Source organism: Rhinopithecus roxellana, chromosome 4 (assembly GCF_007565055.1).
Source record: "Rhinopithecus roxellana isolate Shanxi Qingling chromosome 4, ASM756505v1, whole genome shotgun sequence".
NCBI lineage: Eukaryota > Metazoa > Chordata > Mammalia > Primates > Cercopithecidae > Rhinopithecus > Rhinopithecus roxellana.
Window position 1 is genome coordinate 54,288,633 of NC_044552.1, and position 72,089 is coordinate 54,360,721.

The 72,089-nt window shown below is 35.7% G+C and overlaps 1 protein-coding gene across 3 annotated transcripts; it reads left to right on the forward strand.

The window, feature by feature from the left end:
• The first annotated feature begins 3,288 nt into the window (after positions 1 to 3,288).
• On the forward strand, positions 3,289 to 55,997 carry CRISP1 (cysteine rich secretory protein 1). Of its 3 annotated transcripts, none has more exons than XM_030929281.1 (8): positions 3,289 to 3,364; positions 21,258 to 21,325; positions 26,524 to 26,652; positions 36,123 to 36,213; positions 43,945 to 44,093; positions 49,583 to 49,680; positions 52,069 to 52,157; positions 54,914 to 55,497. In XM_030929281.1, exons 2-8 carry the CDS (start codon positions 21,260 to 21,262, stop codon positions 55,039 to 55,041), a joined length of 750 nt encoding a protein of 249 aa, XP_030785141.1. In that variant the 5' UTR covers positions 3,289 to 3,364; positions 21,258 to 21,259; the 3' UTR covers positions 55,042 to 55,497. The 3 variants fall into 3 exon arrangements, with proteins under 3 accessions (XP_030785141.1, XP_030785140.1, XP_030785142.1); XM_030929280.1 differs by lacking the exon at positions 3,289 to 3,364 and adding an exon at positions 9,999 to 10,075 and having other exon boundaries at positions 54,914 to 55,756; XM_030929282.1 differs by lacking the exons at positions 3,289 to 3,364; positions 52,069 to 52,157 and adding an exon at positions 10,034 to 10,075 and having other exon boundaries at positions 54,914 to 55,997.
• The last annotated feature ends 16,092 nt before the right edge of the window (positions 55,998 to 72,089 follow it).

Below are 72,089 nucleotides of genomic sequence, written 5' to 3' on the forward strand. Positions count from 1 at the left end.
ATTAAGTTAAAAGCTTCTGCACCATAAAGGAAATAATCAATGAGTTGACAACATAAACTAAATAACGGGAGAAAAGATTTGCAAACTATCTTTCTGACAGAGGTTTAATAACCAGAATATGTAAGTAGGTGAAACAACTGTAAAGAAAAAATTCTAATAATCTGATTTTTAAATGGGCAAAAATCTGAATACACATTTCTCAATAGAAGACAAACAAATGGCAAGTGAGTATACCAGAAGGTGCTCAACACGATTGACCAGAGAAGTGCAAATCAAAACTACAATGACATATTATCTTAGCCCAGTTAAAATGACTTTTACCCAGAAGACAGGCAATAATTAATGCTGGCGAGAATGTGAAGAAAAGAGAACCCTCATACACTGTTAGTGGGAATGTGAATTAGTACAACCACTATGGAGAACAGTTTGGAGGTTTCTCAAAAAACTAAAAATAGAACTATTATATGTTCCTAGCAATTTCATTGCTAGGTATATAGCCAAAAGAAAGGAAATCAGCATATCAAAGAAATACCTCCACTCTCATATTTATTGCAGCACTATTCATGGTAGCCATGATTTGGAAGCAACCTAAGTGCCTATCAATAGACAAATAAATAAAGAAACTGTGGTATATACTCCATATGTATACAAAGGAGTCCTATGCAGCCATAAAAAAGAATGAGATACTGTCATTTGCAACAAGATGTATGGAACTGTAGGACATTTTGTTAAGTGAAATAAGCCAGGCACAGAAAGACAAACTTTGCATATTCTCATTCATTTGTGGGATCTAAAAATTAGAATATATGAACTCATGGAGATAGAGAGTAGAATGATGGTTACCAAAGGCTGGAAAAGGTTGTTGGGTGGGGCAGGTTGGGAAGTGGGGTTGGTTAAGGGATAGAGAAAATATACTTAGATAGAATAAATAAGATCTAGTATTTGATAGCACCACAAGGTGATGACAGTCAACATTATTTTATCACATGTTTAAAAATTACTAAAATAATAGAATTAGATTTTTTAACACAAACAAATGATAAATAATTGGGCTAATGGATACTTCATTTGCCCTGATATGATTATTATGCACTGCATGCCTGTATCAAAATATCTCATGTACCCCATAAATATATACACTCACTCTGTACCAGAAAAAAAATAAATAAATAAATAAAAGTAAAGAAAAGGATAAAAAACATGGGAGGAAGAAAACACAGAAGAAGTTACAAAAATACAGTGTGGGCCGGGCGCGGTGGCTCAAGCCTGTAATCCCAGCACTTTGGGAGGCCGAGACGGGCGGATCACGAGGTCAGCAGATCGAGACCATCCTGGCTAACACTGTGAAACCCCGTCTCTACTAAAAAATACAAAAAACTAGCCGGGCGAGGTGGCGGGAGCCTGTAGTCCCAGCTACTCGGGAGGCTGAGGCAGGAGAATGGCGTAAACCCGGGAGGCGGAGGTTGCAGTGAGCTGAGATCCGGCCACTGCACTCCAGCCCCGGCGACAGAGTGAGACTCCGTCTCAAAAAAAAAAATACAGTGTGTAGTAAACTTTTAATCAAAACACCACATTATAAGTGGAGACTAAAAACTTGCTGTTGTTTGTTGTTGCTGTTTAACAGCAGATACAGGTATTCTGGTGATGCTACTCTATTGCTTAGTTAGCCTAAACACATTATTTTTCACTATATTAATGGTATATCATAATTGTTTTCTGTTAAGTACTTATGTGTGAATAAGTGTAAGAAAATGATTGTTTATAGATTGCATATGTATTTAGAGTCAGGATAATGGCAATGCCAAGCAACCACAGATTGTCTAAGTGGGTGGCTGAGATAGTAACACTTTTGCTTTCTGATGGTTCAATGTACACAAACCTTGGTTCACACACAAAATTATTTTAAAATATTGTATAAAATTATCTTCAGGATGTGTGTAAAGTATATACGAAATGTGAATAAGTTTGTGTTTAGACTTGGGTCCCATCCCCAGGATATCTCATTATGTATATGCAAATATTTTAAAAAATTGAAATCCCAAATGTTTCTGGTCCCAAGCGTTTTGGATAAGAGATACTCAACCTATCTTTCATTAATATATCCACATCAAACACATTGAGCACTGAATTGTGTTCAGATTATTTCATCTGAGTTTTCACCACAAAATTATTTCTCTGTGCAAAATGTCTTCCTAGTTTGCTGAAGATTGACCCCATTGTTTGTTCTTGGTGACCAATTTATGAATTAGTGGAAATATCACCCTCATTAAAACTATGCAAGAGAGAAAGGGCATTTTAAATTTTGTTTAATTTAACTTATCTGTTTTAAAATGATGTGAAGCAGAAGAGAGTATTATTTAAAAATCTAGACTCAGAAGCTATAGGGCCTGGATTTCCATAGTTCTGAGATTTTAAGTTGCTTCTCAGAACCATACTCCATTCATACATAAGACAGCAATGATAATATCTTCTATTACACAAGAATATTGTCATTTTCCTAACTGCATTAAGGAAAAGTTGTACATGGATTAAGAAAATTCTTCCTCTTCTTATATTAGTGGAGAAAAACTTCCCCTTAGCAGACAAAGTGAGAGGTAAAGGAGCAGAACATAGAACAGGTACAATTAAACATATGCCTTTGTGAGAGGCTGAGGTAGCATCCTTGTTTGTGCTTGTTTTTGAAAAACACTTGGATAATATACAGCATACTCTGGTAGATGGTTATATGTATCATTTTATTTATTTGTTCAATGTGATTACTGGATCAGAGATTTTTAACTATTGGTTTGACTGTTGAGGTTTTTCCCCAGGTCATGTTGATGGAAATGATTTTAAAGTAATATCACATGGAGCATTGTCTTTCCACTGGTGGTCTGAATTTTAAAAAATGGCTCCCAAATTTATATAAGGTCACGACTTTTCATCTATATTGTCAATAAACATTCCATTCTAATAGAAAGAGTACTTTGTGAGAGTAATTTGTGGGACTACTATAAATCCAGTGTCATGAATCACTCCTACCCATTTGATCCCTCTCCTTCTGACCTGCTTGAAATTTCCGGACCAGAAAGAATCATTGAACATATTGCCTGTAGTAGGTTATCAGGTTCATACCATGAAGTAGGACTATATTAACTTTAGCTTAAATCTGTGAAAGCCTAAAGGCAAGAGCTAAGCTTTAAAGGGCTCAAATTTCCTTAAAGTACAAAAAAAAAAAATAATTGGAAAGTTATACTGTGTGTGTGTGTGTGTGTGTGTGTGAGCTTTATGCATTCATAGTCCAGTTTCTTTGCAGCCACCTGGACAGAGCTTGGTGAGATAATACTTTTTTCTTCAATTTCTAAGTTCAGTGGTACATGTGCAGGTTAGTTACATAGGTGAATGTGTGCCATGGTGGTTTGCTGCACAGATCATTGCATAACCTAGGTATTAAGCCTAGCATCCATTAGCTATTCTTACTGATACTCTCCCTCCCGTATCTTCCCTTCTGACAGGACCTAGTGGGTGTTGTTCCCTATCATGTGTCCATGTGTTCTCATCATTCAGCACCCACTTATAAGTGAGAATATATAGTGTTTGGTTTTCTGTTCCTGTGTTAGTATGTTAAGGATAATGGTTTCCAACCCCTTCCATGTCACTGCAAAGGACATAACTGTGTTCCTTTTTATGGCTGCATAGTGTTCCCTGGTGTATATATATCACATTTTCTTTATCCAGCCTATAATTCATGGGCATTTAGATTGATTTTATCTTTGCTTTTAAGAATAGTGCTGCAGTGAACACACATGTGCATGTATCTTTATAATAGAATATTTATATTCCTTTGAGTATATACCCAGTAATGAAATTGTTGGATCAAGTAGTATTTCTGCCTTTAGGTCTTTGAGGAATTTTCACACTGTCTTCCACAATGGTTGAACTAATTTACACTCCCACCAACAGTGTAAAAGCATTCCTTTTTCTCTGCAACCTCATCAGCATCTGTTCCTTTTGACTTTTAATAGTAACCATTCTGACTGGAGTGAGATGGTGTCTCACTGTGGTTTTGATTTGCATTTCTCTAATTATCAGTGATGTTCAGCTTCTTTTCATATGTTGTTGGCTGCATGAATGTCTTCTTTGAGAAGTATCTGTTCATGTCCTTTGCCCACCTTTTAATGGTGTTGTTTGTTTTTTTTCTTGTGAATTTGTTTAAGTTCCTTGTACTCTCTGGATATTAGACCTTTATCAGGTGAATGGACTGCAAAATTTTTCTCCCATTCTGTAGGTTCTCTGTTCACTCTGATGATAGGTTATTTTGCTGTGCAGAAGCTCTTTAATTAGATCCCATTGTCAATTTTTGCTTTGTTGAAATTGCTTTTGACATTTTCGTCTTGACATCTCTGCCCATGCCTATGTCCAGAATGGTATTGCCTAGATTTTTAAAGGGTTTTTGTAGTTTGGGGTTTTACATTTAAGTCTTCAATCTATCTTGAGTTAATTTTTATATAAGGTGTAAGGAAAAGATTCAGTTTCAATTTCCTTTGTATGGCTAGCCAGCTCTCCCAACACCATTTATTCAATAGGAATCCTTACCCATTGCTTGTTTCTGTCAGGCTTGTTGAAGATCAGATTGCTGTAGGTGGGCAGTCTTATTTCTGAGTGTTCTATTCTGTTCCGCTGGTCTATGTGTCTTTTCCTATACCAGTACCATGCTGTTTTGATTACTGTAGCCTTGCAGTATAGTTTGAAGTTTGGTAGAGTGATTCCTCCAGCTTTGTTCTTTATGCTTAGAATTTTCTTGGCTATTTGGGGTCTTCTTTGGTTCTACATAAATTTTAAAATAAAGTTTTCTAATTCTGTGAAGAATGCCAGTGATAGTTTAATGGGAATAGCATTGAATCTATAAATTACTTTGGGCAGTATGGCCATTTTCACAATATTGATTCTTCCAATCCATGAGCATGGAATATTTTTTCATTTGTTTGTGTCCTAACTTTGATTTGTTTGAGCAGTAGTTTGTAGCTCTCCTAGGTGAAGTCCTTCACCTCCCTTGTTAGCTATATTCCTAGGAAGCAATTGTGAACCTAATTAGGAGTTCATTCATGATTTGGCCTTCTGCTTGCTTCTTGTTGGTGTATAGGAATGTTATTGATTTTTGCACACTGACTTTGTATTCTGAGACTTTGCTGAAGTTGAAGTTGTTTATTAGCTTAAGAAGCTTCTGGGCTGAGACAATGGGGTTTTCTGTATGTAGGATCACGTCACCTGCAAACAAAGAGAGTTTGACTTCCTCTCTTCCTATTTGAATACCCTTTTTATTTTCTTCTCTTGCCTGATTGCCCAGGCCATGATTTCCAATAATATGTTGAATAGGAGTGTTGAGACAGGGCATCCTCATCTTGTGTCGGTTTTCAAGGAAAATGCTTCCAGCTTTCGCCCATTTGGTATTATGTTTGCTGTGGGTTTGTTATACATGGCTTTTATTATTTTGAGTTATGTTTCTTCAATACTAAGTTTATTGAGAGTTTTTAACATGAATGGGATGTGGTTTTTTAACAAAGGCCTTTCCTACATTCTATTGAGATAGTCATGTGGTTTTTGTCTTTAGTTCTGCTTATGTGATGAATCACATTTATTGATTTGTGTATGTTGGACCAACCTTGCATCCTGGAGATGAAGGCAACTTGATCATGGTGGTTAAGTTTTTTCATGCACTGCTGGATTTGGTTTGCCAGTATTTTATTGAGGATTTTTGAATCAACGTTCATCAAGGATATTGGCCTGAAGTTTTTTTTTTTGTTGTTGTTATATCTCTACCAAGTTTTGGTATCAGGATGATGCTGGCCTCATAAAATAATATCCTGAAGGCAGGCTGAAAGGGCTGAGTCAACCACCCCTTAAAAATGGTGGTTTTCCCTACCCCAAGAGGAAAGTTATTTCTAACACTTACATTCAAAATCAAATGTCATTACTCTTTGCACATTATCAGTTATGATTTGAACTACTCTGGAAGAACATGAAGGGAAAAAAATCATGATTTTTCTGAGTGTTTTTAGTTATCTGAAATCAATTGGGTCTATTTTTCTAAATGTTTTATAGCATTAGGTGTCAGTACTTGCCTTAAGAAACTATATAACCATTTTAGTTCTAATATCATTCAAAATTACCATGTTTATTATTCAATAACTACTAAAGGATGATCTATCATTAATAGTAATAACTACATTAGGTTTCTGGCTTGCTAAGGTTCTGTTATTGATTGAAAATGTCTCCCTCCTCATTTGTTTATTTATTTTTTCTAACTTTGGAACAACAGAGAAAACTAAAATTCAACATGGTATATTAATTCAGGAGGAATACTTGAAGAGCATATATCCTAATTTCTATATTTTAAAATAAGAAAAATTGAAGTATCTGTGGGTTGAAGAATGTATTTAAACCAATCAACTAATTAGGAATTTTCAGTCATACACAGATATTTGCTTGTGTCTATCAGTTTAACACTCCTTGAAATATATTAGTAGCTCACCTTTATGGTTCTGATTCACTGAAATGAAACTAGGAAATAAAATCTGGAGGTCAAATGGGTTGTCAAGTTTATATTTTTGTTAAGTGTAGGTACTGAGCCTTAAAAACAACTTTAACTATTTTATCTCCTACTGTTAATAATTTCACTAAAGGTAGAACTGTTGCCACCAGTAATATAAGCAATACATAATCTTGAAAGAAATAACATTCCTTCACATTTGGTATGACCAGTTCTATAAAGAACTCTGTTCATTTGGCTCCATTTTGTTGATGAATAATGTAAACTTCATTCTTAATTATCAAAATTAAGTTTGAGTGTGCATAGTGAGAAACGATTTCAAGTGTTATATTCTCTAGGTAGGAAAAATAGCCTAACATGAGGACACATAAGGTAATTTTAGGTTGGTTGCTTTATGTCAGAGACTGACTGCCAAAGTGCAAACTAAAAATTTATGAAGACTAAATATTGATTCATAGTATTTGATCATTAATCAAATTAAATTGCATTTACTTTTAAAAATTAAGCAATATATTCTGAGATCTGCTTATGCTTCAAAGTCCTCTATGTTGCAAGGGCTCAATGACTCTACAATTTGTAGCTTTCATAATCAGAACGAAAGTCAATATACATTTATCTTGCTATTCAACTTTGTTTTACCTATCTACTTCTCATAATAAATAATCCCAAGGCTCAGTGACTTAAAGTAATAAATATTGTCTCTCGGACTGGGAATCAGTAATTCAAGGATGGCTTGACTGAGCACATTTAGTTTATGGTGCCTCATTGATTGCAATCAGTTGTCAGTTGAGACTGCAGACATTTATGTCTCTGATGACTTCCCTGCTTCCAAATTGATTTACTTATGTGACTTGCAAGTTGGTACTGTTGGTTGGTGGGAGGCCCTAGTTGCTCTCCAGATTGGCCTTTCCACAGGGCTTCTGATTATCTTTATAACTTGGCAGTTATCTACTCCTGAGCAAATGATACAAGAACACAGGAGAGGCTGCAAATTGTAGAATAAGAGGGGGAAATTTTCAAAGGACCATTAATCTCCCAGGGTTCTTAAAATTCAAATTCAAAAACTGACTTTGGCTTTATTTTATGTGCAACATAAATTTGAATTTGTTAAAGTCTAGAGTACTTTTTGGCCTGAGATTCTGAGCAAGTCTGGAGTCATCGAGCCCTTGCAACATAGAGGACTTTGAAGCATAAGCACAATTTTACTGAGTGGTGTGAAGAAGCAATCAGACACAAATGAGATTGTTGTAGGTAAGAGTTCAGTCATGGAGAAAGTGAAGGGAGAGGAGAGGATGTCTGTGTCCAGTGGATAATTAGAATAAAGCCACAGCTAGAATATATGCAACAATTATTTTACAAATATGATTTTAAAATCACATTTAACACATGAATGCTTCCTCAATATGTATTATTTATATGTGGTTTCTAAAATTTTTGTTAGCCAATCTCTGAATAAATGATTGATGTAAAGGTTCTTTTTAAAATGGATATATTCAGACAAACATGATGTGATTGTAAGCAAATTAGCCTTTATCTCTCAAGAGTATTCTGGGATAATCCAAGTAGAAATATTCTATCATGTTGTTATATGCTAGATAAATGTGTCAGATTTTTATTTTAGGGGAAAAAAAGTTATTGTAGATAATTTCCTACTATGCTAAAAAGCTTAAACAGAAAGAGAACAATCTATGAAAATAGGAAATTTATGAACAGAAACAGCCAACTGGCACCCATGTTTGGGACTCACATGCAAATCAAGTTATTCTTTGCTTTCCAACACTTCCTAAATTCTTTTAAAACCATATTTGAAGCTGGATAACAACTCTATATGAAGACATCAGTGCTATAAATACAGACAGCATTGTGTTGGGTAGAGCAATGCCAGGAATTGACAGGACCAACAGATAAAACCAAAGAAATTGAGTTTCCATAAACACTTCACTTGATGTTGAATCAACACTCTCCTTTATAAACAGCAGTTTAGCAAGAAATAAATGACAATTATACATTTCCAATATATAAACCATGCTGGTGTGGTGAAGTAACAGCATTTTTTTCCAGCTTTCTTTTTACAATGTAGTTTGTTGGAGAAAGTTGCTCAATAATTTGTAAGTGTTAATTTCAAGATCATGTAAAATTATTTAAAGTCAATTAAAGTTAAGCTACAGATAATTCATCTTATCTATGAAAGACTTTACAGATAAGCTTTGGTATGTTTTTAAATTAACACCATCTCCCTCAATCAAAAAAAAAAATTCTTCTGGCTGTAGGTGAGCAATTTTTAGTGATGCTTAGTTCTCCTTTACTGCAGATGGTTTTCTGGACATTCATTATCTACTTTAGCAAGACCAGAAAGTTCTATCTTAAGAGCCTCTGATCTTTGTTTTAATTTTTATTTCCTAACCATCACCCCAGAACTAACACAAAATAACTTATGACTACACACTTCTTTCCTTATTTTTATTCTTCCCTTTTAGATATTCAATTGCCCTTTCTTAAGCAAGACATAAGAAAAATATTTTTATTAAATAATAATGTATTCTTTCTTACAAAGAACAAAAACTTAATTCATAATTTTAAAAAGATGCCAGCAAGCTAGGTAGAGACTTCAATATAAACGGCCATGCACTCACATATACAAACATTTCCCAAGTTTTCAGAATAATAAGACAATTCAACAACATCTGATTACACCTAGTTTTTGAGTAAATTTTCTATTCTCATATGTGATTTCTGTCTGTGTGATATTTCTTTCTTTGTTCTAAATGTCCTGCTTATTTCTCATCATGTGACTCAAATGATATCTGGAATTTTTAGTGTTTTACAATTTAGTGTTCAGTATTTCTAGACCTCTCAAGGTAGTTAGTTGTTTCCACATTGTTTCTGGACAAATCTCTATTACAATTCTCCCAAACTGCAGGTAGTTTTCCTTTTAACCAGGAAGTTCTTAGGAAAATTGAGTATCTTTTCATTCCCAGAACCTCTCCAAGTATGTAACACATTATAGAACAGTTACCAAACTCCATAAGATTGTGTAGTTTATATGTTTGGTTATTCTATGTATCTTCAGCATCTGGAAGGGAGCATAAATCATCTGAAGACCTCAATAAATAATTACTGAATGAATTTAATAAAGCTGAGAAGTTGTTACCCTTTTTTGGACCAGCAAGTCATTTTCCCTTACAGTGACCTTTGTTATCTGATTGTGGCTCTGCCGAATCATGCAACTAATCTTTGCAGTTTGTTCCCAAGGTAAAAGTTTAAAATTGGTGAGGTTCATTGATGATGTTGCCTGGGTTACAAACTAGAAATGTCCCCACAATCATGATTTGTAATCTTCACAGACTCTAGATTTGTTCTGATTATCATGTATTCATGTCCAGTGTCCACTGTAAATCCCTTGATCTGTTAGAGGCACGTACCTTGTACTGACTGCCTCACTGAACAAATCTCCCCTGTGTACTGTCATTTAAAAGCCCGAGTACACTACATAGTGAAAGGCTAGGTTCTTATTAAGACACAAATTTACAATCTGTGTGGACTTGGGTAAGTTATATTATATCTTTGTCAGTTTCTCTATTTGAAAATAAGATTCATAAGTGACTACCCAATAGCATTGTTATAATGTTAAATGAGATTACATGCAATGTTTTATTCTAATACTATTGTGATCTAAAAGTAAATGTTAGTTATCTCCATGCTTTTAATAAAGGAGTTTATAAGCTAAAATATACTATACAAATACAAAGTAATATTACATGTTGAGTTCATTCTCATGAACTTCTTGGGGAGGGCTTAGAAGAAACATTTTTTCATGTAGGGACAATTATCATGTGGTTATATAGATCTGAAAATGACAAGGTAGGCATCTTTTGTTTCACAAAATATTGAAAATGCTGCCAAAAGAATTAGCCAGTATTAAGGGGCCATAGTCAAACAGTTAGTGTTCCTCTGTCTCTTTTATAACTTGACATTTTATTTTGGAGAGTTGCTAGACATTTAATGGATAATGGCGATAAAAGATTTGTTTTGCAAAGACTGTAAGGCAGCCTCTATCAGAACCAAGATAGCATGAAGGAGAAATTGAGAACTCAGTGGTGGGCCCCAGCAGGCAGGATTTTAAGCTGTCCAAACTCCTTTCTGCAGTCTTTCCATCTGCCAGTCTCCACTCTTGCTTCAAGTCTCCAGGGTCTTCATGCTAGGTCTTGGATTCATAAATTACACAACTTTTGTGCCCCACCTGACCTCAGGCCTTTCTCAACAACTTCCCTTTGTGCCCTTCCTGCTCCCTCACTCCCTTTCCAGTTACTATCTCAATCCCATTAATGTTTTGTACTCTCCCCAAAACCGCTTATGGAAATCTTACCTTTAGTAATATATTCCAAAGCCTCCACCAAGTGCCTTCCTTTTGTTTTCACGAAGACCTTTTACATATAATGCAATGGATCAAATTGATTATAATGAGAGAAAATCACTAGACAAGAGAATTTGGAAGAAATGTGACTGCACGCTTCAAATAATATCAGATAATTATCAAATAGCTGGAATTTATGTCTTACAAATACGATAGTTTGCACATTTAGATTTGTAAAAATAAGATGGTACTCACATTTAAATCTATAACTCAAGGGAAAATAATTTTTGTTTTTAGTAGAAGGGGTGATCAGAATCCTTATCTTTTCTCTATTAGATATTCCATTGACTTCCTGTCTTTTATAAAAATGATCATCCTTTGCCCATTCAATATTGCATTTGAGACTGTCATAAATTAAGTGACTATGTATGTGAATTTGTTTCTGAATTACATAATATGCCATTGGTCCATGTATCTGTACTTGTGTTACTAGTACTCTGTCTTAATGACTTCAGCATTATGGTGAGTTTTAATATTTGGTACTGTAAATCCTACAGCTTTGTTCTCCAATATTTTTCAATGCTAAATGTCTTTATGACTCATTAACTTTGGGTAACCAAAATTTCTTAAATAGAACACACACACGCCAACACATGCATAAGCACTAACATAAGAAAATAAAGATTAGTTAGATTTATTTGAATTAGAAACTTTTGTTTAACAAAAGCTACAACTAAGATAGTTCAAATCATAAGCCACAGACTAAGGGAAGATATTTGTAAAACATTTAACAATTGCCTTATCAAGAACGTGCAGAGAATTCATACAAGCGAAAAAGGAAAAAAAAGTCAACCTAATTACAACAATGGAAAAAACATTCGACGGAGATTATGCAAAAGATGGGATCAAAGTGGCTGATAAACGCATGCAAATAAGCTCAATATCTTGTTATTAAACAAATATAAATTAAAAACTGCAATGAAATAGTATTACGCAAACATAATAGATAAAATTGAAAAAAGCTGAGAATACAAATAATAGGTGAGGATATGAAGCTGACGGGAGTATGATTTGATAAAACTCATTTGGAAAAATATTTGACAATATCTACTAAAGGAAAACATGTGTGTACCACACAGCCCAATAATCTCACTTTGGGGTATATATCCAAACACACACGCATACATACATACACACACACACACACACACAGAGTGAATAACAACAGTGTTTACTAAAAGAGGTACAGAGAAAATGTTCATAGTTTTACTTATAATGGTTCCAAACTGAAAATAATCAAAATTCTTATAATTAATAGAATGATTAAATTAATTGTACTGTGTGTGTACAGTGGAATACTCTGCAGTTATTAACAAATACAAAGTTCTTCACATGCAACATGGATGAATCTCATAAGCATAATAATGAGTGGTGAAAGAGGTTAGACGTTAAAAATATATATTTCACTTATTCAAAGTTTAAAAACTGATGAAACTAATTCTAGTTATATCAAGATAGGTTTTACTTTTGGGGTCTTCAGACTGAAAGGGGTGCAAGGGACCTTCTTGGGTATTGGAAATCATCTATATATTGATTTTGGTAGTAGTTACACTAGTATATACATAGTTGTAAATGAATCAAGCTATACACTTAAGACTTGCATGCTATGTTATATGTAAGTTACACCTCAGTAACTTTTTTAAACAAATAACAGATTCACTGAGGTGAGGAAGATTAAAAAGAAGATGTATTTTCTTTGGTTAAGGCAAGGAAGGGACTGTTCTTCATGTAAGTGCTGAGAAGGTCATGGTCTAACAATTGAATCAATGAGAGTGCATTCCCCAGGGCATGCCATAGGGCAGTACCCAGTTGTCCTCAGTCTTTTCCCTCATCTTTGATCTTTCCTCTCACAAAATATTAACTTTTAGTTGTTCATGATCTACAAATTTGTCAACAAGAAACACAATCTGAAACTAAAGGGTAAAGAAATACATTTAAATAATGTATCAAGTTGCTGGTATTATTATCTAAAAATATTTTAAGAGTATTGGCTTAAGATTGCCATTTGTGTATAAAATAATTGTCTTAAGAAGGAATTATGCTAAAGCCAATGAAGTAATGCTCCTTCTTCTGTAATACTTCTGTTCAGAAGAGCTACCTTTACCTGAGTTCAAGCAGCTATGTAATTCCTTGGCTGAAATGGCCTACTTGGTTCCTAGATTTGCAATCCTCCAGGCAGTAGAGAATAATTTATTCCATTGGAACACTGGGATAAGATAAGTCCCAGAGGTTGGACTAGGGCTTAGTATCTCAGTCTGCATCTACAGGGTCTTTTATCCTGGACCCATTTATATTTCCACCCTCACAGCCTCTGTTCCAGCTCTGAGCTATGCTCTACAATTCTAATCTTTATGTCTACATCTTTCTTACATCAGTAAGATTTGCTATTTGCCAAATGCTCTATTTCCTGCAGTTTTCCATCCCTTCAGTCCCACCCAATTTCGACCCATACCGCCAGGAATTATCTCAGGGCCCAAAATCTGTACTATTATAGTTCTGGGGCAACAGAGATACCTTCATAATTTCCTGTATTCAATCCTCATTCTAAAATGCTTAATTTACTGCTGATGTTGAATTATTAACTTTTACCTTCATATTGTGACTCGGTCACCCCAAGTGACTATTTAGACCTCAAGCAGACAAAAATAATGACCCTCTTGTTTTTTTTGTTTGTTTTTTTGCAACTTCTTTTCTCTGAGAAGGTGTAACTTCAAGTATAATGCATTTTACCTATTCATTGACCTCAAGCCAAAACATGGGCTGAAAAATCTAAGGTCCTTTCTTAGCAGTTTCCCTTAGCATAGTTGCCCTAAACTTTGATCAATCAGAATTTATTGGATTTGCCAACATGCAAAGGAACTATAATCCCAGGTGACACCAATTATCCCATTATCATTCTCAAGAGATCATAATGAGTTTTCTTCTGGATGCTTTTAGTACTTGCACAGAAAATAAGTTATGGGATTAATTTACCTAGACTTAGTGTTATATCAAAATCACAGGTAAATTACAAATTAATCATATTTTCAAAATAAAATGGAAATTCTGAGAAAAGCAAGATAATATTTTACATATATTATGTTTTTACATGTAAATTCAACTAAGTACTGGATTTGTATATAAGAATAAAAGAAGACTTGAAAGACAAAATCTAAATTATCAGTACCAATTTTTATCTGGTGGAAAACAAATAAATTTGGGAGGGTAGTTCTTGAGCTTTTCATAACAGCTTTTATGAGGTACAATTGAGGTACACGTAAGTGTACAATCATGAAAGCATCATAACAATCAAGATAATGAGCACGCATCACCCCAAAAAAGTGTCCCTCAGAAAATGTAAAAACAGCAGTATAGATAGCCTCATAATGAGGACTAATATGAATAATAAAATGTCAGAGTATAGGTATATATATATATATATATTTTGTGTATATATATGTGTTTACACATGTATGCAAAATATATAATGTAGAGATAAATATGTGTAAAGCATATATATACGGATGTGCATAGTATATATATAAATGTGTGACTATACATTAATCTACTTTGTGTCAGAACCTCCTTTTCTATTGAAACATAGTATGTGTATGTATTAATGGGGCACATGTGATATTTTGTTACATCCAAAGACTGTGTAATATTCAAGTCTGAATATTTGGGTCGTCCCTCACCTGGAGTATCATTTCCATGTTTTGAGAACATTTCAAGTCCTCTCTGCTAACTATTTGGAAATATACAATACGTTGTTGTTAACTATAGTCAGCCTACTCTGCTATTAAGCATTGGAATTTATTTCTTCTAGCTAGCTGTATGTTTGTACCCATTAACCAACCTCTCTTTATCCACTCCCACGTGCCTCAACCTACACACACACACCCTTCCCGGTGTCTGATATCTATCATTCTACTCTCTGTCTCCATGAGATCAACTTTTTTTCAGCTTCTGTATATGAGTGACAACATACAATATTTGTCTTCCTGTGCCTAGCATATTCACCTAATCTAAGGACCTCCAGTTCTATCCATGTTGCTGCAAATGCATGATTTCATTACTCTTTATGGCTGATAGCATTCTGTTGTGTATATATGCCACATTTTCTTAATCCACTCATCCATTAATGAGCACTTAGATTGATTCCTTATCTTGATTATTGCGAATAGTGCTCAAATAAACATGGGAGTATGGGTATTCCTCTGATACATTCATTTATTTTCTTTTGGATATATACTCAGTAGAATTACTAGATTGCATGGTACTTCTACTTACATGTTTTTTAGGAATCTCCATAATGTTTTCAATAGTGGCTATACTAATTTACACTTTCACCAACAGCATATAAGAGCTCTCTTTTCACTAGCATCCATAACTAGCCTCTGTAGTTGTTTGTCTTTTAATAATAGTCATTCTAACTGGGGCAAGATAATATCTCATTGTTGTCTTAATTTGCATTTCCCTGATGATTAGTGATGTTGAACATTTTTTCATATATTCTTTGGCCATTTTTATGTCTTCTTTTGAGAAATATCTATTCATGTCCTTTCACACATTTTAACAGGATTATTTGTTTTTTCACTGTTGAGTTGTTTGAGTTTCTTACATATTCTGGATATTAGTCAAGAATATTTGCAAATATTTACTTCCATTAAACACATTGCCATTCACTCTGTTCATTGTTTTCTTTGCTGTGAAGAAGTTTTTAGTTTAACATAGTCCCATTTGCCTATTCTTGTTCTTGTTGTCTGTGCTTTTGAAGTCTCAATAATAAAAGCTTTGTCTAGATCAATGTCCTGAAGTTTTTCCTATGATTTTTTCTAATAATCTTATAGTTCCAAGATTTGTGTTTAAGTCTTTAATCTATTTTAAGTTTATTTTTGCATTTGGTGAAAAATAAGGGTTCACTTTCATTCTTATGCATATGAGCATCCAATTTTTTTGCACCATTAATGAAGAGGATGTCCTTTTTCTAACGAATGCTCTTGGTGTCTTTGTCAAAAGTCAGTTGGCTGTATGTATGTGGGTTTATTTCTTGGTTCTCTCTTCCATTTTATTGGTTCTCTCTTCGATGTATCTATTTTTATAGCAATACCTCGATTTTTATTTACTAGAGACTTGTAATATACTTTGAACTCAGGTACTATCATGACTCTGGTTTTATTCTATTTGCTCAGAATGGCTTTGGCTATTTAAGCTATATTTGGTTCCATTTAATTGTAGGACATTTTTTCTATTTCTATGGAAAATGACACTGGTATTTTGATGAGAATTGTATGAATCTGTAGATCGCTTTAGACATTATGGTTATATTAACAAAATTAATTTTTCTGATTCATGAGCATGGGATTACTTTTAGTTATTTGTATCCTTTTCAATTTCTTTCATAAGACTTTTGCAATTTTCCTTGTAAAAGTTTTTCACCTCTTTGGTAAAATTTATCTTTAGGTATTTTATTTGAAACACTACTGATTTTTGCATGTTGATTCTGTATCTTGCAAAGTTATTTAACTTACTTATCAGATCTAAGAATTTGGTGGAATCTTTAAGTTTTCTAGACATAAGATCATTATCATCTGCAAAGAGTGACAATTTGACTTTCTCTTTCCCAATTTGAATGCCTTTTATTTCTTTCTCTTACATGATTTCTCTTGCTAGAACTTCCCAGCACTATGTTAAATAAGAGTGCTGAACATGGGCAATGTTGTCTTGTTTTAGGCCTTAGAGGAAAGACATTCAGCCTTTGCCCATTTAGTGTGATGCTAGATGTGGATTTGTCATATATGGCCTTTATTATGTTAAGTTGTGTTCTTTTTTTTTTTTTTTTTTTTTTTTTTTTTTTTTGATGGAGTCTTTCTCTGTCACCCAGGCTGGAGTGAAATGGCATGATCTTGGCTAACTGCAACCTCCACCTCCTAGGTTCAACTAATTCTCCCACCTCAGGCTCCTGAGTAGCTAGGACTACAGGTACGTGCCACCACGCCTTGCTAATATTTTGTATTTTTAGTAGGGACAAGGTTTCACCGTGTTGCCCAGGCTGGTCTTAAACTCATGACCTCAAGTGACCTGCCCATCTCGGCCTCCCAAAGTGCTGGAATTACAGGTGTGAGCTACCATGCCTGGCCGAGTTAGGTTCTTTCAATGCGTAGTTTGTTGAGAGTTTTTTGTTAGGAAGAGATGTTAAATTTTATCAAATGCTTTTAAGGAGTCTATTGAGATTACCATATGGTTCTTTCCCCTTATTTTGTTAATGTGATATGTCACATTTATTGATTTGCATATGTCAAACCATCCTTGCATCCCTGCTATAAATCCCACTTGATCATTGTCCATTATATTTTACATGTGCTGTTGGATTTGGTTTGTTAGTATTTTGTTAAGGAACTTTGAATCTATGTGCATCAGGGATATTGGCCTATAGATTTCTTCTTTGTTGCATCCTTGTCTGGTTTTGGTATCACAGTAATGCCAGCCTCTTAGAATGAATTAGGGCAACTTTACTTTTCTTGAATTTTTTTGGAATAGTTTGAGAAGAATAGGTGTTAGTTCATATTTGAAAATTCGTTAGAATTCAGCAGTGAAATCATCTGATCCTGGACTTTTCTTATTGGTAGAGTTTTTATTACAATTCAATGTCATTACTCATTATTTGTCAGCTTTGGTTTCTATTTCTTTCTGGTTCAATCTTGGTAGGTTGTATGTCTCTAGGAATTCATTCATTTTCTCTAAAATTTTCAGTTGTTAGTATACAGTTATCCATGATTGTATTGTGGTCTTCTGTATTTCTCTAGTGACAATTGTAATATCTTCTTTTTTTCTGATTTTATTTATTTGGGTCTGTTCTTTTTTATCTTGGTTACTTGGCCTACTGGCTTATCAGTCTTGTTTACATTTTCAAAAAGTCAACTTTTTTTTATCCTTTGTATTATTTTTTAAAGTCTCTATTTTGTCCAGTTCTGCTCTAAACTTTGTAATTTCTTCTACCAGTTTTGGGTTTGATTTGTCCTTTTTTTTTTTTCATTCTTGAGGTGCTTTGTTAGAGTGTTTATTTAAAATCTTTCTTTTGTTTGAGATAGTTGTTTGTCACTATAAATTTGCCTTTTAGCACTGCTTTTGCTGTATCCCCATAGGTTTTGGTATGCTGTATTTCCATTTTTGTTTGTTTAAAAGAATGTTTGATTTACTCCTTAATTCCTTCCTTGACCCAATGGTCATTCAGGAGTCTGCTGTTTAATTTCCACATTTTTTACAGTTTCCAAAGTTCCTCTTGTTATTGATTTCTAGTTTTATTTCACTGTAGTAAGAGAAGATACTTGACATCATTTCAATGTTTAAAAATTTGTTGAGACTTGTTTTGTTTTCTAACATATGGTCCATCCTAGAGAATGTTTCATGTGCTGATGAGAGGAATGTGCACTTTGTAGCTGTTGGATAAAATGTTATATAAATGTCTGTCAGGTTTCTTCAGTTTAATATACAATTTAAATCCAATGTTTATTTGTTAATTTCTATCTATATGAGCTGTCTAATGTTGACAGTGGGGTGTTGGAGTCCCCACTATTATCGTATTGGAGTTTATCTGTCCCCTTAGATATAATAATATTTGCTTTATATATCTGGGTGCTCCATTGTTGGGTGCATACATTTAGAATTGTTACTTTCTCTTGCTGAATTCATTCCTTTTTTCATTACATAATGACATTCTTTGTCTGCTTTTGCTATTTTGAACTTAAAGTCTGTTTTATCTTATATAACTATAGCTATTTCTGCTTGGTTTTGGTTTCCATTTGTGTGGAATATCTTTTGATATCCCTTTACTTTCATTCTATATCTGTCTTTATAGGTGCTTATAGATAGAATATAGTTGGGTTATATTTTAATCCATTTAGCCACTCTATATTTTTTAAGTGTAAAATTTAATCCATTTACCTTCAATGTTATCATTGATATGTCATTTTGTTAGTTAATTTCTGGTAGTTTTGTATATTTCTTGTTTCCTTTTTATCTTATTGTTTATCATTGTGGTCAGCTGGTTTTACGTAGTGATAACATTTGAGTTTTCTCTCTTCCTTATTTGTGTTTGCTCTACCAGTAGGTTTAATACTTTTGTGTGCTTTCATGATGGTAGATAGCTTTTCACTTCCATGTGTAGGACTCCTTTAAGCATTACCAGTAGGGCCAGTCTAATGGTAGCAAATTCCCTTAGCTTTTACTTGTCTGGAATATACTTTTTTTTAATCTTTCATTTATGAAGGACAACTTTCTTGGTTATAGTATCCATAGGTGGAAGTTTCTTTCTTTTTTTTTTTTTATTTCAGCGCTTGTTAAATATATCGTCTCTGGCAGCAGCAGCTAGGTGCAGCAGACACTTCAGGTGGGAAATGTCAATGTGGCTCCAGAGATGTGGATATGCAAGGGCTGTTGGGACCCTGTGCAGAATGCAGCCTGGTTGGGAATAGGATCTCAATAAAGGACCCTTCTGTAGCTGCCTAGCACTCAAGGGTGTGTGAAACCCATGGGACCCACCATGAACTCTCCTCTCGAACTGTGCCTTTGGGCAGTCTCCAGGCAACTCTTTGGTAGCCTCGGGGAGGGGGGGGGTCTGTGAGGGTCTAGAGGCATCCCAATGGCTAGGATGCAGAAGTCCATGATGAAAATGTGCATTAGTGGGGGTCACTCTCTTACCCTTTCCATACATTAAGGAGTCTTTCCAGGCTCCCAGATAATCTCAACTGAGCAAACTGCCTTGTTTTTCTCTCCTTCCTTGCTTTAGGTGTTTCATGTCACTTATCTGTTGAATACTAGATGGTCTATTTGGAGTTTAATTATCTACTCCTTATTTTTGTTCTTCTTTGTGGAGAAGGCAAGTGCCAGATGCTTAGTCAGCTATCTCTCTTGAAGTCCCTCCCCTCAGAATCTCCCTTTTATTTTACCTTTTTTTTTCATTTACCTCAGGGTTAATATTGTCTGCTTTACTAGATTTCTTGAGGATTAGTAAGAAAAAGGGATATTTCATCATCTATGTCACCATATTATGATAAATCTTGAAATGTGAGGCTATGTGAACATTTGGAGGGAGAGAGAAAGGCAAGGAAATAGACAAAAAAGAATGATAAAGGTGAGATTGTTTACATGTGTATGTTCTCTGAAAGCATTGATTTAGAGAGTTCTCTTTCATATTGAGCATGTCTGGCAGTCAGCATGGGAAGCGTGAGAGCAGTGGTAAACTACATCATTGGGGGGAAAAGCACGAGTAATTGTCTGCTCTGTATTATTCTCCACAAATCTGGTAACTTGTTCTTTAAAAGTGCTTGCTTTTGTAAAATGAGGACCAAGCTGTTAGCCTTTTTTGCTTCTCACACAGCAGGATTAATTCAGAAATAAACTTCGCAGATGGTGAAAAGAAGGTGCCAACCAAATTCAATAATCTATACTTATTAATATCCTAGAGCTAACTAGCTATATTAACTAAAAAGAATGGAGAGGGTACATTAGCTCTGATTTGTTTGACTCATAATGACAACCGTGCTTAGCAAGGTGATCAGATATTATGGAATATCTCTAAGTCACTTACGTAAATTAGTAGAACCAAATTACTCCTCTTCTTTGTAGCTGATGGAGAGTTTAAATATAATCTTTCCATTTCTTATGTTAGTTTCCTCTTGCTACTATAACAAGTTATCATACATTGAATGTTCTAAAATAAATATAGGTTTATTATCCTACTGTTCTGGAGGTCGGAAATTCAGATAGGTGTTCCTGGGCTAAAATCAGGATGTCAACAGGGAAACTCTATGGGGAGAATCTGTTTCCTTACCTTTTCCTACTTCCAGAGGCTATCCATATTCTTTAGCTTGCAGTATCTTCCTCTGTCTTCAGATTCAGCATGACTGGTCAAGTCTGTCTCATGCTCATCACTGACATTGACTCTTTTGACTTCCTCTTCAACATTAAATACCCTTGTGATTACATTGGGTCCACCCAGATACTCCAGGAAAATCTCCCTACTTTAATGTTAGCTATTTAGCAGTTTGAATTCCATCTGCCACCTTAATTACCTTATGTCACACAATATGACATATTCAAAGGTGCAGGGATTAAAACAATTTATATTTTTGAGAGTCTACTATCCTTCAAACAACAGTCCTGCCTTCCTATCTGGGTCCTAATGACTAACACGTTAAACCTTGTTTGGATCCTAAAGGTTTCTTTTAGGGAAAATATTGCAAACACATGTAAAAGTGGTTTAAATAAAGTTTATTATAAGATGTTATTCCATGAATTGAGAATAATCTAAAATTATGTTATTTTTCTTTTCAGGGATGGAAACTAAACACCTCTTGTTTTTGGTTGCTGCTACTTGCTTACTGCCTATGTTGTCCATGAAAGTATGTGAGGGTTGGGTTTCATAATTACTTTCTAAATAAAGATAAGAGCTAACACTTTAACAGAATTCACGTCAGAGGCACTGTTGTGAGACTGCTACACCCGTTACTCACTTTGTTTTCACAACTAGCCCTGTTAGGCAAGTATTCATCTTAATACCATTTTATAAAGGAGATAACCAAAGAATAGGGAAGTTGAGTCATATGGCCAATATCTGAGGACTAGGACATGGCAGCGCCTGAAATTATACTTAATCAGTTAGCTCCATGGGTCCATATCTATTTCACTGTGGCCTCTCTGGATAATACGGGAAAAAAGCTGAGAATGCAGATAAGCTATATAATTTTTTACTATAACAATAATTTAAAGCATCAAAATTAAATGTAAAATGGAAAGGTGCCAAAAGCACAAAGAGCGACATGAGGAGCTGATTAGCAGTTTGAATTCCGTAGGCTACCGTAATCTCACTAATAATTAAAAACAACAACTTTAACAGTCACAAAAACAGAAGTAGAACACCCAATGACATAATATTCTATGATCAGCCAATAATAGTCACCTTTAAATAACTTCAATGATATAAAGAAAATAATATATATTTTAATTTACCCAAAATTTTATGACAAACTGAAGTAAATAACCTTGGTATAGAAAATGAGTGGTTTTTATATTTTCATAGGCCAGGTAGAGAAGTAAGAAATAAAAGGCACTTAGTTTTATTGTGGAAAGAAAATCCATATGCAGTAGGCTATTAGGGTGTTGGTTTAGTATTTGGATCCTATTACTCACTCCTCTTCCCCAAAGAGAGACTAGGTGGAGCTCCTGTTTAATGCCCAGTAATCCTCCAGTAAGTTGGGATTAGTGTCCTGGATTAGAGTCCTCAATAAGACTTCTTCCTTCCCTCTGATTCTCTGACCATTTTACTTCCCCAGTGTGGAAGGGTGATCTTCGTGCTTCATAATAAAGAAAAAGCTAATCTGAAGTGTAGCCTCCATTCCAGAGGAACGGGAAAAGGGCAAACAGTCAGAAACCTATATTTACCATCAAGACCTAGTACTAGGCTGTCTAGACCACTTAGGTCAAGTTCTGGGAAATAGCCTAACCCAGATTGTCATGTGAAAGATGAAATTAGCATCGCTAGTTAAAAGTCCAGAGCAAAGAGTAGATAAGTAGAACTCCACTCATCCAAGGGAAACCATACCCAATCCGCTTTTGACCAAGAATACAAAAGAAAAAGTAGAAGGCATTGATAAAATAATATGTTTATGCTTTATAACAGAGAACTATTAGAATGTTTTCATACACTTTGTAGACAGTTTGGTCATAAAATAAAGGCTTAAGAATTTTAAATTTAAACAAGAAGATAAATTAAGCCCCCAACACAAATTTATTACATAAACTCTAAACATGAGTCCCAGTTAAAGTAAATAATGTGTTCCAATTTGCCAACAAAAATAGTATTATGCTTTCTTTTTTTCAGATTCCAGGTAGAAATCAAATGGACTAACCACCAGACCTGAATTGTATTGTAAACTTCCACAAGTGGCAGTGTTTGCTGGGATTTTAAGCATCTAATTTAACAGAAATTGTTTTTACTTTTTGTATAGGTAGTTTTCCACGACAATCTGGTAGATGTTACACAAATAGTTTTCTTAAGGAAAACTATAGAGAGTTGTGATCAGGTAACAGGCAGGCTGAATCTTCTCTGAGTTAATTAGAGATTTCTCTGAGCACATGGTACACCTGGGGTGTGAAGAATAAGTTGACCTTGCAAACTAACAAGGTGTGCTATCAAAGGTACAGGCATGGGCAAATATTCTATGGCAGGAAGGAAACTGGCACATTCAGATAACTAAAAAAAAAAGAAAAATTACTGTGACTACAGCAGAGATAAGGGCACATATCCTAGATAGAGGCTGAGAATAAACAGAATATTCAAAGGCCTTGTTAAAGATTTTAGTTTCTCTTTCTATGAATGGTAAACTGTTGAAGACTTTTAACAGTAAAGTGACTCCATTGTGTCTATGTTTTAAAATTTTTGCTCTGAATGATGACTGGAGACTGGATTAGGAAAGAATGGATTAAGGAGTGGGACAGAGAATATAGATGTAGTAAAGCATTAGTGGATTCAGGAAGGCCAGTGGAAAGCTAGACAGTAGCCACAATCAGTCCAGGTGAAAGAAACAGAGAAGTCTGAAAGGAAAGAGAAAAAATGAAGAGAGTGTTTTGTTCCTCACACCAAAAGAAAGACTATTTCTACACTGAGAGCTTAGTGAGAGGAGTCAGCTGCCAATAAACAAAGCAGAATAAAGTCATTAAAACAATATTGCATATGCAAATTGAGCTTGTCAGAGTCCTTAATAGGAGTATTTTTAATGGAGGCGTTTCCCAACTTAAACCTCATTGCCGTTTTGTATGAGATAATTATTTGTTGTAGGGAGGGCTGTCCTGGGCCTTGTAGGAATTTAGCAGCAGCATCCTTGCCCTCTATTCATAAAATGGCAATCTTGTCTCGCCTTATCATGCCCATATGACAACCTCAAATTTCTCCAGACATTGCCTAATGCCTAAGCAGCAGGGGAGGTGGATCACCTAGGATAGAGAACATATTATTGAAAAAATGGGGGGAGGTAAATGCAAGGCTCTATTACTTGGGCAATTGTAGACAGCCAGAGTTGGCAATATTTTCCAGAATATAGATGGGGAAAGAGACAGAGACAGAGAACAATAGTTGAATGGGAAAGTGAGGTAAACGAAGAGATGTTTGCTTGTTTATTTATTTTAAGATATAAGCAGCATATAGCCAGGCATGGTGGTGCATGCCTATAATCCTAGCTACTTGGGAGGCTGAGGCAGGAGAATCACTTGACCCTGGGAGGTAGAGGCTGCAGTGAACCAAGATCATGCTACTGCACTCCACTCCAAGCAACAGAGCAAGACTTCTTCTCAAAAAAAGATATAAGCTGCATAATCATAAACAAACAGGACTGGGAAGGGCCAAGAAAAATAAGAGTGGCTCACAGCAAACAAAATGAAAAATAATGTAAGATTTTGGGGTAAAGGTAGAAGAGAATGGACTAAATAACACTGTTGGAGAGTTGAGCCTTAGAAAGATTAGAAAGAATGACCCATTCACTTGTACCACAGAAGAAGAGGAAAGAAAGGGGACAGATACAGGTAGATTGACAGACTGGGTAAGACAGTTGAAGCAGCTGCCCTCTGATTGCTTCTCTTTACTGAGGGAAGAAGGATGTTTCACAATCTGTTGAGAGAAGGTAGTTGTGAATAGAGGAGAGTGCAAAAGTTCTACAATAATGTGGAGAGTGACAGAGTGAGTTAATCAAACAATTCATTAGAATTGATTAGCAGAATTAAGGAACTATTTGAGGTCAATCTTACTGATTTGGGGTCATGCAGATATGTGTTGTGTTGTTTTTTGAGACATTTTTCTGGCAATGCTCAGCTGATGGAACAAGCAGGAGAATTGTCAGTCTCATCCAAAGTTGGGGTGTTTTAGGTAGGCATTTCTAGATGATGGTGTGCAGACAAAAGATTAAATATTGCAAAAGGAGAGTTGTGAAATTAGAGAACACAGATAGAGATGAAAGGAAAGACAAGAGAGGGCTAGTAGGGAAAATGAAGAATGAGTTAACAGGCTCAATTATATTGAAGAACAGTCAAAATGTCTGATCGTGGCAACTTGGAAGAACAGGAAATTCTGATCAGGCAGGGAAATGCTTGACCAGGTGATTTGAGAGGTATGATGTTTTGGGATGTAGTGAGATACAGTTGGTGACCATTAAAGTGAGGATAAAGAGGATTGAAGGAGAAGTCTAGAGGAGGAAGATTTTAAGGGCCTGAGACATCAAAGGTTAGATTCATTCATGTGGATATTAAAGTCCTTTGAGTTGACTTCAGAAATCTGAGTGGAAAAGATGAATTCGTTTCAGGAAACGCAATTTCCAGGAAAGAGAGGAAGTAGGAAAAAAAAAACCATGATAAGATGTTAAATAAATGCTCAAGAATGAGGTGTGAGAGGCAAATGTCATGAGTTTCCATACCGCAAAGGTTTTCAGAGGAGCAAGGAGAGTTGTAATCTGGAAATACTATGTGGAATCATATGGGTCCTCAGCCTTTCCTCTAGTCCAAATCAGAGTGACTTGCAATGTGAGAAAAAAATAACACCATGTGAATATGTCCATAGAGACAGTCTCTAGAGGAGTCTTCTGAATTCCATATTTAAGTTTTCTCCCCATACCCTAAACTGTTGATATAAATGACAGTGAATACTTCTTTATTTTATCTGTAAGTTATGGTGCTAGATCTTACCCATTCATAAACTGTGCTGATGGTCATGTGGTATTAAGGAAGCAACAGACACCTCTCACATTATAGTACATTAGTTCTGCCACATTTTTTTAAAAAGGTATGAAGTACATGTGATATCACACACACACACACACACACACACACACACACACACACACACACACTGATGCTCTTTATAGCAATTATTGCTAAACTAAATACTTTGGTCATGTATTTTTCTTCTTAGTGAGTTTCAGAATAAAAAATAAATAAATGAAAAGAACAGTCACAAATTCAAGATCGTAGGCTGAATTTTAATTACTCGCTCACACATACACTTGAGAGCATTGATGTTTTCTCATATGAACAGGAAGAAGACACAGAATTTGTGTTGATAGCACTTGTGGCTTTGTCCTCAGTAATGAATTTCTTAGTTTGGGTTCTCCCAGACACACACCACTAGACAAGGGTTCAAGTGGAAGTAGTTTATTTGGGAAGCAGAGAGTACAGTTGTTGCAGGGTGGGAGGTGTGGAGAATAAGCCAGAGAAGTAAGTAACAGGGGTGCTTTGAAGATATCTTCCTTTGTGGATCTTACTGCCCAATAAAAAGTGCTTCATCATGGTCCAAAGTATGAACCTGGAAAAACCCTAATCACAGGATAACCGGTGCATTATTCTGAAGACTAATGTAATGTCATCCTGATGTTCAGAAATCCTCAAAACTAGTACTGGAGAAACAGAATCCAATATAATGAGACACTATAAATTCGAAAATGCTATAAATCACGGTTTAATAGAAACTATAAATTTGCATTGCCTATAGGTCTGCAAAATATATGTGACAAATTGCACTTAAAAGAAGTAACACTAATTAATATTTTTCTGGTAACAGAAGAAATCAGCTAAAGACCAATTTAATAAGCTCGTCACTGACTTGCCAAATGTACAACAAGAGATCGTTAACATACACAACGCCCTCAGAAGAGGAGTAGTTCCACCAGCCAGCAACATGCTGAAGATGGTAAGATCGAACAATAGCAACAACCATGATGGCAATAATAGTAGTGGTGCTTACTGAGTTTTTGTTAAGTTCAACGCACTTTCAAAGTGCTAAAAGTTTTATCTTCACAACAATATTTTACGTAGCAGAAGAAACAGAGACCCAGAGAAGGTAAGTAACTTTCTGATGATTATATGGTTAGTCAAGGACAGAGCTCAGCCAGCCTCGCTTCATTCCTCAGAACTCTAAGACAGTGCTTCTCAGCCTTTAATGTACTCAAGAATTACCTGAAGAACTTAGTAAAGCACACTTTCTTGGGCCCCACTCTCTGATATCCTGATTCAGGAGGTCTGACCTAGAGACCACCACAAGCTCCCAGCTGATGCTGATGCTGCCAGTGTATAGGACAAATATTGATTAACAAGTTATCCATGCATTTCATAGCTGTCTTCATTGGGCAGAAGTCCAGAGGCTAAGACACTCTTCCTAGAGTTAAAATGTCCAGATATCTAGTTAGTTGATGTGGCCAGTTAAATAAATATTGGCAAATTTATCCACCAGCTTCATTGCATCCCATAAAGAGGAAGAGAAATTCTTTCATTATAAACCTGCTATGCTCTCCTACAAGAAAAATTTAGGGAAGTCTCAGGTGTTTAGGTGATTACTCTCACATTTGTTATCCAGCAGCATCACTCAGTTTCATGAGCCCCCTCAGCCTGCTTCCTTGAACCCTGGACCAGCCTATAGCAACAAGGGTTAGAAATAGTGCAGGCTGTGGAGGGTGATTCTAAGGAACACCTTTCTCTTACAAATAATGAAGAGGATGAAACAAGGAAATACATAAATGATTTTGAGATTTATCTCTTAATTGCTTTAAAATCCAAAGAAGTATTTGAACTAAAGACAAAAATCAATAGCTTTCATAGGCATTCCTGCATGGTGTTGTAGCAAACATACATGTTGTGCTTATTATTTACAGGCATTTTTCGAATGCCTTGTTACATTATCTCATTTCATTCTTCCAATACAATTTTCTTCATTTTACATATTATGACACTGAACCTAAGGAAAATTGAGGAGCTTATTCAAAATCTTAAGAACTGGGGCCCAGATTAAAATGCAAGTGGGCCAGATCCAAGGAGCTGGAGAAGTAGAGTCCAAATTCCTTGGTTGCCAGATGAGCAAATAAGTTTACCTAGGAGGTACAAACAAGGTTAAAGAAAAGTGAAAAATATAGCCTCTGATTTGAGATTGGAGATGAAAGGCAAATACAGAAGAAAAACTGGAAACAATGTAAGAATACATATATATATTCAAGTGCTAAGGTACAAAGGTATGAAATGTCAACAAGATGATAAAAGTCAGTGTACCAGTAAAACTGAGAAATATTTCAAAAGAAATATGAGGGTGCAGCTGCTCCACAAACAATGCATAGGACATATATAGGATTAGAGGTAGCAACAGCAAATTTAAGAACAACAGGACTGAAGTGTTAATCACAATTACCAGGCAGAGATTTTGTTAAAAAAAATAGTTTCTGAACACAATATTAGAACCAGAGTAGAGTCACTTATTACAGCTGGAATTCAGAGCTTTGGTACGATCATAAATACAAACTTCAATTTTAATTGTGAATATGTCGCAAAAAAGGAGTATGTCACCGACATTAATCAGAGGTAATGTCCTATACAGCTTCCTCAAAGTGCAAACATTCCGCTATATTTTAACCAGATAAGTTCCAGTTCCCGTAAGTTTTCTTTGCTAGTGAATGCCATGGTATTCCCCCAGCCCAGACAGCCTATACACTGGTAGATGTGTTGTGTCATTTCTGCTCATCAGTTAGACATAGCCATAACTAAAATAATTTTTTTTTTTTTTTTTTTTTTTTTTGCTTGAAACGATCAAAACCTGCAAAACCGTGGTTTTACCCAGTGCTAAGCTAATGAGTTATTTAAGTCGTCTCATGGTTTAGTAAATTCAACCCCAAGGGTAATTCAAAAAGTTGACCACAAGATGGCAGCAAATACATATAATAATTAAACTTTACATGCTCAGGACCATACTGCAAATGAATGTCCTCCAAACAGTCTAAAGTGTAGCTGAAAGATATACATAAAAACTTATAGTAAAAACAGACTCTACACCTTCTGTTGGCAATGTGTTATATGCACATATAAGGGTATTCTTTTATTTTTTTATTTTATTTTTATTTTTATTTATTTTTTTTTAATTTTTATTTATTTTTATTTATTTATTTTTTTATTATACTTTAAGTTCTAGGGTACATGTGCATAACGTGCAGGTTTGTTACATATGTATACTAGTGCCATGTTGGTGTGCTGCACCCATCAACTCGTCATCACCCATCAATTCATCATTTATATCAGGTATAACTTCCAATGCAATCCCTCCCCCCTCCCCCCACCCCATGATAGGCCCTGATGTGTGATGTTCCCCTTCCCGAGTCCAAGTGATCTCATTGTTCAATTCCCACCTATGAGTGAGAACACGCAGTGTTTGGTTTTCTGTTCTTGTGATAGTTTGCTAAGAATGATGGTTTCCAGCTGCATCCATGTCCCTACAAAGGACGCAAACTCATCCTTTTTTATGGCTGCATAATATTCCATGGTGTATATGTGCCACATTTTCTTAATCCAGTCTGTCACAGATGGACATTTGGGTTGATTCCAAGTCATACGTGTGCATGTGTCTTTATAGCAGCATGATTTATAATCCTTTGGGTATATACCCAGTAGTGGGATGGCTGGGTCATATGGTACATCTAGTTCTAGATCCTTGAGGAATCGCCATACTGTTTCCATAATGGTTGAACTAGTTTACAATCCCACCAACAGTGTAAAAGTGTTCCTATTTCTCCACATCCTCTCCAGCACCTGTTGTTTCCTGACATTTTTATGATTGCCATTCTAACTGGTGTGGGATGGTATCTCATTGTGGTTTTGATTTGCATTTCTCTGATGGCCAGTGATGATGAGCATTTTTTCATGTGTCTGTTGGCTGTATGAATGTCTTCTTTTGAGAAATGTCTGTTCATATCCTTTGCCCACTTTTTGATGGGGTTGTTTGTTTTTTTCTTGTAAATTTGTTTGAGTTCTTTGTAGGTTCTGGATATTAGCCCTTTGTCAGATGAGTAGATTGCAAAAATTTTCTCCCATTCTGTAGTTTGCCTGTTCACTCTGATGGTAGTTTCTTTTGCTGTGCAGAAGCTCTTTAATTTAATTAGATCCCATTTGTCAATTTTTGCTTTTGCTGCCGTTGCTTTTGGTGTTTTAGACATGAAGTCCTTGCCCATGCCTATGTCCTGAATGGTACTACCTAGGTTTTCTTCTAGGGTTTTTATGGTATTAGGTCTAACATTTAAGTCTCTAATCCATCTTGAATTAATTTTTGTATAAGGAGTAAGGAAAGGATCCAGTTTCAGCTTTCTACTTATGGCTAGCCAATTTTCCCAGCACCATTTATTAAATAGGGAATCCTTTCCCCATTTCTTGTTTCTCTCAGGTTTGTCAAAGATCAGATGGCTGTAGATATGTGGTATTATTTCTGAGGACTCTGTTCTGTTCCATTGGTCTATATCTCTGTTTTGGTACCAGTACCATGCTGTTTTGGTTACTGTAGCCTTGCAGTATAGTTTGAAGTCAGGTAGCGTGATGCCTCCAGCTTTGTTCTTTTGACTTAGGATTGTCTTGGCAATGCAGGCTCTTTTTTGGTTCCATATGAACTTTAAAGCAGTTTTTTCCAATTCTGTGAAGAAACTCATTGGTAGCTTGATGGGGATGATATTGAATCTATAAATAATCTTGGGCAGTATGGCCATTTTCACGATATTGATTCTTCCTATCCATGAGCATGGTATGTTCTTCCATTTGTTTGTGTCCTCTTTGATTTCACTGAGCAGTGGTTTGTAGTTGTCCTTGAAGAGGTCCTTCACATCCCTTGTAAGTTGGATTCCTAGGTATTTTATTCTCTTTGAAGCAATTGTGAATGGAAGTTCATTCATGATTTGGCTCTCTGTTTGTCTGTTACTGGTGTATAAGAATGCTTGTGATTTTTGCACATTAATTTTGTATCCTGAGACTTTGCTGAAGTTGCTTATCAGCTTAAGGAGATTTTGGGCTAAGACGATGGGGTTTTCTAAATATACAATCATGTCATCTGCAAACAGGGACAATTTGACTTCTTCTTTTCCTAACTGAATACCCTTTATTTCTTTCTCTTGCCTGATTGCCCTAGCCAGAACTTCCAACACTATGTGGAATAGGAGTGGTGAGAGAGGGCATCCCTGTCTTGTGCCAGTTTTCAAAGGGAATTTTTCCAGTTTTTGCCCATTCAGTATGATATTGGCTGTGGGTTTGTCATAAATAGCTCTTATTATTTTGAGATACGTTCCATCAATACCAAATTTATTGAAAGTTTTTAGCATGAAGGGCTGTTGCATTTTGTCAAAAGCCTTTTCTGCATCTATTGAGATAATCATGTGGTTCTTGTCTTTGGTTCTGTTTATATGCTGGATTATGTTTATTGATTTGCGAATGTTGAACCAGCCTTGCATCCCAGGGATGAAGCCCACTTGATCATGGTGGATAAGCTTTTTGATGTGCTGCTGAATCCGGTTTGCCAGTATTTTATTAAGAATTTTTGCATCGATGTTCATCAGGGATATTGGTCTAAAATTTTCTTTTTTTGTTGTGTCTCTGCCAGGCTTTGGTATCAGGATGATGTTGGCCTCATAAAATGAGTTAGGGAGGATTCCCTCTTTTTCAATTGATTGGAATAGTTTCAGAAGGAATGGTACCAGCTCCTCCTTGTACCTCTGGTAGAATTCAGCTGTGAATCCATCTGGTCCTGGACTTTTTTTGGTGGGTAGGCTATTAATTGTTGCCTCAATTTCAGAGCCTGCTATTGGTCTATTCAGGGATTCAACTTCTTCCTGGTTTAGCCTTGGGAGAGTGTAAGTGTCCAGGAAATTATCCATTTCTTCTAGATTTTCTAGTTGATTTGTGTAGAGGTGTTTATAGTATTCTCTGATGGTAGTTTGTATTTCTGTGGGGTCAGTGGTGATATCCCCTTTATCATTTTTTATTGCGTCTATTTGATTCTTCTCTCTTTTCTTCTTTATTAGTCTTGCTAGCGGTCTGTCAATTTTGTTAATTTTTTCAAAAAACCAACTCCTGGATTCATTGATTTTTTGGAGGGATTTTTGTGTCTCTATCTCCTTCAGTTCTGCTCTGATCTTAGTTATTTCTTGCTTTCTGCTAGCTTTTGAATGTGTTTGCTCTTGCTTCTCCAGCTCTTTTAATTGTGATGTTAGAGTGTCCATTTTAGATCTTTCCTGCTTTCTCTTGTGGGCATTTAGTGCTATACATTTCCCTCTACACACTGCTTTAAATGTGTCCCAGAGATTCTGGTATGTTGTATCTTTGTTCTCATTGGTTTCAAAGAACATCTTTATTTCTGCCTTCATTTCGTTATGTACCCAGTAGTCATTCAGGAGCAGGTTGTTCAGTTTCCATGTAGTTGAGCGGTTTTGATTGAGTTTCTTAGTCCTGAGTTCTAGTTTGATTGCACTGTGGTCTGAGAGACAGTTTGTTATAATTTCTGTTCTTTTACATTTGCTAAGGAGTGCTTTACTTCCAATTATGTGGTCAATTTTGGAATAAGTGCGATGTGGTGCTGAGAAGAATGTATATTCTGTTGATTTGGGGTGGAGAGTTCTATAGATGTCTATTAGGTCGGCTTGGTGCAGAGATGAGTTCAATTCCTGGATATCCTTGTTAACTTTCTGTCTCATTGATCTGTCTAATGTTGACAGTGGAGTGTTGAAGTCTCCCATTATTATTGTATGGGAGTCTAAGTCTCTTTGTAAGTCTCTAAGGACTTGCTTTATGATTTTGGGTGCTCCTGTATTGGGTGCATATATATTTAGGATAGTTAGCTCTTCCTGTTGAATTGATCCCTTTACCATTATGTAATGGCCTTCTTTGTCTCTTTTGATCTTTGATGGTTTAAAGTCTATTTATCAGAGACTAGGATTGCAACCCCTGCTTTTTTTTTGTTCTCCATTTGCTTGGTAGATCTTCCTCCATCCCTTTATTTTGAGCCTATGTATGTCTCTGCATGTGAGATGGGTCTCCTGAATACAGCAGACTGATGGGTCTTGACTCTTTTTCCACTTTGCCAGTCTGTGTCTTTTAATTGGAGCATTTAGTCCATTTACATTTAAGGTTAATATTATTATGTGTGAACTTGATCCTGCCATTATGATATTAACTGGTTATTTTCCTTGTTAGTTGATGCAGTTTCTTCCTAGCCTCGATGGCCTTTACATTTTGGCATGTTTTTGCAATGGCTGCTACTGGTTGTTCCTTTCCATGTTTAGGGCTTCCTTCAGGGTCTCTTGTAAGGCAGGCCTGGTGGTGACAAAATCTCTAAGCATTTGCTTATCTGTAAAGGATTTTATTTCTCCTTCACTTATGAAACTTAGTTTGGCTGGATATGCAATTCTGGGTTTAAAATTCTTTTCTTTAAGAACGTTGAATATTGGCCCCCACTCTCTTCTGGCTTGTAGAGTTTCTGCCGAGAGGTCTGCTGTTAGTCTGATGGGCTTCCCTTTGTGGGTAACCCTGACCTTTCTCTCTGGCTGCCCTTAAGATTTTTTCCTTCATTTCAACTTTGGTGAATCTGGCAATTATGTGTCTTGGAGTTGCTCTTCTCGAGGAGTATCTTTGTGGCGTTCTCTGTATTTCCTGAATTTGAATGTTGGCCTGCCCTACTAGGTTGGGGAAGTTTTCCTGGATGATATCCTGAAGAGTGTTTTCCAACTTGGTTCCATTTTCCCCCTCACTTTCAGGCACCCCAATCAGACGTAGATTTGGTCTTTTTACATAATCCCATACTTCTTGCAGGCTTTGTTCATTTCTTTTTCTTCTTTTTTCTTTTGGTTTCTCTTCTCGCTTCATTTCATTCATTTGATCTTCAATCGCTGATACTCTTTCTTCCAGTTGATCGAGTCGGTTACTGAAGCTTGTGCATTTGTCACGTATTTCTTGTGTCATGGTTTTCATCTCTGTCATTTCATTTATGACCTTCTCTGCATTAATTATTCTAGCTATCAATTCTTCCACTCTTTTTTCAAGATTTTTAGTTTCTTTGCGCTGGGTACGTAATTCCTCCTTTAGCTCTGAGAAGTTTGATGGACTGAAGGCTTCTTCTCTCATCTCATCAAAGTCATTCTCTGACCAGCTTTGATCCATTGCTGGCGATGAGCTGCACTCCTTTGCAGGGGGAGATGCGCTCTTATTTTTTGAATTTCCAGCTTTTCTGCCCTGCTTATTCCCCATCTTTGTGGTTTTATCTGCCTCTGGTCTTTGATGATGGTGACGTACTGATGGGGTTTTGGTATAGGTGTTCTTCCTGTTTGATAGTTTTCCTTCTAATAGTCAGGACCCTCTGCTGTAGGTCTGTTGGAGATTGCTTGAGGTCCACTCCAGACCCTGTTTGCCTGGGTATCAGCAGCAGAGGTTGCAGAAGATAGAATATTGCTGAACAGCGAGTGTACCTGTCTGATTCTTACTTTGGAAGCTTCTTCTCAGGGGTGTACTCCACCCTGTGAGGTGTGGGGTGTCAGACTGCCCCTAGTGGGGGATGTCTCCCAGTGAGGCTACTCAGGGGTCAGGGACCCACTTGAGCAGGCAGTCTGTCCGTTCTCAGATCTCAACCTCCGTGTTGGGAGATCCACTGCTCTCTTCAAAGCTGTCAGACAGAGTCATTCACGTCTGCACAGGCCTCTGCTGCTTCCCCTTTTGTTGTTTAGCTGTGCCCTGTCCCCAGAGGTGGAGTCTCAGTTGAAAATGCAGAAATCACCGGTCTTCTGTGTCGCTCGCGCTGGGAGTTGGAGACTGGAGCTGTTCCTATTCGGCCATCTTGCTCCGTCCTCAGCTTTTTTTTTCTTTTTTGGTAACCTCTTTTTATATATGTTAAGACTTTGAAGGAATCCTTCCTCCAGGTCTGGTCAAACTACCTGTCAGTTGAATTCTTGTCAGTTACTCTGTCTAGGCATTTTGGTAGCCAAGAAGCAACTTAAAATCTAAGCTGGCAAATAAGAAAGATTAGTGAGAGAAAGTTTCTTATAGCCTTCCTACTAGATTCTTTTAAGGGTATTCTTTTAAATGGATGTATATGCTGCTGAACACCAGGGGTTCAGCCAAGGTATAGTTGCTTGCAGCACAGAAAGCCAGTCACAAGCTGAGTATTGCCCATTGCCTGAGAAGAAAGACTTTGTGGTGGGTGATGTCAGCCTGTCAAATCCTTCCCTCTCCCTAACCAACCAAAGTTACAGGTTTATATAGGCGGGACGGAAAACAGGAGGGACAAGAAAGAGGATCTGGTCGACAGGCAGTAGCTGTGTCTCCTTGCCCAGGTATGGTGATCAGGAAAGCCTCAGTTCCCTGCTACCACCTGGGGGGGCCTGATGGTGGGTTTCCTGACAGAGGAACTCAGATAAGACAAATGTTTATAGGCTCAGTTCTTTGTAAAAATTGGACAGTTTCATATACACCACAATGATAGAAGAATGTTAGGGAGATCGTTTACCACAGAGTGTGATACCTACAGATGCAGAATTTCTCCCTTTCTGCATTGGGAGAATAGCTGTTACTTACTCATACCTGACCAATTGCTTCAACTCAGCATAGTTGATGCACACTGAGATTCAAGAACACATACTCTAAAGCCATCCTAAGTGGATTCAAATTCTTATTTTGTCAATTATTTATAGTGTGACCCCCTAAAAGTTATTTAACATCCCTGTGCCTTAGTTACCTTATTTACAAATGGATATAATATTATCTCTTTTGTAGAGTTGCTATGAGGTTAAAGTGAGAGAAGATACACACAAAATTGGTGACAGATTCTGGCATGTGGAGTTAGCTTTCATTTTTGTTATTCATAATTTTAGATGTAAATGTGACTGTGTACTTGCTTCTAATCACAGCCATCATTTATTCAATACGTAAGATTTATCACATTTTAGTTGTATTCCTTGGATTATCACATTTGAACAAACCTTTGGGCATAAATTACAGGTAACAGTTTCCAGATGGATAAACTGAGATTCAAAGAGATAAAATAACATGTCTGAGTTTAAACTACAAATAAATTACTAGGTAACTCTGGTCTGTTTCCCTGGAAGCATTTACTTAAATTCTCTACTACATCTGTAAGAGAATCTATCTCTGAATGTAATTACCAAATTTTGAATTTGTGAATTCAAGGGCCAACATAATAAATTGAAATTGTTGTCTTTCTCTTTCTACTAGAACGTTTAATAGTAATCTCATTATTTACATTTCTAGTTGATACAATTGAAGATATTATATCTCATGGATTATTAGAAACAATAAATTAGAATCTTATGAAAATATTAATTGGAACATGTGCTTGTTTTTTTTTTTTTTTTCTTTCCACTACAGAGTTGGAGTGAAGAGGCTGCACAAAATGCCAGAACTTTTTCAAACTATTGTGATATGACAGAGAGCAACCCCCTTGAGAGGAGACTTCCAAGTAAGTGTGTGTCTATATGACCCGCCTTTGGACTAAAAAGAAAAAAAAATAGTAAAACAGGGATTGCTATGTACCCTAATGAAAGTAAATTAAGTCATCTAGATTTCCTTGTTTGCACTGGGTCATACATGGCAGTGAGTTGTGGACTATTACACTGTTTTTAACTCATTAATTTTTAAGGTTTATATCTTTAGTTTTCAGATTCCAAGTTCTGAAGTTTTCAGATTCAAAGTTCTGACCATCAGGAGAAATGAATCAAAACTCTCAGTATTGCAGAAGAGTGGAGTGAGCAGCTAGAGACCTAGGTCTCCATTCTGTATAGTTACTTTAGCTACTGAACAATAACACCAGGGGATCTTCTTAGCTTTAGAACGGTAATGCAGTTGAGAAACAAGTTATATGCAGCCCTGCTCAGCTGCCCATAAGATAATTTTAGGTGCTCAAAAATGAGCCCATCTTTTTTTTTTTTTAAACCTTAAGTTCTAGGGTACATGTGCACAATGTGCAGGTTTGTTACACATGTATACTTGTGCCATGTTGGTATGCTGCACTCATCAACTCGTCAGCACCCATCAACTTGTCATTTACATCAGGTATAACTCCCAATGCCATCCCTGCCCCCTCCCCCCTCCCCATAATAGGTCCCGGTGTGTGATGTTCCCCTTCCCGAGTCCAAGTGATCTCATTGTTCAATTCCCACCTATGAGTGAGAACATGAGGTGTTTGGTTTTCTGTTCTTGCGATAGTTTGCTGAGAATGATGGTTTCCAGCTTCATCCATGTCCCTACAAAGGACATGAACTCATCTTTTTTTTATGGCTGCATAGTATTCCATGGTGTATATGTGCCACATTTTCTTAATCCAGTCTGTCACTGATGGACATTTGGGTTGATTCCAAGTCTTTGCTATTGTGAATAGTGCTGCAATAAACATGTGCATGTGTCTTTATAGCAGCATGATTTATAATCCTTTGGGTATATACCCAGTAATGGGACGGTTGGGTCATATGGTTGTATCTAGTTCTAGGTCCTTGAGGAATCGCCATACTCTTCCACAATGGTTGAACTAGTTTACAATCCCACCAACAGTGTAAAAGTGTTCCTATTTCTCCACATCCTCTCCAGCACCTGTTGTTTCCTGACTTTTTAATGATTGCCATTCTAACTGGTGTGAGATGGTATCTCATTGTGGTTTTGATTTGCATTTCTCTGATGGCCAGTGATGATGAGCATTTTTTCATGTGTCTGTGGCTGTATGAATGTCTTCTTTTGAGAAATGTCTGCTCATATCCTTTGCCCACTTTTTGATGAGGTTGTTTGTTTTTTCTTGTAAATTTGTTTGAGTTCTTTGTAGGTTCTGGATATTAGCCCTTTGTCTGATGAGTAGATTGCAAAAATTTTCTCCCATTCTGTAGGTTGCCTGTTCACTCTGATGGTAGTTTCTTTTGCTGTGCAGAAGCTCTTCAGTTTAATTAGATCCCGTTTGTCAATTTTGGCTTCTGTTGCTGTTGCTTTTGGTGTTTTAGACATGAAGTCCTTGCCCATGCCTATGTCCTGAATGGTATTACCTAGGTTTTTTTCTAGAGTTTTTATGGTTTTAGGTCTAACATTTAAGTCTCTAATCCATCTTGAATTAATTTTCGTATAAGGAGTAAGGAAAGGATCCTGTTTCAGCTTTCTACTTATGACTAGCCAATTTTCCCAGCACCATTTATTAAATAGGGAATCCTTTCCCCATTTCTTGTTTTTCTCAGGTTTGTCAAAGATCAGATGGCTGTAGATGTGTGGTGTTATTTCTGAGGGCTCTGTTCTATTCCATTGGTCTATATCTCTGTTTTGGTACCAGTACCATGCTATTTTGGTTACTGTAGCCTTGTAGTATAGTTTGAAGTCAGGTAGCATGATGCCTCCAGCTTTGTTCTTTTGACTTAGGATTGTCTTGGCAATGCGGGCTCTTTTTTGGTTCTATAGGAACTTTAAAGCAATTTTTTCCAATTCTGTGAAGAAACTTATTGGTAGCTTGATGGGGATGGCATTGGATCTATAAATTACCTTGGGCAGTATGGCCATTTTCATGATATTGAATCTTCCTGTCCATGAGCATGGTATGTACTTCCATTTGTTTGTGTCCTCTTTTATTTCACTAAGCAGTGGTTTGTAGTTCTCCTTGAAGAGGTCCTTCACATCACATCCCTTGTAAGTTGGATTCCTAGGTATTTTATTCTCTTTGAAGCAATTGTGAATGGAAATTCATTCCTGATTTGGCTCTCTGTTTGTCTGTTACTGGTGTATAAGAATGCTTGTGATTTTTGCACATTAATTTTGTATCCTGAGACTTTGCTGAAGTTGCTTATCAGCTTAAGGAGATTTTGGTCTGAGACGATGAGGTTTTCTAAATATACAATCATGTCATCTGCAAACAGGGACAATTTGACTTCTTCTTTTCCTAACTGAATACCCTTGATTTCTTTCTCTTGCCTGATTGCCCTAGCCAGAACTTCCAACACTATGTTGAATAGGAGTGGTGAGAGAGGGCATCCCTGTCTTGTGCCAGTTTTCAAAGGGAATGCTTCCAGTTTTTGCCCATTCAGTATGATATTGGCTGTGGGTCTGTCATAAATAGCTCTTGTTATTTTGAAATGTGTTCCATCAATACCAAATTTATTGAAAGTTTTTAGATGAAGGGCTGTTGAATTTTGTCAAAAGCCTTTTCTGCATCTATTGAGATAATCATGTGGTTCTTGTCTTTGGTTCTGTTTATATGCTGGATTACATTCATTGATTTGCATGTGTTGAACCAGCCTTGCATCCCAGGGATGAGGCCCACTTGATCATGGTGGATAAGCTTTTTGATGTGCTGCTGGATTTGGTTTGCCAGTATTTTATTGAGGATTTTTGCATGGATGTTCATCAGGGATATTGGTCTAAAATTCTCTTTTTTTGTTGTGTCTCTGCCAGGCTTTGGTATCAGGATGATGTTAACCTCATAAAATGAGTTAGGGAGGATTCCCTCTTTTTCTATTGATTGGAATAGTTTCAGGAGGAATGATACTAGCCCCTCCTTGTACCTGTGGTCGAATTCGGCTGTGAATCCATCTGGTCCTGGACTTTTTTTGGTTGGTAGGCTCTTAATTATTGCCTCAATTTCAGAGCCTGCTATTGGTCTATTCAGGGATTCAACTTCTTCCTGGTTTAGTCTTGGGAGAGTGTAAGTGTCCAGGAAATTATCTTCTAGATTTTCTAGTTGATTTGCATAGAGGTGTTTATAGTATTCTCTGATGGTAGTTTGTATTTCTGTGGGGTCGGTGGTGATATCCCCTTTATCATTTTTTATTGCATCTATTTGATTCTTCTCTCTTTTCTTCTTTATTAGTCTTGCTAGCGGTCTGTCAATTTTGTTGATCTTTTCAAAAAACCAGCTCCTGGATTCATTGATTTTTTGGAGGGTTTTTTGTGTCTCTATCTCCTTCAGTTCTGCTCTGATCTTAGTTATTTATCGCCTTCTACTAGATTTGAATGTGTTTGCTCTTGCTTCTCTAGTTCTTTTAATTGTGATGTTAGAGTGTCAATTTTAGATCTTTCCAGCTTTCTCTTGTGGGCATTTGGTGCTATACATTTCCCTCTACATACTGCTTTAAATGTGTCCCAGAGATTCTGGTATGTTGTATCTTTGTTCTCATTGGTTTCAAAGAACATCTTTATTTCTGCCTTCATTTCGTTATGTACCCAGTAGTCATTCAGGAGCAGGTTGTTCAGTTTCCATGTAGTTGAGCGGTTTTGATTGAGTTTCTTAGTCTTGAGGTCTAGTTTGATTGCACTGTGGTCTGAGAGACAGTTTGTTATAATTTCTGTTCTTTTACATTTGGTGAGGAGTGCTTTACTTCCAACTATGTGGTCGATTTTGGAATAAGTGCGATGTGTGCTGAGAAGAATGTATACTCTGTTGATTTGGGGTGGAGAGTTCTGTAGATGTCTATTAGGTCCACTTGGTGCAGAGTTGAGTTCAATTCCTGGATATCCTTGTTAACTTTCTGTCTCATTGATCTATCTAATGTTGACAGTGGGGTGTTGAAGTCTCCCATTATTATTGTGTGGGAATCTAAGTCTCTTTGTAAGTCTCTAAGGACTTGCTTTATGAATCTGGGTGCTCCTGTATTGGGTGTATATTCATTTAAGATAGTTAGCTCTTCCTGTTGAATTGATCCCTTTTCCATTATGTAATGTCCTTCTTTGTCTCTTTTGATCTTTGATGGTTTAAAGTCTGTTTTATCAGAGACTAGGATTGCAACCCCTGCTTTTTTTGCTCTCCATTTGCTTGGTAGATCTTCCTCCATCCCTTTATTTTGAGCCTATGTGTGTCTCTGCATGTGAGATGTATCTCCTGAATGCAGTAAACTGATGGGTCTTGACTCTTTATCCAATTTTCCAGTCTGTGTCTTTTAATTGGAGCATTTAGTCCATTTACATTTAAGGTTAATATTGTTATGTGTGAATTTGATCCTGTCATTATGATGTTAGCTGGTTATTTTGCTCATTAGTTGATGCAGTTTCTTCCTAGCATCAATGGTCTTTACATTTTGGCATGTTTTTGCAATGGCTGGTACTGGTTGTTCCTTTCCATGTTTAGTGCTTCCTTCAGGATCTCTCGTAGGGTAGGCCTGGTGGTGACAAAATCTCTAAGCATTTGCTTATCTGTAAAGGATTTTATTTCTCCTTCACTTATGAAACTGAGTTTGGCTGGATATGCAATTCTGGGTTTAAAATTCTTTTCTTTAAGTATGTTGAATATTGGCCCCCACTCTCTTCTGGCTTGTAGAGTTTCTGCCGAGAGATCTGCTGTTATTCTGATGGGCTTCCCTTTGTGGGTAACCCGACCTTTCTCTCTGGCTGTCCTTAACATTTTTTCCTTCATTTCAACTTTGGTGAATCTGGCAATTATGTGTCTTGGAGTTGCTCTTCTCAAGGAGTATCTTTGTGGCGTTCTCCGTATTTCCTGAATTTGAATGCTGGCTTGCCTTACTAGGTTGGGGAAATTCTCCGGATGATATCCTGAAGAGTGTTTTCCAACTTGGTTCCATTTTCCCCCTCACTTTCAGGCACCCCAGTCAGACATAGATTTGGTATTTTCACATAATCCCATACTTCTTGAAGGCTTTGTTCATTTCTTTTTCCTCTTTTTTCTCTAGACTTGTTTTCTCAGTTCATTTCATTCATTTGATCTTCAATCGCTGATACTCTTTCCTCCAGTTGATCAAGTCGGTTACTGAAGCTTGTGCATTTGTCACGTATTTCTCTTGTCATGGTTTTTATCTCTGTCAGTTCGTTTATGGCCTTCTCTGCATTGATTATTCTAGTTATCCATTCTTCCATTCTTTTTTCAAGATTTTTAGTTTCTTTGTGCTGGTTACGTAGTTCCTCCTTTACCTCTGAGAAGTTTGATCGACTGAAGCCTTCTTCTCTCAACTTGACAAAGTCATTCTCCATCCAGCTTTGATCCGTTGCTGGCGATGAGCTGCGTTCCTTTGGAGGGGGAGATGCGCTCTTATTTTTTGAATTTCCAGGTTTTCTGCCCTGCTTTTTCCCCATCTTTGTGGTTTTATCTGCCTTTGGTCTTTGATGTTGGTGACGGTACTGATGGGGTTTTGGTGTGGGTGTCCTTTCTGTTTGTTAGTTTTTCTTCTAACAGTCAGGACCCTCAGCTGCAGGTCTGTTGGAGATTGCTTGAGGTCCACTCCAGACCCTGTTTGCCTGGGTGTCAGCAGCGGAGGCTGCAGAAGATAGAATGTTGCTGAACAGTGAGTGTTCCTGTCTGATTCTTGCTCTGGAAGCTTCATCTCGGGGTGTACCCTGCCATGCGAAGTGTGGGGTGTCAGTCTGCACCTCGTGGGGGATGTCTCCCCGTTAGGCTACTCAGGGGTCAGGGACCCACTTGAGTAGGCAGTCTGTCCTTTCTCAGATCTCAACTACCATGTTGTGAGATCCACTGCTCTCTTCAAAGCTGTCAGACAGGATCATTTACATCTGCACAGGTTTCTGCTTCTTTTTTTCAGCTGTGCCCTGTTCCCAAGGGTGGAGTCTACAGAGACAGGCAGGCCTCCCTGAGCTGCTGTGGGCTCCACCCAGTTTGAGCTTCCCAGCGGCTTCGGCTTCATTTACCTACTGAAGCCTCAGCAATGGCGGGCGCCCCTCCCCCAGCCTCGCTGCTGCCTTGCAGTTAGATCGCAGACTGCTGTGCTAGCAATGAGGGAGGCTCCTGGGCATGGGACCCTCCCGGCCAGATGTGGGATAAAATCTCCTGGTGTGCCCTTTGCTAAGACCCTTGGTAAAGCACAGTATTAGGGTGGGAGTTACCCGATTTTCCAGGTGTTGTGTGTCTCAGTTTCCCTTGGCTAGGAAAAGGGATTTCCTTCCCCCTTGCACTTCCCAGGTGAGGCGATGCCTCACCCTGCTTCAGCTCTTGCTGGTCAGTCTGCACCAGGTGACCAGCACTGATTGTCTGGCACTCCCCAGTGAGATGAACCTGGTACCTCAGTTGAAAATGCAGAAATCACCCGTCTTCTGTGTCGCTCATGCTGGGAGCTGGAGACTGGAGCTGTTCCTATTTGGCCATCTTGCTCCACTCTCCCAAGCCCATCTTAAAGCATATAGATTAGGTAACTTACTGCTAGTTTCCAGGAAATAAATTAAAAAAAAAAAAAAAAAAACATTATTACTTCTGTGTTACACTGTTTTTGTGTTGCTATAAAGAAATGCCTGAAACTGGGTAATTTATTAAAAAGAGATTTAATTAGCTCATAACTCTGCGGGCTGTACAGGAAGCATGGCACCCACATCTACCTGGCTTTTGGTGAGACCTTAGGAAGCTTACAATCATGGCAGAAGGTGAAGGGGGAGCAAGTGTCTTACGTGGTGAGAGAGGGAGCAAGAGAGAGAGTTGGGGGGTGCCACGCACTTTTAAACAACCAGATCTCTTGAGAACCCACTCACCATTATGAAGACAGCACCGAGTTATTTGAGGCATCCACTACCTTGAGGTAAACATCTCCAGCCAGGCCCCACCTTCAACACTGGGATTACATCTCAACATGAGATTTGGAGGGGACATCCAAACTATATCACCTTCACTCAGGAATACACATTATATTTTAACATGAGAATCTTTTTAAAATTAAGATGTTTTAAAAATGCTAACTCACATTTGTATCTACAGAATATTTAGAATCTTAGTCCAATGCTTTTGAGCAGTGAAATAGCAAAGTGGTGCCTGCCTGCCTTAAGAAAAGGCAGATACTCCTGAATACCATGTTCAATCAAAAGCCCACACCATACATGAATGGCTAAATAAACAAATGATTATTCAACATCTTTGTATTGTGAACACCTGTGTGTAGCTTCTTTTAAGCCATAGACCCTGTTAAAACTCTTAGGCTTCTCTGATTTGGTTTCACCTATCTAAAGCAGCTTGGAAGCAGCAGAGACTGAAATGTTGATTGATTTGATTTCAAAATGTGTTCATCACCTACTATCAACTTTTCACCAAACTTGAGTACCACATGCTCATTCATCAATGAGAAAGAAGGCTTTCAGCAGGGATACAACAGATTTTACTCCCTCTCAGAAGATGTTGTCAAGACGATCAGTGAACCATTCACAAAATAAAAATGAGGAAAGTCTCCTTGTATACTATTTCTCATTTGTTCAGAGTATGACCCAGCCCGTTTTCTCATTTCAGATACCTTTTGTGGAGAAAATATGCATATGACATCTTATCCTGTATCATGGTCCAGTGTAATTGGAGTCTGGTACAGTGAGTCTAAAGATTTCAAACATGGACAATGGACAACAACGGATGATGACATAAGTACTGACCAGTACACTCAGGTAACCTGTGTGCTGGCAAACATGCACATTGTTTAAGAGATAAGCATGTGTGTGGAAACGTAAGTCAGAAACAACCGAAAATCATTCTACCTTCTTATGGCAATCTTTACTGAATTTACTGAGTTCCTCTTATAATTTGGAATAGAAGGAATTGTTCTGTTCAAAATATGGCTTAGAGAAGACGCCTAACTTCTCAGTTTCCTTCTTTACTCACTAGATTTTCCAGGAACTCACAAAATCATAAGATGTCAATCTAATTTGATATTGGTAGTATTTGTAAAAGTGAAAATAATGGCACCTTAAAATACAGGGAAAACCCTGATTTCTAACTTTAGTTTTATTGTGGTAAAAGATACATTTTAAAAATAACCATTTTAACCGTTTTAAATGGTTTCATGTTCAGCATTAATGTGGCATGAATGTTCAGTGCTAATAAGTCCACTCAAATGGTTGTGCAACCCCATCACCAGAATATTGTCATTTTCCCAAACCGAAACTCTGTACTCATTAAACAATACCTTCCATTCCTCCCCCAAACCTCTGGCAACCACCACTCTACTTTCTGTCTCTGTGAGCAATTTCACTACTCAAAGTACCTCCTAAATTTGGAATTATATGATATTTGTCCTTTTGTGTCTGCTTTATTTCACTCAGCATAATATATTAAATCTATGTTCATCCATGTTGTAGCATGTGTCAGAATTGTATTCTTTTTTAAAGGCTAAATAGTATTTCACTGTATGTGCATATCACCTTTTGCTTGTCTGTTCTGATGGGCATTTGAGTTGTTTCCATTTTTTTCAGCTATTGTGAATAATACTGCTTTAAACATTGGTGTGAAAATATCTGTTTGAGTGCTTGCTTTCAATTGTTTTGGGCATTTGAAATTCCAAGGAGAGGAATTACTGGATCATATGCGAATACTACGTTTATTATTTGAAAAACTGGAGTACTATTATATTTTCTGTCGCAGCTGCACCATTTTATATTCCCACCAGCAATTTACAAAATTTGCAATTTCTTCACATCTTTGCTCTATTAGTCTGCTTAGGATGCCACAACAAAATACCACAGCTGGGTGGATTAAACAACAGAAATTTATTTTCCCACATCTGGATCCTAGAAGTCTATGATCTTAATAGAGCATAGTCAGTTTCTAGTGAAAGCTTTCTGCCTGACACCTTCTCATAATGTCCTAATATGGCTTTTTCCCAGTGCAAAAGTGGAGCCAGAGAGAATCAAGGATAGAGACAGAGACAAGAGAGACCATAAGAGCAAGCTGTCTAGCATCTGTTCATATAAGGACACATCCTACTGGAACAAGGCCCAAGTCATATGACTTTATTTAATCTTAATTATTTCCTTAGAAACTCTATTTTCAAATACAGCTACACTGGATGGAAGTTAGGGGTACAGAATATGAATTTTGGGGGACCAATTCAGCTCATAACATTGTACCATTGCCCCTCCCCAACAAATTTATTTTCTCCTCACATGCAAAAAAGATTCATTCTATCTCAAGAGCCCTCAAATTTTTAATTTATTCCAGCATCAACTCTAAAGTCTAAGGCCCAAAGTCTCATCTAAATATTATCTGAATATTATCTAAATGCATGAGATTCAAGGTGTGATTCATCCAGAGGTAAAATTTCTCACCAGCAGTGAACCCATGAAACAAGAAAAGTTATATGCTTCCATAATACAATAGACAAACAGGCATAGGATAGATATTCTCATTTCAAAAAAGAAATAGAAAAGGAAGCAGTAATGGGTCCCAGGCAAATCCAAAACTTTGCGAAAGAAATTTCATGTGATAGTAAGGCTTGAGAATAATTCTCTTTGGTTTGATGCTCTGCACTCTTGGCTAACTTGGAGGTAGCATCACCCATGGCTCTGTGGGCAGCCTTTTCCCTTTAGCTCAGTGAGGCAGCCTCATCAAATGACTCTCTGAAGAGGCCCTGCTAACATGGCTGCTTTCAGAGATCACCTGAAGGGTGAAGCTAAGTAGGAAGCAGCCTTGCGTCCTGGACCTGTAATGGGGATGGCAGCCATCATGATCTCTGAAACATTTGGGGAGTCATTCTTCCCTTTTCTTGAAGGATAATGCATGTTTACAATGAAATATCTCCATCATTCTTTCTGAAGAGTCTAAGAAGTCTGACAGCCTTCCATCACTTGGGTCTGTTTTCTCTGTCCACTTTAGTTCAAACTGGCAGTACCACCACTGTATAATCACACGTCTATTTCTGCTGAGATGTATGATTGAATCCATAAATCATATCCATGGTATCTTTATCTAATGGTTGTTCAGCGACATTAGGGTTCTCTTTGGAAAATACTTTCTCATTTTCTATAATATAGATGGGCTAATGATCGTGTAAATCTTCAAGTTCTGGTTCGTCCTTGCATAAATATTTCTTCAATTTCTTTCTCTCCTCTTGTAGTTTACTGTAAGTGGTGAGGAGAAACCAAACCACTCCTTCAACCCTTTGCTCTGAAATCTCCTCAGCTAAATTTCCACGTTTGTTGTTCACAACTTTTGCCTTCCACAAACACTAGAAGACAAGGCAGCAGCCATTTTGTTTGCTGCTTTATAACAAAGAGTACCTTTCTTCCAATTTCCAAGAATATGTCCCTTATTTATATCTGAGACCACAACAAAATATACTTTAATGATCTTATTTCTATTACCAGTCCCTTCCAAGCAATCTACACTTTTTATAGCATGCACTTAAAACTTCCAGTCTCTACCCATTACCCAATTCCAAGGCTGCTTCCACAGTTTTAGGTATTTGTTGAAGCAGCATCTCAGTTCTTGATACCAAAATCTGTTTTAGTGTTCTTAGCCTACCATAACAAAATATCACATTGCTGAATGACTTAAACAACAGAAATTTATTTTCTTGAATTCACAAAGCCTGAAAGTCCAAGATCAGAGTGCCAGCATGGTTAGTTTCTTGAGAGGATTCTCCTTCTGGCTTAAAGATTGCTTCCTTTCACTATATTCTCATATGTGCCCATTGGTAAGTTTCATAAAATAAAATCCACTTGGAATAAAGCCTACTTAAATTTGATGTTAAAAGCCAATGAAGATAAAGCATATTAAAAAAGAAGCATAATCACAGAAATCAATGCAGAAATCCTAAATAAAACACTAGTAAATAGCATTTTCTTTTAAGATTGATACACTTAGACACAAAGGGTATGTGGCAGGAATCTGGGAGTATCTTAACATTAAACTACTTAATCATATAATTTACCTTATCAAAGGATTAGAGGATAAAAATGCAGTGAATATCTAGAAAGCTAAAAATCTAACAAATTTGTGGCCTTGATTCAAACCTTCTATTTCCTATATAAGTCAACCAACACAGCTAATTTTATCGCAAAAGCATTATCTCATTGTTGTGGTATATTAACTGAATTCCATCACCTTCAGATAATCTTGATTTGTCTCCTCCAAAGTGAATCATTGTCACTTTCAAAATAGAACACGTTTTATCAAAATGATTTCTCTCATTTCCTGTTGCCAAGGAATGAAGACAATGAAATCAAAGAAATTTGCTTTCATTTGCTTAAAATTTAATGCAATAGAATATAGAAACGTTTTACATTCCACCAGTTATGGATTCTTTTCATGGCTAGCAAATGGAAGAGTGAGGACTAGAACCCAGATCTGAATCCTAGTCCAGTGGTCTTTACACAGCTCTTAATCTTTCATATGCACTGGAGAGATGGGAACTCCATTTCACCTAGTGTTCTAAAAATCAGAAGCAGCTGAGGGCAGGGAAGGGCAAGGAGCAGAATATAGGGTTCTAAGCAGAATCAACTGAACAACAAGAATGTTAATGTGAAGGTGAGTAAGCCCAGTGACAGCAGGCCCAGTGGGGGAATATACCACAAGGCTTTTCCAGACATTTTCCGACATTTTCTGTAGCCTTGTAGAAATACATTAGTATGTTCATGAAAAATTTTGTAAAATAAAAGTTCTTTTTCTAAAGTCATTTGTGTCGGAAGACCTAATGAAAAAAGTTTCAGTTTCAATTTTTCTTTGCTATGAGTTAAAGGAATAAATGAATACATTAAGTTCAATAATCTTATTACCAATTAACATATAGAAGGAACATAGCAAAATAGATGTTCAGCTGCATTTTTATTAAAATCATGTTTCAGGTTATGTGCTCCATTAGAGTCTGAATTCAACAGCGTCTCTTATGGAAAATACTCATTGGTAGAAAATGTTAGCAAGAACCTGCAAACAAAGAATCTACATTATAAAATTTTTATGCCCAGGTAGAGCAATAGTTTTAGTAAAAGCCTAGGTTAGCAGCAGAAAATTAAAAGCCATATGGTGTGGAGAGATTGGCACTCATGCATGACTCTCTTTGTAAAGAGAAAACAATATTTTATCTAAAAGAGTCATAACAAACATGTTCTGTAATCAAGAACATGAACAGAAATGTGAGGAAAGTCTATAGGACTGTAAGAAAGCTACCCAGGCTCATGTGGGGCAGCGGCAAGGGGGACAATCACACTTACTGAAAACATCTCCTTTTGAACCACTTAAATATTTCAATGTTTGATCCTACCTTTCACTGATGATGTAGAGGACAACATTGTTGTATCCCATTTTACAGCTGAGAAAATGAAACTCAAAGGCATAAAACAAACTTCTAAGTACAACCTACCCAAGACGTAAATGATGGAATTTAAACCTGGCTCACTATTCCTCAAAAACAAACTCAGTACTCTACAGTATGCCTGTTCACTGACCGATAAGAAAAGTTTCTTCCAAGCTTTCATTTTTATATAATCACCAAGCAGCCTTCATTATGTAAACTGATAAGTTATCTCATCCCCATAAGTTTGATGAGAAAGGGAGAATGAACCAGCATTGAAGACAGCCTCTCATGTTTCGTTCCAATAAGAATGAGTCATGGAGAGTTGACATAGAGTTCTGATCAGCCGTGAGTACACTGGATACGATCAGAGAAATTAGTCCTATGCACAGCCATGTACAGCCCATGTCCAGAAAGGCAACACTCAAGTTTCCTTTGAACATCAGCCTGTTCATAACAAAATGATCAACACTACCTTTTGTATCTTTACCCACTCTCTATCCATCTCTCCTATCTCAGAGAAAATGAACATTGGGATTTTTTAAAATTAGAAATTACATCTAGAAGCCCTACTTATTTTCAGAAAGAAAAACTGACAATAAATAGAGACAATGCCAATCATCAAGTCACCCTCCCCTGTCAGCTGATTTTCTCCACCTGGTTTGCATTGTGTGCAGCTATGTGTGTGTACATGCATGTATGGTATCTAGACATGTAGGAGTCCTTTTGTTTCTATGACTTCTTGTTAAGCCATATCCAAAGTAAACCCAAAAGCAACATGTTAACTTTTAATCATGGATGACTATATTGATATTATGGTCATTTAGTAAAATATCTAATCTGCAGTAAAACAACTCTTTATCATTGCAGATTGTTTGGGCCACGTCTTACCTGATTGGCTGTGCCATTGCATCATGCCGCCACAAAGGATCACCTCGATATTTCTATGTTTGTCACTATTGTCATGAGTATGTATTATTAGTTTTTAAAATATATAACCCCCTAAAGTAACCTAATCTAGTTTTTCAAACTTTGTTTTTTGTGTGTGCACAAATGTTTATAGCAACTGTATTCATAATAGACAAGAGCTGGAAATAACCTAGATGTCCTTCAAAGATGAGTGGTTATACAATCTGTAGTTTGAGTCTTGGCTACTTCCTATTTATGTGAAAGCACATATTTAGTTACATATTATTTTATTCCTTTGACTGTATTTTCTCTTATTAAAAAAAAAAAACAACTCCAATATATTTTCAGAGCAATTTACCAGGAGTCTTCCTATGTGTCATTGATTCTTCAGGTAATTATTATACAAGAGAAACAAATTTGGTTAAGCAAAGAAATGAGGACATTTACTTCAACAAAACAAGAGTATTGTTAGACCAAAAGGACAGGCATGCAGTGGTGTGTTAACAAGGAAACAAATGGAAAGAGCCAAGTATCTTTCTCTGTACTTAGCTATCTAGTAAAAAAGTTGATGTATGTCTTCTCTTTAAAAATGAAATTCACATGTTACAGATTCTATCACAGATGCTAGTCGCAATTCCTAGAAAACTTAATCTGATTGTTTCAGTAAGGGTCTGCTGCACCTTCTTCTCCTATCAACTGTGATTATGACACAAGATCAAGTAAGACAAAGGTGACTGCAGGGCCCATCTGTGTGGCTCCAGTGATGATTATCAGAAAAGAGAAGATTGTTCAGAGTTGGATAGAACTGCCTGATATTTGACTACAAATGCCAGTTCAATATCACTTCTGCTGATAAACGTCAGTGACGCCATTATGCATCTCCTTCAGCTACATGTAGTTTCTTAGATTAACACATAAGTCTTTCCTCCATAATGTTAGCTCAATGAGTTGTGCTCAACCACTGTCTCCCATGTATGTAGCACAATACTAGATGTTCAATATAAATCAATGAACATGACTGATTTGAAAATACACTGCTGTACGTCACATTTGCAGTGGTGCCTCCACTATCACCATTGATTTAGAGTTTAATATCATCATATAATAACTCTATCTGAGTTAAATATAAATTGCGCTGAAGACAATAAAATCTCTTTGCTCCTACAGCACATGGTTTGCAAAATGTATTTTCAAGGGTTGGTGGTCTGCAGTGAACTTCAACTGCTCCAAAAAAGAGAGCTATGATAGGGGAATTTTCTTGGTTGAAGATTAGTCCAAGTCTCTGACTAAATCTCTTACTGAATTTAGTAATAATCTTCTTTTCAAAGTGAAATTTTAGTAGCTCAGATAAACAAATACCAGATTAAAAAAGGTTTTTTAAAACCAGAACATTTACTTTTTTAAGTTGTATTACTTTAGAAGCAGATATTATCTACATTGTGCTTTTACACATACACAGGTAAGAATTGTCTTTTCTGTTTTGTTTTTCCTTTTGAGATAGGGCCTTGTTCTGTTACCCAGGTTGGAATACAGAGGTGTCAACATAGCTCAATGCGGCATTGACCTTCTGGGCTCCAGCTATCCTCCCACCTCAGTCTTCCAAGTACCTGAAACTACAGGCATGCGCCACCAGGCCTAACTAATTTTTTTTTTTTTTTTTTTTTTTTTGGTAGATATGAAGCTGCTTTTTTTTTTTTTTTTTTTTTTTTTTTTTTTTTTTTGCCCCGGCATATCTCGAACTTTTGGGCTCAAATAATCCTTCCACCTTGCCCTCCCAAAGTGCTGGGATTACAGGGATAAGTCATTGAGCCCTGCCTGTCTTTTCAAAAATTTCAAGTTAGTCCAGAACTAGAACTTCTTATCTACTTTCTTTCCCACACCCCAACACTTTAGTTTTATCCATGCTGATGTACTTTCATCTTTTATATACACCATCTGTTTCAACAAAAGACATTAACATGTGAAAAATTTCTTATAGCATAGTGCAAGACGGAGTTAGAACCTCTCTAACTTGCCTCACTTGAGACTTTCTTCTTAACATTGGTAAGAATCATGTCCTTTTAAATGATGGTTTACCAAGTCCTTACAGGTATTAATGAAGAATAGTGTTCTGTTGTAATTGGCTCTAAAGCCCTCTTGCTTGTGAATGCTCTTGCTTGTACTCGAGGGTACCCAAAGTTCCCAAGTACTGTTAGGACTTGACTGTCCAACGAGATGTGCACATTGCCTGAAAAATATTTTCATGTCACTCACATTTATTGGTTCTATGTGCTAAAAAAAAGTTATAGCTAAAAGACTGGAAATCTTACACCCATTTTAAAAATTATCACTCTTTTTTACAAAAATATTTGCACAATTTGCTTTTAAAATTGCTTGCACACTGTGAGTAAAATTTTATATGCATTTTTCAAAGATGAGTTTTATGAAATCACTTTTTTTTATTCAAGGGGAAATAATCCTGAAACAAAGAATGAACCTTATAAGACGGGTGTCCCATGTGAAGCCTGCCCAAATAACTGTGAAGACAAACTTTGCAGTAAGTTTTCTACATTCTGTTTGTTTACAGTTAACCCATTGGTCTGGGAACCATACATCTTTTAAATTAAGCATTGAAAAACATTGCACTTTTGTACAGCTTTCATCTCATTCATACCAAAGAAAATACACAAATTATTTCTGCTTACCCCTCCCCAATTGCCAGAGTGACTGAAGACCATTGATTTAACCTGTGGCAAAGGAAATTACAAAGTCTAAGTCTGAGAACTCGAGTTCCCACCCGATAGAATAAAATACTTAATTAAGGTCAACCTAGATAAAATAGTGAAGTAAGTGTAGATTTTTCTCTGCTCTCTAAAAAATTCTTGGGCCCTCTTATTGCAGCCCATAATTTAGGCTTGTTGCTTTCAGTTTACCGATGTTCTCCAATTGCTTGCCACTCCATGATTACTCAGGTTGCCTGACCATTTATTATGGCATGAAATTTTTACTGAGTGATCCTTATTCTTCTTTTGTTCCTGTGAACCACCTAAAAAGTTAGCTGATGCTCACTTTATTCCTTACATTCCTTACAGCCTCTTTTTTTTTCAATTTCTTGAATAAATCTTACCTAAGGTGAAGTTGTAGCCAAATGGGTGCCATTTCTGTTTATTTACTTAGATAGCCAGATTTCACTTTTTAAAGCCTACCTGCAACCATAATTTCTTAATTCCTAGGAATAATCTTGATTAAGATAAATTATATTAGTAATAAGTCTGTGGAGAAAAAAATAAACCTAAGAAAAATATCCTGTGACCTCCAACTTGAAAGGTCACTTATTTTTCTTCACCTAATAAGGTTACTCTATTTGCTTTTAAAGTAAGAAAGAAAATGGATTCTTCTTCCTCCTTTTACCTTTCTCTCATTTCTCTTCTCTTGTACTCTTAATTTATTTACTTCTCTGTCTGTCTCCCTCTCTCTTTCTCTGTATCCACTTCACTTTTTATACCCCATTTCTGGAAAAAAAATGTAGTTGGAGAGAGTTTCCTCCCCACCAAAAAAAAAAAAAAAAAAAAAAAAAAAAAAAAAAAAAAAAATCAACCAATTATCTATGCCTTAGGGGGAGAAGGGATGGCAATTTAGTAGATTTTTAGAATCTAGGTGAGAAAAACAATGTCTGTAGTGGTATAACAATTTAATAGAAGTAAAAGAAGAGTAGGAAAGAGAAATGTTACTCAAGAAGATTGATTCTATTACATAGATGATGTATATCATAAGCCCTTTCTTTACCTGTAAGTGTTTGAGGAAGTGAGACCTATTAAAGAAATATATGAACTTAAGAATTGAACATACTGGACACAAGCAATGCTAAAAATGTAAGACCTAAATATGCAGATATAAATCATTTAATGCAATTCAAATGAAATTTATAAAAATAATAATTCTTACTTATAGTATTAGGAAAGTATATAAATTAATAACAACAGATAAAAGAAAACAATGGATTACAACACTTTATAGGTTCAAAGAAAAAAATATGTTGCCTCCAAAGAAAAAAAATCCATTGATAATCTTACAGATTCAAAGAAAAAAATGTTACCTCTAAAGAAAACAAATCCATTGATAGTCATATTTCACCAGAATATTACATAAGAGAATAAAGTAGGATAATGATAGGTAATTGATTTTTTCAAAAAGGAGTAATGACTTTGGCAAATTGCTGATTATAGGAAAAAGAAGCAGAGATACACTATCAAATATACAATTGCTCAGGAGTAATATAACATCCACATTTCATTTCCTTGTTGCACCTTGATAAATCTACTGTAGTTATTCTCCAAGTTCCTGAAAGGTGAATAAGTTTAATAATTTAGAAAGGGAAAATGTATATAGCGTAGAAAGATATTGACTAACATAATAAACAGTAAGACATAAATGTAAATTTAAAATTTATAAGATTGTTATAAATTTCATGCAAAGGTCAAACTTTATAATTGAAAGAGAAGAAGTATAATGGAAAAATTCAAATTGACCACCAAATTATCAAGATTCAAATTCAGGACTGCATGATAAGGTCAGAAAATCTTAAAAGAGAGAGAGAATTAAATTATTGTTATTCTTGCCTTTGTAGAGAGACAAATAGATCCATTTGTTATTTGTGATAGAGAATTCAGGTTAAAAACTATTTTAGTAAACTTTTTGGTGCTATTGCCCCAAATTTAAAATGTTGGGTATCTTCATTGTGATTGGAGAATTTTGTGTGCATTTCTGCCTCTGTATGTACCAGAATATAGGTGCGTGCACATCCATGGGATAGAGCAAGTTGAGAAAAATCAGTAGAATGTTAATCGAGATAACTTCTGGGTGGGTGGGTGCCATCCTATATGTGGTTTTTAATTCCATTTTCCATTGGCTATACATCACTTTTAATAATCCAAAGCAAACCTTTAACCAATAAATAATGCAGCATTAGATAATTAGACAAAATAGTGTGAATATTTTATATTGCAATGGCATAGTTAATACTTTCAAAATGACAATGTAATTTAAAAAATGATTCCTCTCCAATCTGTTTATATTGGATTTGAAAAATTGTGATAAAAAACCTGTTTTATACAAAGACAAAAATTTTACCTTTTTCTTTCAAATATGATCTTATCACTTGTTTTGCATTCAGATTTAGTTAGCTTATGCTAATGAAACTGAGTTAGCTATTGTTAATAAAAATTTCTTTGTGTCTTTAATAAGATGGTCTCTTTCCTCAGCAAATGTGATTTTCAAAAGGTTGTGTTGTAAAACCATACTATTTTCTTTCAGCTAACCCCTGTATCTACTATGATGAATACTCCGACTGTGACTTACAAGTCCATTATCTTGGGTGCAACCACTCGACAACTAACTTGTTCTGTAAAGCCACTTGTCTGTGTGACACTGAGATAAAATAGGTCTTTGTTATTTTCATCAGTTCTGTGCTGTGACGATGAGGAGAAGATGTCTGTTGGATCTTGTCTTTTGCTATAGTTCAGTAGTTTCTGCTAAATTTCATTTGATTTTAATCATGCTGGAGATCTTAACTCCTGTCCTGATACATCCTGAAGTAACACTGTTCTAAATTTTCTTAGTGCTGGGGTAAAAGGCCAAGTCCAACACCTGCCTTAAATTTAAATCATGCAATTTATAGTTCTTAAGTTGGCATAATTCAACTTACGGTATAACTGAGTCTCTCAACAGTAACCTGGGCTAAAGTAGGTCTTATGTGGTTGAACTCCCACCCCCGCTTTCCCCATATTTTCAGCCATTCTGATTATCTTCCCTGTGTAACTAACATCCAGTAATAATTCTTCACTTTTAAAATTTTACTTCTACTTTAAATCAATCATTAAAGGAATCCACAAAGCAAACAGAGTTCAGTCTCATCTTGCAAGGTAAATATCACTTAACTGGAAGTAGTTTAAATGTCTCATTGTTTTATTGTCACATCTATATATACATTTGTGAAGCAAGAAACAATAAAAAAAGCTTCGTGTGCCATTAATTTAACAAAATATGTATTCAGTACTGATTGCATACAAGATGCATGTTTATATATACAGAAAGAATACAGTTTCATTTCATTTCAAAGGCAGTATAAAAGAAATATAAAAATAGCATAATGTGAGAAATAAATAAGTCCCTAAAGACATATGGGTCACATATTATTATTGCCAGATGAGCATAAATAGCTTTTGTTTGGAGATTCAGGAAAGCCTTAAGGGTGGAACGACACATCTTCTGAGTAAACAGGATTGCAAAGGTTATGGTTATTTCAACACAATGGAACAGCACAGTTAAGGCCAACAAACGTAAAATGCACTGAAGCATTAGGGAATATTGAAGGGCTTGACATGAGGAAAGGGAAGGCTAGAAATATTTGGTCAAATTTTAACATTATACCAAAGTTATACCCTACTTGTATATTTCTTTACTCATTTTAATAAAAAGTAGCTCTACCTACTTGTACATTTCTTTACTCATTTTAATAAAGTGTTTGGAAAAAAAAAAGACATCACCCACTTTCCAAAAGTAAAAAAGCCATGCCTCAAACCCATTCTGCATCATACAGAGGTTCTTATCACAGATACAAAAATTCTGTGTGGCCCCAAGAAAAGAGGACAATTTGAGAATGATCCCCTCTTGACATGACCCATGTCTTTCCATCTAGATCCATGGGCATTTCTCCCATGTAAATCCTTCAGACCCTTTCTCACTTTTTATTTAAACTACATTCGTTAGATCTATCCACTTGATTGTATCTATCTTTTGAGTAATTGTCATTAGCATAATCATGGACATATTAACATCAGGAGAACAGTAACTTATCCTGGGACACTGTAAGTAGGATGGTACTTTATAGCTGAAATACTTAATAAATGGAACTCATCACAAAAATCAAAGTAATAATAATTTACTTAAGAAAATTAAATGCATGTGTTGTAGAAAATCTTTACTCATTTTTGCATTATCAGGTATTATGATTTCTCTTACCTCACCAAGGTAGCATTAGATTTTAGAGTGATTAAATTAGAGCCCTGAGTTCTGAATTTTGCATGCTAGATAACCAACTAATCCTGCAGTCTACTGTAGTCAGTGTTACCATGTTCTTACACTACAATATGCTCTCTCTAGAAATTAACATGATACTTCTCAAAATTTGCATTCCAATACATCTCTTCCCACTTTGCATAAGAGTAAGCATATTCAAATATTTCTTAAGGGTTGGGGAAGGAGGAGGAAGGGTAAGTCTATGTCTTAGGAAAATCAAGTAAGCAAGTAACAAAACTTTGACTTTGTCTACATTACCCAAGTTTAAATAATATGCTGGCTTATTTCACAATAAATTATATTTGTTAAATATAAAAACTATTTCCCCCCAAAATATCTCAGAGCACATTGACTATGTGAAAAGTACCTCGTAATGAAGAAGATTGGGGGTGGGGGATGACCTCATGTACACCATTCTTCTATTATCTCAGAAGCTTTCAGAATCACACATATTGTTTGGAAAATCATTTTTAAAAGCTATTTTTAGATGACAGTGGAAAGAATTCTTATTTACCATGCAACACCTTTCTAAGAAACAGAAAGTCTTATGCCTCTTTCCAAATGTTACTGAATATAGAATAAATATTAACAAATAATTTTGAAACAGAAACAATATCCAGTGGCAGTCTGTACTTTCACAGTAGTAAAAAAAAAAAAAAAAAAAAAAAAAGGTCTAGGTGTATAATACAAAGATTAAGAGCATGAGCAGAGATGCCATCCAGCTGGTTTGAATTCAGGGCACAACATGTGCTTGCTCTGTGACTTTGAAAAATATTATTTTTCTTTGTCCTTATCCATAAGTTATAATAAGAGACGGAATCTACTTCATAAGTTTGTTTTAAGGATTGAATGAGTTCGTATGTAAAACCCTTAGAAAGGTATTTGGTGCTTAAAGTGTGCTCGATAACTATTAGCCAGCATTAGTATTCATTCTCTTCAAACTCCAGTCCCTGAGCTCTGCCCTTCAGACATAGTTGAGCGGCACTCTCTGGACTCTTCCTTTTGTGAACTCAGCAGTGAATACGTGTTATGGTAATAAATGAACAATTTCTTCCCCAACCCAAATAACATAACAAGTATGGAGTAATTTATTAATACAACAAAGGGGTTTTCAAGAAATCTATAGTATAAAACTACCTTTGATTAAACAAAACATCCAATTTAGCAGAAATATCTGATTTCACCACATTATGTAGTAATACAGTGCAATCATAATGGAAATAGCAAGAAGAGCTTTTATAGAGTTTATCGCAAATTCATTCAGAAAATAATTATTCAATAGAGACCACCAAAATTAAAATTAAATTAAAAGATGTATGTTTTGATAAAGATATTTATATATGAGAAAGATAACATTTGGAAAACAGTATTAAAATACTAGGGCAGGAAATTTGAACAAAATCATGACATGAAATCTTGAAAGTGTTTATTTGAAGACAGTAATTTCACTGGAAAACTTTTTAAAAAATGAGCAAGTGAAAGGTTAAGATTATTTTTTAAATCTTTTATAGTTTAAAAGGTCAATACATAGTTGATCTGTGTGGCTTATGTATGTTTACATAAATATAAAAAATGAATCTATAGATTGGTAATAATGAAAAATGTTACCTTAGAAAAAAAGAGGAGAGAAAAACCACTAAATAGATACAGAAATACACATGCCATTAAACAGAAAAGTTATCTCTTTCATAATACAAAAATGTATTTCAAATATAGTTAGGATTATCTTTCTGTCCAGATAAGAATAATTAATTATATGCTAAAATCTACCCATCAAAGAAGTGGAAGAGGCAACCATTTCTATACATTATTAGTAGGAACTAAGTTTGCAGAAAGACCCCTATTTAAAGATACCAAGTGAATTAAAAAAACATGCTTTTTTTGTGTCAGTTTCTCATGAAGGAATGTATTATACTGAAATGCTCACATGCAAAAATATGTCTCTATAAAAAGATTTTTACTTAAGCATTATTTATAATAAAGGAAAACTAAATGCTATAAAAATACACCTAAGTGCAGAAATAAAAAGCTAAGTAAATTAGGAATGATCCATGATACGAAATACTAGGCAGGTGGTTAGAAAAACGATTAAAGTTTTTATATTCTTATGATGAGAGATGCAGTTTTCTAAAAGTCAAAATTATAGAATCTATATACATATGACATGATCTAGTCTTTCCCTCCCCCATCCACTTCTTCTGTTGCTCTCATTCCTCCTTTCACTCAAACATTTTCTGATTTTTTACATTTCTAACATCATGACTGGAAACACTTTATACCGCTGTGAGTTATTTGAAATATCTAATCCTTTTATTTCATTTTATTAAATTATATAATTTGAAAAAATGCAGATAACCTTTTTAGACACACGTTTTAAGTAAGTAGAGGAATGAAAGTGAAAACAAAATATTAAACAATGAGTCCTTAGTGTTGTAAACTATTAATATATCCAGTGATCAAGAAGCACAAATCTTTGCCTGTTTCAAATGAGGACATAAACATTAGTGAATTTGAACACTAAAGAAGTATGGCCAATAGTGTAGCTACAAGCAAAGCCCAATACCTGGTATTTGTTTTTAGTTTCAGTGTGTTTTATTTTCCCCAAAATCTGCTGTTTTCTCCTGAAAGTTGATACAAAAGAAAGTTCCCTGGGTATCCACCATGTGTCACATCACTTGGAAGAGGGAGTAGAAACCATGCTTACTTCAAAGAAGAATATTGGCTAAGTGATTTAAATAGCTTCATAGGCTATGTCCAAGAAAATGTGTGGCAAACAACGGTGTAATTTTTCAGAATGGTCTTCAACATCACCCTCATGCCCATAGCTTATCAACAGGGTCTATGGACAGAGTGGCACATTTACTCATAGTATGAAAACTCATTATATATTTCAAGGTCACTGTCGGGGGGGAGTGTCACAGACTCAGGAGCCCAAAACAGGTATGTGTTTCTCTCTCTCTCTCTCTCTCTCTCTCTCTCTCTCTCTCTCTCTCTCTGTCTCTCTCTCTGGGTGTGTGTGTGTGTTTACATGTATGAATGAAAGTCAAGATGATCTGTGAAGCAAAGGTAGAAAAGATCAACATTCTGAATAAAAATCTGATTAGATTGTCAGGTAGCAGTGGAGGGTAGGGTGGCACAAAATAGATTTAGATTACTGGATAACTAGAAAAGAAAGCCTAAATGATGCCTCAAACAAAGATAGCACATTCTTGACTCTTCATTATAAGAATACTACAATATATACTATATTCTGTATAAATGTGTATGGAGACAAAAATAAAATATTTCAAAGTGTCCAGACTGATAATTACCATGCAAGGTAATAGTGGCCTTTTGAAATGTGCTCAAAGCCTAAATAGTTGGGACATCATGGTAAACACTATGTTTTCCTTAACAAGGAAGGGCACTGCTATTCCCTCACTGCTAAAGGAATGGTGATACCAGAATAGCTCTGGGATTATATACAGCAAACCATTGTATCATAGTAGGGATGTGGTATGTTCCTTATACTTATATTAGCATGTAGTTACTATATGTTTTTATGGGAAGAAAAAATCATGAAGCAATATAGAAAATTTCATATTGTGAAACCAATGGCCTCATGTAAAAATGGAATAGAAATGTTTTTATCCGGCTTCACGGAACGTAAAGTTCAGAATTCACTACCACTTAAACGCAAAAACCTTCTAGAAAAGTACTTCCAAAACAAGACCATGAGGTGGTATTTATGGCATTCACAACAATATACACTGCATTTAGCAACCCTTTTGGAAGGGAACATTTGGGCACAAAAAGACCATAAATACCATGTCTGGTCTTTTACTTAATCTGTACAACACCCTATAACACTTTTGATGAATTATTTATGTAAATATCTCCAGTGTATGAAAAACTTCACATTTGTTGGTAAAATTTTGTGAATATTGGAGCTGCTTTAGGCATATAAATGAATCATATTACAAAAACTTGAGAATATTATTTAGTAAAAGACATATCAAATGTGTATGTTCTTAAAATAAAGCTATAAATTATCTCTGAAGAGGCATGATAATTATTTCCCTTCTGCAAATCTCAACTGCATTTAGGTTTCTGAATTGAGGTTGTAAATATCAAATCATTTTTTCAAATAGTAACTATATTCAGGTGTTTAGAATTATGCTGAATGTTATTACTACACTGTGTCAGTTATACAGTGTCACTTCAACTACATATAGTCTTTTGTGGTGGGATTTACTATTACAATTTTATGTATGTAAACACTAAGGCTCCAAAATTTTACATGACTTCATTATTAAATAGCTTGAAAGTAATAGAGAGATCCTACACAAAAATAGCTCCTTCCAAAATTTAGATGCCATAAAATAGTATAGAGGAAGTTATTAGAAGACTCTAATGTGGAAAGTATACACATGAAATGTAGGTTTTGAAATTCTTTTCTTTCTCATCCATTCCAACCACTTTATGAACAGGATGTTTAAATACTTGTTAAACTAAGCATTGTATAGAGCTGTCAAATAATAATTGGAATGTTAGAACCATGATAGAGAATTAGCTTCTAAGTGAGACTTGTTTCAATTTAGAGAACAGACCTGGTATGGAGCCCTGATACCTCTCTTTGTGTCTGAAACTATGTGAGAGCTTCGATGGGGTTCTTATCTCATTTTAACCATTCCTTTGGACTGAGTCTAATACCATTCCCACCACTCCATCATGCCTTCAGAGGTATCCAGGAAGACTCAAATACCATTGAAATTTCCCTTGACCAATGGTCTTGTGATGACTATCACTGAAAATGTATCCACGTACATATCTAAATATAATGTATTAAATGATGTTGTCATAGCAGAATTCTCACTTTGGCCAAGCTTTGAATTCAATTGTTTACTGAACTATGTCATGATCCCCCTTGGTACTCTCTCCACCATTTTCTCTCTTTGTGCTTTTTAAAATTATTAGTATACTTAGGCTTAAGTTGGCCTTATATTATTTATTTTCATTTGTTTCTCTGTTTGTTATTCCTCTGTTTCTCTTTGCTTGCCTTCCTGTGAGTTATTTGAACATTTTTAATATTTCCATCTTAAATTTATACTGTTTTTGAGTGTACCACTTTGTATACTTTCTTCTAGTGGTTACTCTTCATATAAAAATATATATATCTACTTAAATTATCACAGTCTACTTGTATTGATATTTTGTCACTTAGAGTGAAGGGTAGAAACCTCACTTTTATTTAGGTACTTTTCCTTCCCACTTTAATAATATATTTAAGCTAAGTACTAACTTTACATATACGAAACATCTCCATGTGTGGTGTAACAATTTTTGCTTCAACCAACAAATATTTTAAGAAAATCATGAAGAGAAAATTCTCTTGCATTTAACCCTTATTTTTATCCATTCTGACGTTCTTTCTTTGCTGAATTTTTAAAACTTCTCATCATTTCTTTTTATTTTTCTCTAGAAAACATCCTTTAGCCATTCTTTAAGGGTAGGCTTGCAAATCAATTATCTGACCCTTCTTTATGTGAGAATGCCTTTATGTTCCTTTTATTCCTGAAGTATACCTTCACTGGATATAAGATCCAGGGTTAATCATTATTTTTCAAGCACTTGTAAAGCATGCCACTCTCTTCTGAACTTTGTGGTTTCAAATGAGAAATCTACTCTCACTAAAATTGTTATTCTTCAATAGGTATATATTGTTTCTCTTTGCCTATTAAATTTTTTCATTAGCTCGAATTTTTCAGAAGTTTGTAAGGTGTTATAGCCTCTGTGCTCAGTTCTACTGAAGCCATTCCAAGCATTTTGTGGACAGTTTTTTCATTTTCTCTCTGGAGTCAGACAGTTACTGCCAATTTCTTTTTCTTCTTTATTATTTCACCCTTCTTAATCCTTTGGCTGAGTTGAGCAGGCTTTCCTTGTTCTGTTTTGGTTTGTTTGTTTAAATTTTTGCCGGATCCTGTTAGTAGTTCTGGGGTTGAGACTTCTGCAGTGCTCTGTCTAGTATACATGGGAAGCAAAAAGGAAACTCAGAGAAGTAATTTTCATGATGATACTCAAGTCCAAGGTCCTCATGCAATTTGCTTTCTTAGTTTCACTTCTAGAGTCTTCCTAGGCTTGTTTGTTGTGTATGCTCAAGTTTCTCAGTTTTAAGAATGAGGATCTGAGAGAATGTGGCTCCTCTAACTTGGCCAATACCCTACCACTAAGTGAACCTACATTTTTTTGCATGAATGAAGATTTTTCCTAAGTTCGCTGTGTAGCAGGTCAATTATCTACAGATGCAAGAAAACAGAGGTTTCCTGACCTGCTATATATATAGTAAGCAATTCTTCTAATTGGTGAGGCTTTAAAATCTGAGTAAGAAGTTCTCCACTGTGGTTCAGGACCATGCAACATATTTGTAAAGTGACAAATCATTATGGCATATGGTACGTGTAAACTCTCTCAACAGAAAAATTTCTGGCAAGAAGTTGCTCTCAACTGAACGATAAACAGCTAAATGTCTGAGGGATCCTTTTATTAGTATTATCTATTTCTATTTATTATGAATCTTTGTTATTTTCTTTAAAAAATTGTTATTCTGTCAAGCACATTTGCAAACTACTTATATGGAATGTTACAGCTCATCATAGATACTGTTTAAAAATTGCAAATATATGAAAAAGAAGTTCCTACAGTATGTGATCATTGGCAAGTCAATCTCCTGCTTTTCAATTGCCTTCAGAAAATTCTGAAAACACTCAAGGTAGTGCAATTATTGATGGTACCACTAATATAAATATGGACACAGTCTATTGGAAAAGATAACTTACAAGATGAAAGGATGACACAAAGAAACAACAAAGGATTTCTCCAGTATAATCTGAACCATGGTAATATTTTCAACAAGCAATATCTAATAACATCTGTTTAATGCACAAACCATATTGTTTTGAACAAATAAAGTAATTTGGCTTTAAAAAAAATATGGTCATAAGTTATCCATTTGCTGTTAACTATATATTAATATTCGTCTTTCAGGTTTTCACCTCCTTTAGTAGTTTTCATCCGTTTGTGAAAAATGTCTTAACTTTTCTTCCATAAACCCCTTTACATGAGTATGTACTCACAGAAATTCCTGGACCTGCAGTTTTGTTGTTCCTGAATTCTTTCCCACAACGTATTTCATGTATTATAATATTTTAAAAAACAATTTAGTTTAGCTGAGGATCTATTTTTCTATTTTTCCCCTGTCAGTAAGCCAATTTATCAAATATTATTTACCATATAAACTATTTTCTCTTTTCATTTATTTATTTATTTGATTTTTATGTTTTGTGTATACATAGTAGGTGTCTATATTTATGTGGTACATAAGATGTTTTGATACAGGCATGCCATGTGAAATAAGCACATCATAGAGAATGGGGTATCCATCTCCTCAAGCATTTATCCTTTGAGTAACAAACAATCCAATTACACTCTTTTAAGTATTTTAAAATGTACAGTTATTATTGACTATAGTCACTCTATTGTGCTATCAAATAGTAGGACTTATTCATTCTTTCTAAATATTTTTGTACCCATTAACCACCTCCACCTCCTCCCCAACGCCCCACTACCCTATGCAGCCTCTGATAACCATCCTTCTATTCTCTATGTCCATGGGTTCAATTATGATTTTTAGATCCCACAAATGTGAGAACATGTGATGTTTGTCTTTCTGTGCCTGGGTTATTTCACTTAACATAATAATCTCTAGTTCCATTCATGTTTTTGCAAATGACTGAATCTCATTCTTTTTTATGACTGAATAGCTCTCCCTTGTATGTATGTACCACATTTTCTTTATCCAATCATCTATGGAACCTAGTGTCTGAATGTACAGGGTCTATTCCTAAATTCTCTTTTATCCTATTGATCTATTTAAATCATTCTATGCCTTTTTCTCTGTGATTTCAATATTTAAGCTTCATATTTGTCTTAATATCTGACAGGGTGAGGGGCTCTATTATTATCTTTCTTAAATTTTCCTATTAAAAAGTTCTTATTTTCCCATTTAAAACTTATGATATGTTCATCTGTCCACCCTCTAAAAAATCCTATGGATTATGATTGTCTTTGTATGAATTTATAGATTGTTTGAGAAAAATTTGCTTCTTTCATTGCCAAATCATCTCACCCATGAACATGTGTGTTAGTTATTTTTCCATATTTAAAAAAAATACGTTTAATAGAGTTTTAACGTGTTCTTCACTCATAGTGGCTAATAAATTAAATTTGATTAATCTCTTGATATTTCAGAATACATTAAGAATGGAAGTGAAATTATTAAACCTGATAAAAAGAGCTGCTAAACTAATATGGAAAGTAAAATATATTATGTATAAAGAAGCCGTTATAATATGTCTGTCATGACTGCAATTGTTCAAAATATAAAATATAGCTGTAATTACTTGACAAAGTTGTTTAAAATACCCAGGAGTATTTTGAAAACTAGACATCTCTTATATGTGATTTATTTTCCTTTCTGAAAACTTTAAACAATTTTCTTTTTTTTCTTTTATTTATTTATTTTCTTTTTTTATTATTATACTTTAAGTTCTAGAACATGTGCGCAACTTTCAGGTTTGTTACATATGTATACATGTGCCATGTTGGTGTGCTGCACCCGTTAACTTGTCGTTTACATTAGGTATATCTCTTGAAATGCTATCCCTCCTTCTTGCTGTGTTGTTTAAATTCATTGTGTTATTTCTAGGTACGTGTCTTAAATCTTAACTGTTTTGCATAACACATGATCCTCTCTCTCTCCCCCTCTCTATTTTTCAGAGGTGAGGGTCTTGCTATGTTACCCAAGCCAGAGTGCAGTGACTACTTACAGACACAATCATAGCGCACTAGAGCCTTGAACTCCTGGGCTCCAGTATTTCTCCTGCCTCAGCCTCCTGAGTAGCTGGGACTACAGGAGTGCGCCACCATTCTTGGCATAATTCTCTTTTTATTTGAGATCTTATGTTATTTTTCATGATACATAATCATTTTCTCAAATATTTTGTCACGTTTATTTATACTTTCTCTCCTTTTATGGCTATCGCTGGTGGATCTTGATAATTTCTTTAAGTTTTTACATATCTTGACTTCATTATCATTCTCTTTGACCCTTTTCAATACATTCTGAAAGCACTGCACCCCGCTGCTTCAGCTCACTCATTCTTTCTTTACCTATTTATATAACTGATGAACTATGCAACCTATCCTTTTGAGTTTTTATTTTAGCTATTTTTTATTTCATTTCCAATATCTCTAAGCGGTTATATTTTATAATAGCTTGATCACCATTTAGATTTCCATTATGTTTATTTCTTTGCAACTTTCGTGCTTTTTTTACAATTTGTATTGATTTTTTAAAATAGTTCAGTTTCTTTTAGTATATGATGTTCCACTGTTATCTTCCTCTCGTAAGATTAAATTTTTTGAATCAATATATTTGTTGGCTTTTGTTGGTATATCTGAAGACATCAGAAAAGACTTCTCACTTTATTTATTTATTTTTTCCATGTTAGGTTGAGTTGAAGAAAGTCACAAGACATGAGATGCTTTGTGTTGCAGTTAATGGTCTCTTCCTCCCTATCCTCTTTTCCCACAAATGGACAGTTCCTTCTCACAGGGTAACCTCTCTGCTGCTGTACTCATAATTTCTTCCTTCTCTGCTACATCTGTTCTAATCGTCAAGAGATAGAGGCTGCCAGACTGAAATGTATTTGTCGTTGTAGGTTTTTGGCTTCCCATTTCAGCCTGCCTCCAGCAGTGTTCTAAAATTACAATGGCCAAAGTAAGAGCAGCAGATGCTGTAAATCTATTTCCACGACACCTGTCTCATGATCAAGATACAAGTTTCTTTTGCTTCCTTTCATTTTTTTGATGTTTCCTTTTGTTTGACATTGTATTTTTTGAACTTCTTAGACCCAAATTCCAGACGTGGCCAGCACTTCTTTCATCAAAGTTCATTCCCCTCCCCACTGCTACCCCAGTTACATCCATCCTAATCTCAATCACTGGCTTGATCTCAACAGGGATGAGGGCAAGATACATAGTTCAACAAAAATCCTGTACAGTAACCTGTCTTTTCCCCATGAACTTTGGACATCTCCTAATGAGGCTATTTCTTTGTGCCCCTCAAGAAAACAAAAGAATTAACCATCCTTGGGTACATCAATTTTTATAATTGAAAAAAAGGCTGTATTAAAATTCAGGTCTAATTTCTGTCGTCTCTAGGAGTAGAGGAAGTTCAGAAAATTAATATGTCTTACTTAAAGTTCCACCTTATAAGGAAATTAGTGATGTCTGGCCATTTTCTGGAATGTGTATATTCTTAAGGGATATTTCTATTAAGGTTATGAGAATCAATGATCTGTGTCAGCTTACATAGTTCATCTAATCTCTATCTAATTCTCATCAGTTCTATATTCCTTAGTTCTAACTAACTCTCCTCAGTTTCCCTACTTAATGCTGGAACTAAAAACACACATTATATTTCCTTTTCTTTGCTGGAGCTAGACCCTATACAGACTACGAGTCTCTCCTCCGCTGCCTGTATCCTGTATGGCAGTGGAAGATATCACATGATGTATTACAGAGCATACATTTTAAAGACATTAAAAATCGTTCAATCATGTGCGATTATTTAATGAGAAAATCTATTTTACATTATACAGACCTGCAGAGGATATAGCACAACTGTCATTAATAAAGAAAGGTGTGTTTTATGAAAACTCCATCTGTTTTAGTCACATTCTTCTATTTCCTTTTGGAAAGTATAAACTCTGCAGTGATCAAAATTCATAAAGGAAAATGAGACTGCTGCATGTGTGTATGAGAAGATAATTATGCAGGCATGTAGAAGTTGTATTCCAGTTTTTATTAACAAATTCATTACTTAATTTAATGATTAAAAAAAAACTCCCTAAGACTAAAATTAAGAAAATCTTAGTAATGAAGTATCATTAGAAAATTAACTTTGTTATCGTGGATTTGAAATCTCTATCTCCTAATTGCTGTTTTAAAATTCTATTAAAGGATCATTTTTGAATACCATTTTCAAAATTGATCATTTCGAAAAATTCATTTAAAAATCATTTTTAAATCATTTGAAGATTTATGAAAAATAAAAAATCCTAGAACATCATTTTTTGTTACACAAGGTGATTGCAGCTACAATTTGGATTCTAAGCAAATATGAAACACAATTGAATCTCAGCAACATATCAGTCCTCTTCTAGGATTAGTTTGAGATAAAGATGATTTGCCTTGTTTACTTTGTAACGATTCTTATTTACTTCAATTTAATAAAATTAAAATTTCCATGTAGGACCTCACATTATGGTTTTGTCCTATTCTGTGATTACCTGAAATAATAACTAATAACAGAGATGAGGAGGTATTCCGTATGCATAGTACCTACAGAAAGTAAGTCCTTGTGATTTGAGTGGTTTAGCCATTTTACTTTGTCCCCATGATTATCTAATGCACTTTGCATTCAGTTAGGAAACAACAAATGTCCATATCGGAGAAATGAGAATTAAACAAAATGAAATTATCTTAATATTTATGTAATAGTAATATGTTAAAGAGTAGCTAAATAGATATAGAAACCAATAGAATAATAGATAAAGAAGGTATGTTAAAATGTATGCATTACTTATCTTTCCACAATGTGGTAGAATAAGAATCTCTTAAGTAAATAGAATTGCACTGACACTTTTTAACCTTTAAGAACAATCCAAAAGTTCACAAAAATTTTTTACAATACAAACTTGGTAGTTCATGGGTAGTTTCAAAATGAAGACCATTGCTTCATAAAATGTATGTATTAATATCAAATGAGTGAATAATTCATAATTTTGTTCGTGAAACAGGTGATTAAATTTGCTTAGAGAAATATAAATGATTGCATATCTTTGCATCTTGTCTTTGCACAAGCCTAATAAAATGTATATTTTACATATATTGTCAAGAGAAAGGTGAATTGAATTTCATTAAATTCTCAACATTTTATTAATAGAATAAATAATAGATTATTGCTTGTGTCATATTTCAAAGTTGATTTCAAACTGCACTCTCCTGAATTTAACAGTCTGTACTGATATCTTTTTACCTGTAGTTTAATCATCACGCTAGGAAAATTGGCCTAAGCTAGCAGCCATCAAAGGATTGCTAGAGAATCAATCAGAGGACATGTTCACCAGCAAAACCTGGGAAACCTGCCCAAGAGCAACAGCAGGATATAGGAGGCTATAAAATTATCTCTACAGTAAACATAGGCAAAAATTTGCTTCAATAAAACACACATTTTAGGCTGACCTAGATGTGGGGTCATATGATGTCATCAAGATTCATACCTGTGAAAGCCAAGCTGGGTAAAATTGGTGAAAGTAGCAGGGAAGTCTCCTCAACCTCCATAGACTGGCTAGAATTTTGTCCCATACAAACATCTATCAGTCATAAAACTTGCTTCTAATGATGTAAACATCCTGTAATTTACCATCTATTAACTTATATTTCCAATATTACAGTGAGAAATCACATTTTCTTTTTTTCTTGAGGTTTTTTACATTTTCATTTTTATTTTAAGTTCTGGGGTACATGTGCAAGATGTGCAGGTTTGTTACATAGGTAAACATGTGCCATGGTGGTTTGCTGCACTGATCAACCCATCACCTATGCTTTAAGCCCAGCATGCATTAGCATTTTTCTAATGCTCTCTCTCCCTCTACCCCCCAACAGGCCCCAGTGTGTGTTGTTCCTCTCCCTGTGTCCATGTGTTCTCATTGTCTAGCTCCCACTTAGAAGTGAGGACATGGGGTGTTTGGTTTTCCATTCCTTTGTTATTTTGCTTAGGATAATGCCTTCCAGCTCCATCCATGTCCCTGCAAAAAAACATGGTCTTGTTCCTTTTTATGGGTGTGTGGTATTCCGTGGTATATATGTACCACATACTCTTTATCATTGATAGGCATTTGGGTTGACTCCATGTCTTTGCTATTGTGAATAGTGCTGCAATGAACACATGCACACAAGTATCTTTGTAATAGAATGGCTTATATTTCTTTGGGTGTATACACAGTAATGGGATTGCTGGATCAAATGGTATTTCTACCTCTAGGTATTTGAGGAATCACCACACCATCTTCTACAATGGTTGAATTAATTTATATTCAAAGTTTGCAATGCATTGGCAGATGAAGCATGGTAACCTAGGAATGAATATCAATATATTAAAGTATTTCATCTAATAGAAGATGCCATTAATTTTAAAACACACAATTATTCTGTAAATCAACTTGAAAGAAATAGAATACTGTAGAGGTGAACTACATTTAAATAAATTAGCCTAAGAGAAATGTCAGCTGATTGCATGAGTCTTCATCCTCCTTTGTCTCCCTTTATCTGGATGACTCTAAAAATTTATCTGAAGTTTGATTATTTAAACTTTTTCAAAAAAATTCATTGCTTCTAAAAATGGAACAGACTAAGTAAATTAATTTGTCTCCTGCTTCTGAGGTTAGACGTAATGAGCACCAACTCTCTGCCCTCTCATTAATTTGCTTTTAAAAACCATACATAAGGAATTTATGCAAAATGTATATGTTTATAACTTAGATAAGGTGCAGCTATGGAAAACTATATACCTGCACATATATTTACAATATATTTACTACCACGGATTCTAAAATTGTTAAAAGCAATCTCAACTGGTGCCTTGATATGTAGTATTTTTAGTTTTTATCCATTGTTTCTCTGCAGTTATATTATTTACCATTTAAATATTTAATAAATGTAGTGAACAATTTTACCACTTAAATAACAAACATTGAATCACCAAATGTACAAGAAGAAATTGTTAATGCATATTACACCCTCAGGAGAGGAGTCATTTCACCAGCCAGCAACATGCTGTAGATGGTAAGACCTAAAAATCAGCAAAATCAATATTGGCAATAATAATAATAATGTCTATTGAGTTTTTGTTAAGTTCCATGCACTTGCAATGTACTAAAAGTTTGATCTTCACAACAAACATGATACAGAAGAAGAAATAGAAGCTCAGAAGAGGTAAGCAACTTTCTCACCATCACACAGTTAGTCAATGACAGAGTTTCTGCCAGTCTAGCTTCATGCTTATGTACCCTAAGACAGTGCTTCTCAAACTTCAGTGTCTTCAAGAATCTTCTGAAGAACTTAGTAAAGCACACTTGCCTGGGCCCCCTTCTCCGATATTCTGATTCAGGAGGTCTGACATAGAGGTCACCGTAAGCTCCCAACTGATACTGATGCTGCCAGCACATGTGGCAAATATGGATTAACAAGTTATCCATGCATTTCATAGCTTTCCTCATTGGGCAGTAATCCAGAGGCTAAGACACTCATCTGAGATTTAAGATATCCAGATATTTCGCCTGTTGATGTTGTCAGATAAATAAATGTTGGTAAATTTACTCTCTAGTTTCATTGCATTCCATAAAAGCTGAGAGAAACTGTCTTTCCCCTCTAAACCTACGTTCTTCCACAAGACCAATTTAGGAAAGTCAGGCACATGAGGTAATTAGTCTCACATTCATTGGCCAGCAGCAGCATCACTCAGGTTTATGAGCACCCTCAACCTGCTTCTTGAACCCCGGTTTGGCCTAGAGCAACAAGGGTTAGAAAATAGTGCAGGTCCTGCAGGGTGATTCTCATGAACAACTTCTTCATGCAAATTACATAAAGACAAAATTTTAATCTTGGTCATCTTAGAATTCAAAAAGTCATTTGAACAAAACAATTTAAATCAATAGCTATCATAAGCATTCTCCTGTTGGAAGGATTTTAGCTAACATGCATATGGTGCTTGTTGACAGACGATTTTCTAGTATCTTCTTACATTGACTCATTCAATTCTTCCAATAATCCTGTGAGGTAGATAATACCACCATCTCCATTTTACAGATAATGACACTGACATTCAGAAAAATCAAGCACCTTATCCAAAGTTATAAGCACTGAAGTCCATATTCCAGTGGAAGTGGGCCAGCTCCAGGTATTCTGCTCTTAGCCACTTTTCTTCCTTAGGACAAAAAGGGTCCAAACTCCTTGGTTGCCGGAAGAGCAAATGAATGTTCCTGGTTAGTATTAAAATGATTGAAGAATAAAAAAAAAACGTAACCTTACATGAGCTCATTTAAAAGTAAGGTTTCTCTTTTTTGTTTAAAAATAAGATTTTAGGCCGGGCGCGGTGGCTCAAGCCTGTAATCCCAGCACTTTGGGAGGCCGAGATGGGCGGATCATGAGGTCAGGAGATCGAGACCATCCTGGCTAACACAGTGAAACCCCATCTCTACTAAAAAATACAAAAAACTAGCCGGGAGAGTTGGCGGGCGCCTGTAGTCCC

Coding starts and splice junctions, on each gene's coding strand:
- CRISP1 (XM_030929281.1), top strand. CDS start 21,260: ATGGAAACTAAACACCTCTTGTTTTTGGTTGCTGCTACTTGCTTACTG. Junction 21,326..26,523: donor TGCCTATGTTGTCCATGAAA/GTATGTGAGGGT, acceptor TTCTGGTAACAG/AAGAAATCAGCTAAAGACCA. Junction 26,653..36,122: donor CCAGCAACATGCTGAAGATG/GTAAGATCGAAC, acceptor TTTCCACTACAG/AGTTGGAGTGAAGAGGCTGC.